The sequence below is a fragment of the Nicotiana tabacum genome, chromosome 20 (assembly GCF_000715075.1).
Source record: "Nicotiana tabacum cultivar K326 chromosome 20, ASM71507v2, whole genome shotgun sequence".
In the NCBI taxonomy this organism is placed as follows: domain Eukaryota; kingdom Viridiplantae; phylum Streptophyta; class Magnoliopsida; order Solanales; family Solanaceae; genus Nicotiana; species Nicotiana tabacum.
This window is the reverse complement of record NC_134099.1, coordinates 157,885,426-157,957,514: the sequence shown is the minus strand read 5'-3', so window position 1 is coordinate 157,957,514 and position 72,089 is coordinate 157,885,426. Positions and strand designations below refer to the sequence as shown.

General features: G+C 36.9%; 4 protein-coding genes and 1 non-coding gene across 7 annotated transcripts; 1 reads left to right on the top strand and 4 right to left on the bottom strand.

Moving 5' to 3' along the window:
• Window positions 1-21,952: 21,952 nt before the first annotated feature.
• Window positions 21,953-22,058, bottom strand: LOC142175011 (small nucleolar RNA R71). The gene has a single exon (XR_012704208.1). It is a non-coding gene; the product is annotated as a small nucleolar RNA R71 (small nucleolar RNA).
• Window positions 22,059-41,054: 18,996 nt separating this feature from the next.
• On the bottom strand, window positions 41,055-45,766 carry LOC107768818 (putative pectinesterase 29). Of its 2 annotated transcripts, XM_016587971.2 has the most exons (6): window positions 45,626-45,766; window positions 44,706-44,851; window positions 44,082-44,241; window positions 43,261-43,473; window positions 42,202-42,446; window positions 41,055-41,398 (listed from the first exon to the last, which is right to left on the bottom strand). In XM_016587971.2, the coding sequence occupies exons 2-6, from the start codon at window positions 44,834-44,836 to the stop codon at window positions 41,227-41,229; spliced, it is 921 nt and encodes a 306-aa protein (XP_016443457.2). In that variant the 5' UTR covers window positions 44,837-44,851; window positions 45,626-45,766; the 3' UTR covers window positions 41,055-41,226. The 2 variants fall into 2 exon arrangements, with proteins under 2 accessions (XP_016443457.2, XP_075096927.1); XM_075240826.1 differs by having other exon boundaries at window positions 44,706-45,647.
• A 26-nt stretch (window positions 45,767-45,792) lies between these two features.
• On the bottom strand, window positions 45,793-50,598 carry LOC107768819 (large ribosomal subunit protein uL13z). The gene is made up of 4 exons (XM_016587972.2): window positions 50,243-50,598; window positions 46,785-46,901; window positions 46,612-46,699; window positions 45,793-46,211 (listed from the first exon to the last, which is right to left on the bottom strand). Exons 1-4 carry the CDS (start codon window positions 50,512-50,514, stop codon window positions 46,068-46,070), a joined length of 621 nt encoding a protein of 206 aa, XP_016443458.1. The 5' UTR covers window positions 50,515-50,598; the 3' UTR covers window positions 45,793-46,067.
• A 1,432-nt stretch (window positions 50,599-52,030) lies between these two features.
• On the top strand, window positions 52,031-55,242 carry LOC107768820 (cytochrome b5-like). The gene is made up of 3 exons (XM_016587973.2): window positions 52,031-52,222; window positions 53,917-53,983; window positions 54,931-55,242. Exons 1-3 carry the CDS (start codon window positions 52,133-52,135, stop codon window positions 55,197-55,199), a joined length of 426 nt encoding a protein of 141 aa, XP_016443459.1. The 5' UTR covers window positions 52,031-52,132; the 3' UTR covers window positions 55,200-55,242.
• A 5,010-nt stretch (window positions 55,243-60,252) lies between these two features.
• Window positions 60,253-63,503, bottom strand: LOC107823173 (cyclin-dependent kinase inhibitor 4). 2 transcript variants are annotated; one of them, XM_075241153.1, is made up of 4 exons: window positions 62,791-63,503; window positions 61,508-61,612; window positions 60,694-60,897; window positions 60,253-60,591 (listed from the first exon to the last, which is right to left on the bottom strand). In XM_075241153.1, the coding sequence occupies exons 1-4, from the start codon at window positions 63,276-63,278 to the stop codon at window positions 60,522-60,524; spliced, it is 867 nt and encodes a 288-aa protein (XP_075097254.1). In that variant the 5' UTR covers window positions 63,279-63,503; the 3' UTR covers window positions 60,253-60,521. The 2 variants fall into 2 exon arrangements, with proteins under 2 accessions (XP_075097254.1, XP_016505257.2); XM_016649771.2 differs by lacking the exon at window positions 61,508-61,612 and having other exon boundaries at window positions 62,791-63,499.
• Between the last annotated feature and the right edge of the window lie 8,586 nt (window positions 63,504-72,089).

Here is a 72,089-nt window from a genome sequence, read left to right as displayed (position 1 = left end):
CTACATTTGGTTTTGGGTATGAGTACACTTGGGAGGAGTTCAATCACTGGTCGCCAACATGGCACAACCCTTAATATCCACTGGAGCATCTGATACCTCGCCTGGAGCAGATTTTCCAGCCAGTAGATACTATATATGGGACAGAAGAAGATGAAGCATTGGCAGCCATGAAGAATTTTTTCCTGGAGGACGATGATATGGATTGCTGTGTTATTTTAGAGGAGGAAGGGGAGGAAGGCCCTTCTATACAAGCTGTGAACCGAGGAGAACGCCTCAACAATTGGTCAATCAGAACCACTAGGGCCCGGAAAGCTTCGGGGTAGCAAGGCTAAACAAAAGCACCATGCATCACATTCTTACTTTTACTAGCTGATTTTATTTACGCATTGTCTTTAATTTTGAAAAAAGAGCTCTATCTTCCAAAATAATTATGAATTCAATCAAAGCATTTCAGTTTATTATATATCTCTCTCTTATTATTTTCTTCTCTATCATTCACTTTACTTTATGCAGCATTACTATTACTTGCCTTGACGATGAACCAACGATTGTGACTTGCAACGAGACAACGCAACAAATGGATATGGATTCAGAAGAGGAGGATATACTAGAAGAGGTCATCAGAGAGGTTGAGAATTTTGAGAATAGGCCTAAGTCTAACTTGGACGAAACTGAGGTCAATAATTTGGGAGATACAGAGAATGTCAAAGAAACGCGCATCAGTGTTCACCTGTCACCATCTGAAAAGAAAGAGTACACGGAGTTCCTAAAGGAATATGAGGACATATTCGCCTGGTCATATGATGATATGACTGGTCTTAGTACATCCATTGTAGCTCACAAACTGCCAACAGATCCAACATGTCCGTCGGTAAAGTAGAAGCTCAGGAAATTCAAACCCGACATGAGTTTGAAAATCAAAGAAGAGGTTACCAAGCAAGTCAAAGCCAAGGTTCTCAGGGTAGTAGAGTATCTGACATGGTTAGCCAACATTGTGCCAGTGCCGAAAAGGGATGGAAAGGTTAGAGTCTGTGTCGACTACCGGGATCTTAACCGGGCCAGCCCGAAAGACGACTTCCCCTTACCAAACATACACATTCTAATTGATAACTGCGCCAAGCATGAGTTGCATTCTTTTATTGATTGTTTCGCTGGGTATCATCAGCTATGGATGGATAAGGAAGATGTAGAGAAAACGACTTTCATCACGCCATGGGGAATGTACTATTACAAAATGATGCCATTCGGTTTGAAGAACGCTGGTGCCATCTATATGAGAGCCATGACTACCATATTTCATGACATGATACACAAGGAGATCGAGGTATATGTGGATGACGTCATCATCAAATCCAAGAAAGCCAAGGATCACATGGAAGACCTAAGAAAGTTCTTCAACAGACTGAGGAGGTACAATCTGAAACTGAACCCCGCCAAGTGTGCATTCGGGGTTCCTACTGGAAAATTACTGGGTTTTATCGTGAGTCATCGAGGAATAGAATTAGATCCATCAAAGGTCAAAGCTATCCAAGAATTGTCGTCGCTAAAGAACAAGAAGGACATGATGAGTTTCCTGGGAAGACTTAACTATATCAGTCAGTTCATAGCTCAGTCCACGGTCATTTGTGAACCTATCTTCAGAATGTTGAAAAAGAACGTTGCTACTAAGTGGATTGATGATTGTCAGAAAGCCTTTGACAGAATTAAGGAGTACCTGTCAACGCCACCGGTCTTAGTTCCGCCTGAGCCAGGAAGACCCCTATTTCTTTACCTTGCGGTATTGGAGGGAACATTCGGGTGTGTTCTAGGACAACATGATGAAACAGGGAGAAAGGAGCAGCCATCTACTATCTCAGTAAGAAGTTCACACCATACGAGGCCCGGTATTCTCTTTTAGAACACACTTGTTGTGCTCTAACTTGGGTCGTGCAGAAGTTGAGGCATTACTTCTGTGCTTAAACTATTTATCTCATATCCAGAATGGACCCTCTGAAGTATGTCTTCCAGAAGCCCATGCCCACTGGCAAGCTCGCCAAGTGGCAGATCCTACTAAGTGAATTTGACATTGTTTACGTGACCCATAAAGCAATCAAAGGGCAATCATTGGCGGATCATCTCGCCAAGAATCCCGTGGACGGAGAATACGAGCCCCTAAAAACGTATTTCCCCGATGAAGAGGTATCTTTCATAGGAGAAGATATTGCGGAGTCCTATGATGGTTGGAGGTTGTTTTTCGAGGAAGCAGCAAATTTCAAAGGAGTTGGCATAGGAGCAGTCCTAGTGTCAGAAACCGGTCAGCATTACCCGGTATCCGCCAAGCTCAGGTTCCCTTGCACCAACAATATGGCCGAGTACGAAGCCTGTGTCTTGGGGCTCAAAATGGCCATTAACATGAATGTTCAGGAGTTGCTAGTGATCGGGGATTCCAACTTGCTCATACATCAAGTTCGAGAAGAGTGGGCAACCAAGAACTCTAAAATACTCCCCTACTTGCATCACATACAGGAGTTAAGGAAAAGGTTCATAAAGATAGAGTTCCAGCACGTCCCCAGAATCCAGAACGAGTTTGCTAACGCATTAGCTACTTTATCGTCCATGATCCAGCATCCAGATACAAATTTCATTGATCCCATCCCAGTAAAGATTCATGATCAGCCAGCTTATTGTGCCCACGTTGAGGAAGAAGCGGATGGAAAACCATGGTTCCATGACATTAAGGATTACTTGACAACAGGGGAATATCCAGAACTTGCCAACGCTACTCAAAAGCACACACTTCATAGGTTATCCAGCAACTTCTTTCACAGTGGAGGAATCCTGTACAGGAGGACTCCCGATTTGGGTCTACTAAGATGTGTCGAGGCAAAGGAAGCATCCAAGCTATTGGACGAAGTGCATGCAGGGACCTGCGGGCCGCACATGAATGGTTTTGTCTTAGCAAAGAAGATACTCCGGGCAGGATATTTTTGGATGACTATGGAAACAGACTATATCAAATATGTTCGGAAATGCCATCGCTGTCAGATACATGCAGATATGATAAAAATGCCTCCAAACGAGCTTACTGCAACAAGTTCACCATGGCCATTCGCCGCTTGGGGAATGGATGTTATTGGGCCTATCGAGCCTGCCGCATCAAACGGGCACAGATTCATTCTAGTGGCAATTGATTACTTCACCAAATGGGTCAAAGCAGCATCATATAAAGCAGTAACTAAGAACGTTGTGGCAGATTTCGTTCGCGACCGCATTGTTTGTCGATTCGGAATTCCGGAATCAATCATCACTGATAATGGTTCCAATCTCAACAGCGACTTGATAAAAGCAATGTGTAAAACATTCAAGATCAAACACAAGAACTCTACAACTTACAGGCCTCAGATGAATGGAGCCATGGAGGCAGCCAACAAGAATATCAAGAAGATACTAAGGAAGATGGTCGAAAATCACAAACAGTGGCATGGGAAATTATCATTCGCCTTATTGGGATACCGTACCATAGTCCGCACGTCGACCGGAGCAACTCCATACCTGTTGGTTTATGGTACATAGGCGGTCATCCCCACCGAGGTAGAAATTCCCTCCTTAAGGATCATACAAGAGGCAGAGTTGGATGATGCAGAATGGGTAAAATGTCGCTACGAGCAGTTAGCCCTTATAGATGGGAAAAGGATGAATGCAGTTTGCCATGGTCAGTTGTATCAGAACAGAATGTCCAGAGCCTTCAACAAAAGAGTTAAACCAAGGAAGTTTACACCGGGGCAACTGGTGTTGAAGAAGATATTCCCACATCAAGAGGAAGCCAAAGGGAAATTCTCTCCCAATTGGCAGGGTCCGTACATGGTTCACCGGGTTCTGACTGGAGGAGCCCTTATTCTTGCAGAGATGGATGGAGAAGTCTAGTCGAAGCCAATCAATTCAGATGCAGTGAAACGTTACTATGTGTAATCTTCACACTTTCCTTATAGGATGTAATTTGAACTACGCCTGACCTGATTCCCGTTTAAGAGGGGATATGTAGGCAGCCCTATGGGTTTGGTCACAATTTAATGAAAATTCCTTTTCCCCCGCCATTGGAACTGGGGCAGAATTTTGAGGAGGACCCTCAAAATTCTGAAGTTAATTTTAGTCCATGCATCGCCAAAAGCACCAGCCTAGTAAACTGGGGCAGAATTTTGAGGAGGACCCTCAAAATTCCAAATATGTTTTTTTAGTCATACAGCACAGCCTTCAAATATGTCCGCTCAACAAACTGGGGTAGAATTTTGAGGAGGACCCTCAAAATTCCGGAGCAAAAGAGGTTGCAATGTTTGAACCACGTCGCAGTCGTTGGTTCATCTAAAGAAAACTATTTTTCAATTATATATTTGCGTTATATTTACTAAATCATGCAGAACTACTGTCTGAATTGCTGTTGTTTAGCGACGCTACCCCAATGACACACAATGTCAAGAGCCCGGGGAAGACGAACTAACATTTTCCCCTTTATAGAACTCACAATTTTTCTTTGGATGCAGGCACTCAATTGGCAATATCATTAGATATATTTAAACGCTCATACTTTCCCAAGAATGCAACTTCTTAGAATCATCACTTGCCCGCAATTGCTATCCATACACAATTTCCCCAGCAGTCATATCGTCGTAATCGGCTATCAGCTAAAGATCTTACTACTAATCGTTCTTTTACATTCTCTGCATTGCATAAGGCTACTTATCTGCCTTCCGAGGTTAAGCTCTGTCTCCATCTGCATTTTGCATAAGGCTACTTATCTGCCTTTCGAGGTTAAGCTCTACCTCCATCCTGCATAAGGCTACTTATCTGCCTTTCGAGACTAAGCTCTGTCTCCATCTGCATTTTTGCATAAGGCTACTTATCTGCCTTTCGAGGTTAAGCTCTACCTCCATCCTGCATAAGGCTACTTATCTACCTTTCGAGACTAAGCTCTGTCTCCATCTACATTTCCTGCATTGTATAAGGCTACCTTATCTGCCTTTCGAGACTAAGCATTGTCTCCATCCGCATTTCCTGCATTGCATAAGGCTACCTTTCTGCCTTTCGAGGTTAAGCTCTACCTCCATCTGCATTTTGCATAAGGCTACTTATCTGCCTTTCGAGGTTAAGCTCTACCTCCATCCTGCATAAGGCTACTTATCTGCCTTTCGAGACTATGCTCTGTCTCCATCTTGCATGGCTGAAACATCGCCACTTTATCTTTTCGAACAGCTGAAATATCGCCACCTGCATTTAAATTCTCGCTTTGGCTGAAAGATCGCCACCCTTTGCATTCATTTGGCTGAAAGATTGCCACCTTCTCATAGGCTGAAAGATCGCCAACTTATTCAAAGGCATCATAGTTCGGAGGCACCATTTGCATAGCCCGAGAATACCATTTCATGGCCTGCGAATCTTTACTTTTATGCTCTTCATGGCCCAGGACATCATAGTCCGAAGACGTCATCTTAACCGTCCGAAGACAACATTCATGGTCCAATGGGAACTTGTATCATGTTTTAATTATGCACAATATACGTCGCTTTGCTTATTTGCAGGTACACCGACTGGCAATAGCCGTCTCATCAGGAGCGATCCCGCTCCAGTCCTCTGCAGCCTATTCGACTCCAAACACCTTTTCAAATCTAATCATTTCATCCGTCTTTTCGAATCTCCATCGACACACTCCGTCAATGATTCCTGAACTACATATGGCCTGATTCATGTAAAACTAGGGATATGTAGGCAGCTCAGAAGCTAGGGCTCGGTCAAAACTCTTTTCAATCACCGATCCGGTCAAAATTGGTCATCTTGTCTTTACCCGACGACTCTTTCATCCTCCTCGGGTAAAGAGGGGCAGCTGTTGATAACAAATTTTTTCCTATATATTTTCAAAATGACATATATGTGCATATATAAGCACCCCAAAGGGTTTTGGCATTTTTAATGATTTTTAAACCAATTTATGGCCTATTTTTACACCATTAAATCCCATAATTATTCCCAAAGATTGCCATTTTGGAGGATAATTTATTTCATTCTTATATTTGCATCAAGATATAGCCAACATAATTTTTGCATATTTTTACAAATTCGTTTGGTGTTTTTAAAACTAAATTGCATATAATTGCAATACTAGCCTCTTTAAGATTTTATAGCATTTTATAATTATAAAAATTGATCCCAGTATTTTAAATTAATATTTATATACTATTTACTGATTCACTACTTTAATTTAATTTCAAAATTATTGTTTATTATTTTTATAAAATAAAATGGAAAAACTGGCTATTTAATATATAGCCCCAATTTGTTTCAATTGTAGCCCCATTTACCTTTCAATTTTAGCCCAAATTAACCCCAATCTTAACCCCCAATTGGACCAAAATCCCCGACCCAATTTCCCAAATAACCCGACCCATAGCCGTTTATCTTTACCCGCCCGGATTCCTTTTAATCCAGGTCGTTGATCTTTTTGATCAACTGCCACGATTACCCCTTTCCTTTTAAACTCACCTAACCCAACCCTAATCCCTCATTTCTCTCTGATAGCCGCCTTTGGATACTCTCCTCTCTCAAACTCTCTCTCGAAGGATCCTGAAACCCTAGCCTCTCTCACCCGTCTCCTCACCGGAATCCATGGCTTCCCAGGCCATGGATGGCCTGCACTCACCTTCTTCCACCCCTAAACCATGGGTGTTCGAGATTTCGAGGTCTGACCTCGATGGCGTCCGTTCAGATCCTCTACAGATCCAAGGTTCTATGGCCTCTCCGACCTTGCTCCAGCGTGTCCAAACGTTAGGAGCCTATTTCTGACTCATCCGACTCAAGATCGGACTTTCTTCCAAGCCTTCTCATTTCTAGGGTTTCAAATATTCGAGGTTTTTCTCTGGTTGTTTTCTTAGATCTATGCTATATATGTGCTCTAATGGAGCTTTAAAACGTTTTCCCCAATCTTTTCTTTCAAAAAATCGTTTCTCTTCGATTTAGGGTTTTTGAAAAGTTTTAAGATGTTTTCTAACTTTTCTTCTTCTTTTCTTGTGTGAATTTGTTTATGTTATGTTCTTATGTTCTCCTTTTCTAACTCGCATGTTTTTTTCTCCTGTGTTCTTGTGTTTGCTGTATTATGCATGTTTTTCTATTATGCTCTGTTCTTTCTATAGCATGATTTACATGTCTATCTTATGTGTTCCTTTACTGTATTTTTACTGAGCTTTTAATCCTTTGTTTGCCTTTATTGGACCTTTATTTGAGTTCTAAACATGTTTCATATATTGTTTCATAAGTTTTGTATCACCTCTTTTCTCTTCTGAACTTGTTTGAGTTCCGAGCTTTTCTTAAAACATGTTCCTTATGCTTTAAATAAGCTTTTTCACTCTGTTGCTTCAAACTTGCTATTGTATCTGTGTGTTTTCTCCTGAGACTCTGAAAGAGGTCACTGAGTCTGTTTCAATGGCTTGCCTTCTCCTCTCTGTATCCTACTCGAGTTGGAAACCCTAGGATTTGGGGTTTTGGCGAGTTTTGATCTTGTGTTTGGACTAGGGTTCTGTTTTTAGAACCCTGGGCTCTCTCAAACTCATTCTGAGTCTATGAACTGAACTTGAACCTCTTTGTTATGACTCTGAATTTTCCTATACTAGTGTCTCTCTTTGTTTCACATGTCTGTATGCTTTATATATGACAAACTCTTCTTTCAAAAGGTCTTTTGCCAACTTGTGATTGATTCCGAATTCCTTTTTATAAGGAGTGATTGAGTGTTACTGATTTTCTTAAATTAGACCCCTTCTCACCTTTTTCTGGTTGGATTCATTCGCACTGAGATTCGAATCCTAATTTTACTAGCTGGTTGATTGATTGTCTTTCCTTGCTTGACCTAAACCGTGTACCACTAAACTATTTCCTTAAATAGGTTTCTGTGTATTTACCCCTGTTATACTTCCTTAGAAAAGATTGTTCAAAACAAATCCTTTCCTTATTTATGTTGTCCGTTTGAATCAAATCCCTTAACCAAAGGGAAACAGCTTGTGATTGATTGCAAAACTATTCTCTTACCTTTTTGTTTACTCACCTTTTGCACTATAAAAGGGAAAGGCTTTTCACATGCTTTCACAGACTTTTCTGCACAAAAACACAGGCTTTTACACATTCGAATACTGAGTTCTTTCACAAAAATTCTACTCTTTTCTTCCACTTTGTGCTTTCTGAAACAAATTCGAGCTCTCTCTCTCTAAAACTCTCAAGTGTTCTGCTGAACTTAAGGCTGCTCCTGTCGTGTCTACTTGCCGTGATTGCTCTATTGTTCTGCTTGTTCTTACTTTGCAGCTGGTACGTTATTCTTAGTTGAATAATGTTTCTTCATTATGTGTTTTTACATTCTAAATTTGTTATGTTCTTCTTTACTGTGTTTCTGCAACATTGTTACTACTTTTCTTATGTGAATTCCTTTTCCCTTTCCCCTTTGTGTGTGAGTTGGGTTTAGGGCATAGCCGCACTCTAATATTGTTGTCTATGATTCTGAACTGGGTTCTTTGAATCCCTAACTCAATCAATTCCCACTCCCTTTTCCCTTTTATGTGCTTGAGCCTTGGACTTAGGTCTGATAGTGTCCTAATCACTATCCAGACCATGGTCTGACCTTCAAGGGTCTGCTCCTAACTTGTTTAACCCATACAAGTGGTCAGGGGTGTGCCAGCCTGCACTTGTGGCTAGGCATGACCACCATCTGTTATGGCTCCCCAATTTCCTTTTCACTTTGCACTTACTCCTAGCTATAAGTTCTTCCCCCCTCTTGCAGACCATGATTTGGGACCCTTGAGCTCCCACTGAACTTGGATGCCTGAGGGCTGGCTATTCCGCACTGCACTATTCTAATTTTTAATGGTATCCTGGGTGTAAGCAATGTCGGGAATCCTTGAGATTCCTCGGAACTAAGAAACACTTTGGATAAAGAGAAGGCTTTGGAAATCTGGATTCGGAATTGGTTAATCACATATTATTAGACATTAAGATTGAATTAGGATGCTCGGATCTAGCTGCTGGTCTTTGATGTATTTTTATCTTTTTCTGGTTTTGTAATAATTTGTATAAAACTCGGGGAGCATAGTAAAAGGATGTGGGAGGGGTTTTACTTTCTTGCATCAAAAAGGGTAGAAATCATGATTTAGGACTCTATTATTTAATTTTACTAGAAATACTGCCTATAGGTCTGTTTAATATTTCTGATTCAAATCACATAGAAAGCATGCCTATAGGGTTTAACGTTCATTATCTATAGATATCATGCCTATAGGATATGCATATTCATTAGGCAAAAACTCTAGGATTAATTAAACAAGTTCTGGACAATCAATAATGTAGACACCATGCCTATAGGATTTGCGTCAAAACCGTTTGCCCTTTTTAAAAACAGTAACAGCTGGCTAATTAGTTTTTAGATGCTTAATTCAGTAACGTTTTCTGAAACTCTAACCTTCTGATAAACGCTCTCTCTTAAATCAGTGTACATTTGTCCTGAAAATTGAATTCTTCAAATCTGCATATCTTTGTGAAATGCTTTCTATGATGTTCTGCCTAAACGTTTTTTTTTTCAACTCAATTCGTGAATTCGATGTTTAAGTCAGTTCTGTAGTTCACTCTTTTCTTTAGATAAGCTCTGACTCTTCTGAAAATTTTACAACCATTTCTGTGTTTTATAACTGGACAGTCTTCTGATCCTTTTGAAACTCATTTCTAAACTGAGTCTGCAGTCTGTTCTTTCTTTCAAAAAAATTAGTTATTTTCTAAAATCAATGTCTTCCTAAAAAAAACAACTCGCATTAAAATACCTTAATCTCTGATAATTGTATCCGAGTTGCCTAATGTAGACTTTCTGTCTAAATATATGTGTTGAACCAGTACGCTCGCCGCTTAATTTTTAACTTAAGACCAAATCAGTTTATGCTAAGACATGCTAAACTATGTGTTGTCTGATTTAAGGGGTTTATTTGAGCCTTATTTGCCTGTTTACTCATCCCTTTATTTGATATTTGTTTTGATTGTCGAATTAGAATTTTGTCCTTTGAAACCCCATAAAGGCCCCATCCCTTTCTTCCCTCTTAGTATTAGAAGTCCTAATACCCCGGGACTGATAGGTTGGGATAGGTATTAGCATGCAATAAGTAACGACACCATCCGCGCTTTAATACCTTAACGGGGTGGGAAGGGTAGAATATGGATATGATGACCGGTGCGCTAATATCACGTGCGACCCCTCTTCTGAGGAGTGATTGCTGGATATTGCATTGATGTGATCCATATTATCGATAAACCTAGGACCCCCTTCCCCTTTACTTGTTAATTTTTTAATTTTTCTTTTAAGACTAGTTTTCTAAACTCTCTACTTCCTCAAGTTACCGGTTGAATCCCGAATCGAGGAAAACCTTGACTCTGTTTAATAGTCCGCGAACCAGAAATCTGGGTAAGGAATTCTGTTAACCCGAGAGAAGGTGTTAGGCACTCCCGGATTCCGTGGTTCTAGCACGGTCGCTCAACCGTTATATTCAGCTTAATTATCTAATTTTAAACACATTTTAGCCTATGGTTCAATTTCAACTTTAATCGCTTTTATTCATTTTTAAGAAGATTGCAACGTTATTAAAACATGTCTCGAACCACGTCACATAAATACACCCATGGTCTTCGATATGTTTTAACATTGTTGAGATTTTGGATTTGGGTCACATAAATGCGCGCCCGAATTTTAGAAATTACAAATCACAACTACGTCACGGGAACCGTACTCGTAGCCATGATAATCATTATTAACACGATAATAAATTCAAAACTCGCCTAAAGGTTCACCTACCCGGGTGTAGCCGGCCTAATCATGCTCATAGCGATTAAAGTGATACAACAAAGTAGAATTAAATAAAACACGTTGAACCGAGTTTTACCTTTAATTAATATCCAACAGCCCATGACTCCTTATTATTATGTTTCAAGATCGGACCTCCCATAGCCAAACAACCATTTAAGATACATAATGACCAACCAAGATCGATCATTCAACATGTAAAAGCATTTAAAAGAAGCTATCAACTACACTAAAAATGGTACGACGAAATGAGTGGACTTAAACATGAGAACAATCTTTGAACTTTGATTAACACCATCCATGTATATCATCTCTCAATTCCAGTCAACTTTGCATTATATGGTGGCTAATCCTATAGCTCTATGAAGTCGCATGAACTTGCTGTTCCATTCTTAACAATCGCACTCTTATTTCTGGATCCTAAGTAATTAGAAAAGAGAACGAAAACAAAAATAACATAAACTTTCTTAAACTCGAATTCTTACCATTATTAATCAAGTTTCAAATCTAACTTTAAACCAACCACGCCTAACTTTCAAATCCTCTACTAACATTACTTTAAGCCAATGATTTAAAGTCAGGGCCAGATTCAGCGTTATAACCAAACGAGCACTAACAAACCAGATCGTCGAACAAATAAAAGAAATCACAAATGAAAACTGAGGTGTGGTGCAGTGACGAACCCAAAGAAGACGACCACGAAATCCAATTCTTCATGGAACCAATCACATAAGAAATACACATGAAACAGAGGGAGAAGAAGGATAAACCTCTATTAATCTGAAATTTAAATGACTTACAATTTGAAAATGCTAATCGACGGAACGAACAGGACCGGGAACAAAATCTAAGCCAGAAAATATCGCCGGAAATCTCATAAGCTCTGACCGGACTGACTCGCTACCCCGTCACTCAGGTCTGAGCGTCCGGTCCTCCATCAATCTCTCACTCTGTTCATTTTTTACCTCTGTTTTTCTTCAACGATAAACAAAGAACGATAAGGGAACGCAGAAACTTTTCATCACTGATGCGGCTCTCGTTTTGGACTGACGATAGTAACCAGTGGCCGCTGGTTGTTTGGCGAAGGGATGGGGTCGTTTGAATCTGAGAGGAAGGAGTTGGGGTCGCTGCTCTTGGTGTTAGGTTTTTCGTATGCTAAGGTTGAAGAAGAAAACCTTCAGGAGGTCGTTTGATTTTTGTTCAAGTAGAGGCCATGGAAGCGGGGATCTCTATGTGTATAGATTTCCTAAGGTCTGTTATTGTTGAAAATGGAGAAAACCGACGGGAGGGGTTCTCAGAATTACCGCGGCGCTCAGCTTTTGCAGCGTATATATGTTCTCCTTTTTTTTTAGATTTTTAAGCATTACTTTATAGGTAGAGTCTAGGTTTAGGTGTATTTTTGTGTATTTTACCCATTAGTCCCTAGGTCTTTTGTGTATTAGGTCCTTAGGGTCTTTTTATTTATTTATTTTTCCAAAGAAGAGTCTACAAGGGTCCCTAGGATGAGCTTAACGGGTATTGAATATTGAGCTTAAGGAAAGGGCTAGGAACTTGGGTCTTTATGACTAGCTATGTTTAAAATTAGCTTAATTAACTAAAAGTATTATCAAAAATATTAATCAGCTCTACTTAAGTAAAAATAATTATTAAAATAAGATTGACCATTAAAACAAAACTATTTTTTGGTATTTTTTCAAGATTAAAAATGACTACAAAACATTTAATGAACCTATGTTTTTGTAATTTTCGTTTTCTTGTAATAAAATAAAAGTAAAAGAGTAAAAATGAGTTGAAGTAGTTATATTAGGCCTAAATTAAATATTTACGTGCTAAATATGAAAAAATCTTAGGGAGGGTAAAAAATCACATGTCTACACTCACAACTTCCACGAGATAAAGCTCATACAGGTAAGCGTACCACAATCACAATATTAAACAAACAGGAATGCCCCCAGGTCATCACAAATCCTCACAATCAATCCCTGACATAGCCTACCTTGTCTCGCCACGTGTGCAAATAATAACATAATAAGTGTCCGCCTTGTTTCGCCACACGTGCATCATAATGTTTCCACCTTATCTCGCCACATGCGCAACCCACATATAAGCATATATATCACGCTGCATGTGCAATATATCAATAGTAACAATAGCACGGCAAAGACCTCGTGCAACCCCTCAACAACAACCGCACGGCAGAGACCTCGTGCACAACACAGCCATAACCGCATGGCAGAGACCTCGTGCACCAACAACCACAACCACACGGCAGAGACCTCGTGAACCAACACAACCACAACCGTACGGCAGAGACCGCGTGCACCAACACAACCCGCACAACAATAACAGTAACAGTAATACAAAATATAGTAAGTGAATCCACTCCAAAACTTCAAATCACAAGGAATCGGTATAATCAGTTCACAAGAATAGCCACAATAAAAAAAATAAAAGGCATAAAGGGGACAGTTCAACGAAAGGGGAAATTAACATGTAGTGACAATCCCAAATAAATAAAATCAGTACAAGGAAGACAATACGAGTCTAGTAGTCCCAAATAAAGGCAAGTCGACAAAGATATAGGTCATCTAAACTCCGTTTAAGGTTGGGAAGTTACAAGAACATTCGGTAATTTCAGTTAAGGAAAGGTGATCTTAGTTGCACTTAAGACTAGGCGATTATAGGAGGATGACAATAACTCTCAGTAACGCAATGAAAGGTAGCATGATTTATCGTTATGATTCCACTAAAGGACGCATCATTTATCGTCTCCATGGTGGCCGAGAAGGCTAGGACTACTATTGTATAAGTAGAACAAATACAATAATTTAGTGTCCACAATCTTACAACATGTGAATTCGAATAATCTATCCACTTAAAACTAATGAAAAAATGCCTTAGAAAAAACATATTAAGGCATGCAATCAAAGTCCTATGTAAGTAGTACTGCAAAAAGCAATTACAACATTAACTAATAAGAAGATAGTAATCATACAACAAGTTCTCTTTGACATGAAAGTCCATAATTCTCATTTTCCTTTCATAAGAAAAATATGTAAAGTTGTATCCACTAGTGGGAGTTAATTCTTTTAAAATATCATTTCAAAGTTAAGCAGTAACCTTTTAAAGTAATGGTAAAATTGTCTTCGAGTGACCTATAGGTCATGAGTTCGAGCCGTGGAAGTAGCCAATAATGCTTGCATTAGGGTAGGCTGTCGACATCACAGTTCACACCCACTTAAGGTGCAACCCTTCTCCGAACCCTGAACGAATACAAAATACTTTGTGCACCGGATTGCCCTTTATACGATTGGTCTAGTTGAAGGTCAAATATGCTAAGTTGAATAACACAAGAAGCAGAATAAAACAATACCTCAAATATTGCTATTTTCCCCAAATTTATGACAAACTGACACTGTGTTGTAAATTGTTCATGGCAATTAAGCCACCAAGAGTACAGAAAAAGATAATTTATTATCATGCATTGCTTAAGTTATAATGACCACTAGCTCTTTTTAATAAATAACTATTATTAGTGCCCGCGCGATGCGCGACAATCGCGCGGCATAATCCATGTCAAATTACGATTTGGATTATTTTGATTATTTGTAATAACCTTAAAATTAAACCTTCTAAATAGAAATTATAAATAATTATTAGATATTAATTAAGAAGCAGGACGTGAAATTATTTCTCAAATCTTATAGTGGATAACCTGTTTTTTTTTTTATTGTCGTTGTAGTAATAACCCAACTCCTTAATTTTGACACTTGTATTTTGTTTCACATTCAATATAAAAGAATACTCAACATATAACGTTGTGATCTATCTTGTTTGATCATATTAAATCATATTATTTTAGCAAAATTCTTATTACCACTTTATTTTTTATCTCAAATTCAAATAAATCTTGTCCCCCTACATTTTTAGACAAATTTTTTTCCCTTTTTGTTCTTTGCTTATAGTTATTGCATTATTTATTGCTTAATATTGTTGTACTATAATGTGAACTTTTATTAGATTATAAATTAATAATAAATACAATTTTTTTATTCTTAAAATTTAATATATTTTTACACTATCATCCTCTTACTCGGACTCTTTCATCATTTACATCTATCAATAATATTTTTGAGTATTATTTAATAATTTAATTTATATATTTTTAAATAAATTTAAAATATAAGTATCATCGCACTATCTCTATTTTCCTCTTTTTACATTCTTTTCCCTACTAAGAAATTTTGATTAGCTTTTTACGCAAATTTTTTGACCTATACTCAAAATAATATCACGTTTTATTTTAAAGTATAACTTTTAATTAGTCTAAAAAATAATATATAAGTTCCTTTATAATGTTTCAAATCTATTGAATTTTCTTTTTCTTTTTTTACGTGCAATAACTTTTCTTTCTCGTTTAGTTTCAAGATACAAATTTAGCTTTTAATTTTCATTAGTAAAATTACCTACATGAGATTTTTATTTAGTATTTAAATATTTATTTTAGTATCAAATTTTAGTGTTTCTTTATCTAGCAAGACTTCAATTTATTCATATTTTAAGCCTTCTTATCATAACTTTAAGAACCTTCTAATCTTAAATTCAAAGAGTCTTTTCTTTTTATTATTTTATATTTAACCAATGGAAATATTTACATTTGCTAGCCCATGAGACTCTAGAGCTAGATTCTTTACCGTACATCTATTTTCATAACTACAATTATATATATTTCCTAACATTCTATTGATCTATACATTGTTGCAAGTAGAAATTTATTTAACTGTTCTAATATTGTCTTCCATTTACTCCTGTGCTGGCCTTTGATATGCAGCTGCAGAACTATTTCATGACTCGTGAGACCAAGTAACCTAGGCTCTGATACCAACTTGTCACGACCCAAAATCCCAACCCGGTCGTGATGGCGCCTCTCGTGGGGACAAGGCCAGCCAACAACAAAACAATACATCTCTTTATAATTACTTAGCAGGAATAAGTCTAATTCGCAGATAATATAATCACAAGTGCGAAGTAAACATGATAGAATAATGGAAACCATCCCGACTCAGCCCGAAATCGGGGTGTCACAAGCCACGAGCATCTAAAGATCTAAATACTAATACAAGACCAGCAATATATAGAATAGAATTTAGAATCAATGAAGAAATACGGTGTCGTGAACGCTGACGGTCACCTTGCTCAGCTACAATAGTATACCTTCAGTCCGCTAATAACTCGCTACCGGGTGAACAGTACCTGCAACTGCACGCGAGGTGCAGGGAGTAAAGTGAGTACTTCCAACTCAGTGGTAATAAGAGTAAATAATAACTGAGCGATAAGAAATCACGTAAGAACACTTCATCATGCTATCTAAGACGGTACAACCCTTTTTGAAAACAGTAATTCCATGAAAATCCTTTATAAAATATCTGACTCAGTTTTAAACCTCTTTTGAAAATAATCTTTTTAACAGTTGCAAAATAATTCCAGCCATCAGTGTCACTATGCACAGAAACCCGCCCCTCAGGCAATATCTTCGTTCCTGGTCAGCCACTCGGGCCCCAACACTCAAGGATCAAGTAGCACCAGCAAAAGCAGATAAATATCTCCAGAAATATCACAACAACAAATAATGAACAAATGCATGAATGCAATGCAATGCATATGATGGTACATTCCAGTACCCACTACGGCGTGCAGCCCGAGCCATCCATATTTATTTATCGTCGACGACACTCACTGGGGGTGTGTACAGACTCCGGAAAGGCTCCTACAGCCCAAGCGCAATATCTTGGTCAGTTATTGTTACCTGACCGGTCAGCCATTGTTACCTGACCAATTTATATCATACAGTGCCATTGTTACCACTGTTCAAGTATATCATCCAGTGTCATTATTACCACTGTTTCATGTCACTTTATAATCAGTCCAGAAAATAATATAATAAGCCCCTTGGGCATTTACAAAATCGAAGTTTCCAACCCGAAATGCATTTAAAATATCATTTAAGTTTTCAAAACTTAGAAATACGACTGGGTTTGCAAAACAGCATTTAAAACCTTAGACTGAAGTTAGATGATATGCAAATCATGCTAAGCAGTAATATCAATCCTCGAAGGATTTTACAAGTCGGCACAAGGCCCCAAACATAGCAATCAACCCAAATTATGATGATAACAAGTAATTTCAGTCAAATACGCAGTAAAATCAACAACCGGGACGGACCAAGTCACAATCCCCAACAGTGCTCTACCCCACGCTCATATTCGGCGTGCAAGTCACCTCAATACAGCACTATGATGTGCAAATCCGGGGTTTCAAACCCTCAAGATATCATTTACAAGTATTACTCGCCTCGAACCGGTGAAATCTCTAGCCCGCGACGCCTTTGACCATTAAATTGGCCTCCACGCGCATCGAATCTAACCAAAATCAAAGCGAATACATCACAATATGCTAAGGGAACAATACCCAATCGAAAACAATCGAGAAATGTCGAAATTCACGAAATTTGCAAAACCCGAGCCCCGGGCTCACGTCTCGAAACTCAGCAATTTTTACATCAATACGATCCTTATCTTGACATGAGTCTATACATACCAAATTCATAAAAATCGTAGTCCATTTGACCCCTCAAATCACCATTTTAGAATTTCAATCTCAAGCCCTAATTTCTTATAATTTGGCTATGTTTTCATGGATTTTAAGGATGATTCTTCAATAAAATCATGTATTTAACTCATAAAACTTACCTCTAATCGATCTCAGCTGAAACTCCTTTCAATCCCCGTCCAAAAGCTCTCAAAAATAACTGAAAATGGTGCAAAAATGACCCAAAATCGGGTATAAACTCGCTGCCTAGATTTTTCGGAATTACTGTTCACCCGCGCGATTACTATTCACATGACTGAAAATGGTGCAAAAATGACCCAAAATCGGGTACTGTTCACGCGCGGGTACTGTTCACTGCTGCAGAAAATACAGCAGCTTTTTAAGAAATTTGCAGCACAACCATTTTTCACTAAAATGGCTCTAACTCCATCATACGAACTCGGAATTATACGATTCTTGTTCCTATGAGTCACAAATAATAATTCGAACACAACCCTTCAATCGAAACTCAATTCGGAGCTCGTTTGCCTAGTTCAATACCCATTTTGCTCGTAAAACAATTAACTCACATTTCGCATCAAAAACTCAATCGCGACTAGATGAAATTAAACCAAAATTTCTAGATCAGTCCTATAATTCATGATTTAAATTTTGGAAGTCTCGAAATCAAATTTGGATCTCTAGAACTAAAAATGAACCTTTAGATCATTACATTTATGCTCAAAACGGCAAAAATCTTCCAAAAATGACCCGTTGGGCATCCGAAACACACCCGAGGCCCCCGGGACCCCGACCAATAACACCAACCAGTCCCAAAATACATTACGGACTTTCTCGAGGCCTCAAATCACATCGAACAATGCTAAAATCATGAATCAACCTCCTATCCAAGCTTTATGAACTTTAGAACTTCCAACTTCTATTTTCGATGCCGAAACCTATCAAATCACGTCCGACGGACTTCAAATTTTGCACACAAGTCCAAAATAAAATAACAAAGCTACAGCAACTCTCGGAATTCCATTCCGACTCCCGGATCAAAATTTCACCTATCAACCAGAAATCGCCAAAATACTAACTTCACCAAAATAGGCTAACTTCTTCACCGGACCTCCAAAATTACTTTCGATTGCGCTCCTAAGCCTTAAATCATCACCCGGAGCTAACCGAATCATCAGAATTCAATTCCGAGCCCTCTAACTCATAAGTCAACATCCAATTGACTTTTCCAACTTAAGCCTTCTTAAAAGAGACTAAGTGTCTCATTTCTTATCAAAATCATTCCAAATCAATTCTAACGCACCCCATACCAGTAATGAAACGTAAGAAAGCAGAAAATGAGAAGAACGGGGTAGTAACTCATGAGACAACGGGTCGGGTCGTCACACTTCTGTTCCTCTCCAGCCATGTATAGTCGACTGTTGCTGCAAATAAAAATGTGAGAATTTGAGCTCTTGGTCTACTGTTGTTAGTCCTCTTGATTAGCCACTATACTTCCTTTTCCCAATTTTCAATGGAATGTTTTTCTCCCAACCAGCCTAATAATGTAACCCATATCGATTTTGCATAAGCACACTCAAAAAAGAGATGACCAAGCGTTTCTTCTTTTTGGCTAGTACACATCACACAGTCTTTTGGCACATCAATCTTCCATTTTGCCAATCTATTTACTGTTGCCAATCTTTGGTTAAGAGTTAACCACAAAATAAATCGATGCCTTGGTATAGTATCAGCTCCCAATACAAGACTCTTCCATGTAGCTTTCTGAAATTGAGGCCTTGCTGCTGTATACACTGTCTTGATGCTAAATTTTCCTTGTTTACAAAACTCATTGGTATCTCCTGTTGTACTTATAGCCCTAAACCATTCTCTCATATCAAACACTTTTCGAATAATTCAGCAAGTTTGCTTTGGAGTTACCATTATGTTGAAATTTCTTCTCTTTATATAAAAGTTATGGATCCATTTTACCCATAAGATGTTCTTTTTTGTATTGATGGCCCATAGTATCTTGCATAAGGCATCCTTGTTCATGAGTAGAAGTCCAAATTACCTAGGCCCCCAGCTGAACCTAGCATACAGAGTTTCTCCAATGACACTAGAGCTCTTCTTGATGGTTCATTGCTGCCCATCCATAAGAATGTCCTACACGCGGTAGTAACCATGTGAATTATCTTCTTTGGTAGTAGGAACACCTGTGCCCAATACGTTTGTATTTCGAACAAGACACTTTTTATCAACTACAACCTGCCACTATATTGTATTCTGTGTTGCTATTATTGGATACTGTTTTCCTTCCTTGCTTCCCTCTTCTTTTTCTTGCCCTTCCTGAGCCGAGGATCTATTGGAAAAAGCCTCTCTACCTACATTAAGTATGGGTAAGGTTTGCGTACAGACTATCCTCCCCAGACCCCACATGTTGTGATCAAACTGGGTTAGCTGTTGTTGTTGTAACCTGCCACTATATGATAAAAATTTGGTGGTCTATAATAATAGGCTAGATTCATGTAATTTGACGACTATTTATGCCACAACTTGACTATGTTTCACTATTCTAGGATAGTTAAATGACGATAAATTGGCTCTAATTGTGAGTTTCATGTTTTGCAGGAGCGAGTGGCGCCTATGAGAACTTAGGACAATGTTTGGAGCTAAATTAAAGCAAAGGAAGCCCCTCAGAGCTGAGTATGTGTGAAAGAAGAGAGAAAAGAAGAGCTAAAATGATGACCCAGCTTAGCGCGGCCATTAGCATGCCCTTAGCGCGACCGCGCTAGTCCAAAAACTCGAGACAGAATACTATGCTATATGCACGGTCATTAGCGCGGGCACGAGCGCGACCGCGCTAGTCCAGTTCAGAACATATAATTCAGGGGTAAATTTGGAAGTTCGGGGGTAATTCCACTTAACCTATAAGAGGTCCAGCTCGCCCAAAGGGACATTATCAAAGGTTTTTATTACTTAGTTGAAGGCAAGGAGATGCAAGAGGCAAGGAGGATAATTCGACATCGAGTTCTACCTTTCTTCCTTTTGTATTTACCATTTATGATGAATGTTGTTGTTGTTAGTATGAATACGACTATGAGTAGCTAAATATTTAGTCTAGGGTTTTGATGGAACCTGTTGAAGGATGAACTTAGTGTTATGTTAATATAGTTTGCCCGGTTTAATCTCTATTTGTTCAACTGTATTCTTGTTGTAGTTAATTGATATAATCCGCAATTAGTTGTGCCTATTTAGTATGTATTACTCGGGATAGAGTGCATATTTAGGTAATTGTTGAACAACACCACTCCCAAAGTATATGAGGAATCAATAACCGAGGGTTTAAAGGTGGGATTAGGGATAACGAAACCTTGGGTACGATCTAAAGTGAGCCATAATAAAATTCAGCTAGCGTAACTCGGGAGAGTGCGTCTAGTAAATTATCGTAATTACTCGAGAGAGATTTACGGTAGTAAGAGTGCTCATGATCGATAGAGATGATTAGGCAATTCTATGTGAAACATAACAGGAAGAGATTCTATCAATAGGGGAAATTACAACCTTAGATCCTTCTTTTATTTGTTTACAACTCAATCATAGTTAGTTTTTAGTTTACTTAACGTTATTCAGTTATACTTAGTAAAAACATCTCCAATTGTTATTCAAAATATCTGGGAAGTTGATTACGAAGAATTTAGTGAGTCTAACAAAAGTAATTGGTAGGTTAATTCCCTGTGGATTCGACTCTAGGATAGATACTCAGATTATATTTGCAACGACCGCTTTGTCCTTTTTATAAGGCATAGTTGGGCGTGATCAAATTTTGGCGTCACTACCGGGTACTTAACGGTGTTATCAATTACAGTTGAAAGAAATACAAAATTTTTAGTGTAGTTAGTTTTCTTCATTTTCAATCTATACATTGAAATTTTAGCATTTGTTGACTTGGTTGTACAAGTGGATGCCTAGAAACTCATCGAGAACTGGTGAAGTATTTGAAGCATTATCAAATCCCGAGAAAGTTTTCATGGCCTTGAATCGGGCCAACCGGAAAAACAATCAACTGAACAACTCGAACCAGACATGGGGGATAACGTGGTAGACCCAGCTGCGCCAGTAGCGCCAGTGGTAGCACCTCTTGTGCTAGAGGCTGCTTTATATGACTGGGCACAACCCACAGCAGAGAATTTGGACACATCGATATTAGTCCCGCAAATACAGGCCGAATCTTTTCAAATAATGAACAACATGTTGCACTTGTTGCAGAATAAGGGACTATTTTCGGGGTCATACATTGAAGATCCTCAATAGCACTTGAACAATTTCCTGTCAATATTCAAAACTCAAAGACAGTCCAACGCAACTCAGGAAGCAATAAAGTTGTTGTTGTTTCCATTCTCGGTGACAGGAGCTGCCTAGACTTGGCTAAACTCACTCCCCATTAACTTCATCATGACTTGGGAGGAGTTAGTCAAGCAATTTGTGAATAAGTTTCATCTATCCAATAAGACTGCTCAGCAAATTGATGAAATTTTGAGCTTCAAATAGAAATCAATGGAAACACTGCAAGAAACATGGGAATGATTCAAAGGAATGTTGGTTATATGTCCGCACCATGCTATTCCAGAGTAGATGTTGGGGCAGTGATTTTATATGGGTCTGATAGATGGTGTGAAGGCTAATGTTGATGCTTTAGCTGGTGAAGCATTTTTGAGTAAAACATGAAGAGAAAGCCAGAGCCTGCTTGACAAGATGGCACAGAATTCGGGGTGGACAACCAGGAATGCACCTATCACTCTAGTAGTTCACTCAGTGCCCTTAGATCCATCCAACACTCTTGCTGAAAATATGGCCACATTAATGACACAGATGAGTATACTCACCAAAAAGGTGAAGAGTCAGGACAGAAGTAGCAGGTACACTTTGTTGACACTACCAATGGGGGATTATGCACATCTTGCATTAGTCAGCCAATTGGTAACCAATGGAATGCAGAAAGTGATCATCATCATTACCCTGAGGACATGAATTATGTGTCTAATTATGGGGGCCAGAGACAGGGTGGTCAGAATTGGGACTAACAGAATCAGCCATACAGGCCAGTCCAGCCACAGTTCAACAATGGAAATATGGGAGGTATGCGACCTCACAATAATATGGCGCCATACCAACGGCCACAGGGATATAACAATCAAAATTAGCAGCAGGATTTTCATCCTCCTCAGCAGCAACATAGTGGGAGACAGGAAGATGGGTTTGCTAGACTCGAGGCAATGATGCAACAGGTTATTGGGTCAAATGCAAAAATGAGTGAAAGGATAGATGCACATGAGTCACCTATAAAGAATATTGAAGTGCAGATGGGCCAAATTTTGATGTCTTTGAATAATCATCCTCATGGGACATTGCCTGCAGACACGCAGGTAAATCCAAAAGATCAAGGCCCGAAGCAGCTGATGGCAGTAAGTCTATGAAATATAGAGACTTAGACTTGGAGAAAGAGAGGGCTCGAGAAAGCAGATAGGCTGAGACACTTGTACCAGTGCCCATTGAGCTAGATGATTCAACGAAACTGATAGAGGTAACAGTACAGCCTGCCCAGGAAGAACCCAACACATAGATTGAGGCTGAGAAAGAAGCTGAGGCAGCCCAGGAACCGGTAGTTGAGGTGGTGTCTGACAAAGAGAAAACCCAAATAATTGGGAAGAAGAAACCTCTAGCACCATTCCCACATAGGCTGGCCAAATACCAGAAAGAGGAACAATACAAGAAATTTTTAGAGATGCTGAAACAAATCCAGGTAAATATTCCATTGATTGATGTTTTGAAGGAGATGCCTGGTTATGCAAAAATGATGAAGGACTTGATGTCCTGAAAATTTGATTTCCAAGACTTGGCCACAGTGACTCTAACTCAGACCTGCAGTACCGTGGTGACTAGACCAGTTGCTGAGAAGTTGTCTGACCCAGGGAGTTTCACAATTCCCTGCACCATTGATAACTTTGCTTTTGCCAAGGCACTTTGTGATTTGGGGGCTAGCATAAATCTTATGCCCCTGGTGATCTATAAGAGGTTGGGGAATGGAAGAGCTAGACCCACATCTATGTTGTTTCAGCTAGCTGACAGTTTGTGAAAAGACCTTCTGGTATCTTGGATGACGTGTTGATTCAGGTAGGGAAATTTGTGTTCCTTGTAGATTTTGTGATTTTGGATTGCAAGGTGGATGAAGAAATTCCCATAATTTTGGGAAGGCTATTCTTGGCCACAGAGAGAGCTCTCATTGATTGTGAAATTGGGGAGCTCAAGGTGAGGTTGAAAGATGAGGAGATAACATTCAATGTGCAGAAATCTATGAGGCGACCAAGTAAATTAGCCAATTGCTCTCTTATTGATGTCGTGGATGTAATCGTAGAAGCAGATGATGAGACGTTGACTATTGAGGACCCTCTTATTGCTTGTCTTGTAAATTTAGATGAGGTGAATGGGGAAGAATTGGCAGAATGGGTACTAGCTTTAGAGGGCACAGGGTTTTGGGATAGAACACTTGAATTCGAGCCCCTACATTTAGAAAACAGAGAAACTCCTCCAGCCAAACCATCCATAAAAGAACCACCAAAGCTGGAGTTGAAGCCACTGCCCGCCTATATCAGGTATGAGTTCCTAGGACCTAGCTCCATATTACCTATTATTAACTCATCTAGTTTGTTAGATGTGCAGGTACAACAACTTTTGCAGGTACTCAAGGAGTGCAAGACTGTCATTGGGTGGACCATGGCAGACATTAAGGGGACCAGCCCGGCATATTATATGCATAAAATTCTGCTGGAAGAGGGGCACAAACCTTTCAGGGAGCACCAAAGAAGGATGAACCCCAACATGAAGGAAGTGGTCAAGAAAGAGGTGATTAAGTGGTTTGATGCGGGAATCATTTTCCCCATCTCTGACAGCAACTGGGTTAGCCCGGTGCAATATGTTCCTAAGAAGGGTGGTATGACGGTGGTGAAAAATGATAACAATGAGCTGATCTCTACAAGAACCACCACAGGCTGGAGAATTTGTATGGACTACAGGAAATTAAATCTGGCCACCCGGAAAGACCACTTCCCACTTCCCTTCATTGATCAGATGTTTGACAGATTGGTAGGGAGGTCCCACTTCTATTTTCTGGATAGGTATTCAGGGTACAATCAAATCTCCATTGCACCAGAGGAAAGAGAGAAGACCTCCTTCATATGCCCATATAGAATTTATGCTTTTCAGAGGATGCCCTTTGGCCTATACAATGCACCCGCCACATTCCTAAGGTGCATGATGGCCATATTCACTTACATGGTCGAAGACATAATGGAGGTTTTCATGGATGATTTCTCAGTGGTGAGAAACTCATTCGACGAGTGCCTTATAAATCTGACCTGAGTGTTGAAAAGATGTATTGAGACTAACCTGGTACTTAATTAGGAAAAGTGTCATTTCATGGTACAAGAGGGAATAGTCTTGGGACACCGGGTATCAAGCAAGGGAATCGAGGTGGATCGTGCTAAAGTTGACGTGATAGCAAAGCTTCCACCCCCCACTTCAGTCAAGGCAATCAGGAGCTTCCTCGGGCATGCCGGTTTCTACCGGAGATTCGTAAAAGACTTCTCAAAAATTGCCAACCCTCTCTGTAAGTTGTTAGAAAAAGATCACCCTTTCTTGTTTTCTGATGATTACAGTGTAGCATCGAGGAGTTGAAAAAGAAGCTAGTCATAGCACCTATCACCATTGCCCCCGACAGGGAGCAACCATTCGAACTCATGTATGATGCCAGTGACTATACAGTGGGGGTGATGCTGGGATAGTGAAAAGACAAGCCAATGCACCCAATTTACTATGCTAGTAGAATGTTTAGTGGAGCCCAGCTGAACTACACTGCGACTGAAAAGGAGATGCTGCCTGTGGTGTTTGCATTCGACAAGTTCAGATCATACCTGATTGGCTCTAAGGTAATTGTATATACTGATCATGCAGCTCTCAGGTACTTGATTGAGAAGAAGGAGTCTAAACCGCGCCTAATTCGTTGGGTGCTGTTACTGCAAGAGTTCGACCTGGAGATTTGTGACCGTAAGGGCACAAAAAATCAAGTCGTTGATCATCTATCACGACTTGAAGGAGCTGAAAAATCAGTTGAGGTAGAGGATATTTTGGAAACCTTTCCATATGAGCAACTACTCGCTACAGGCCTTGAGGAAGTGCCATGGTATGCAGACTTTGCAAATTACCTGGCAAGCGGTATAGTTCCCTATGACCTTTCCTCTGTGCAAAAGAAAAAGTTTTATCGTGACTGCTGCATGTATTACTGGGATGAACCTTATCTGTTTCGAATATGTGTTGACAATATGATCCAGAGGTGTGTCCCCGAGATAGAACAATCTTCTGTTTTGCAGGCATGTCATGCATCGGCGTATGGCGGGCATTTTGGAGAAGTCAGGACGGCATCAAAAGTACTAGAAGTCGGGTTCTACTGGCCAACAGTGTTTAAGGATGCACATCAATGGGTGAAGGGCTATAATGAATGTCCTCGAACCAGGAACATTTCCCGTCACCATGAGATGCCCATAAACCCAATTCAAGAGGTTGAAGTGTTCAATGTTTGGGGGATAAACTTCATGGGCCCCTTCGTCAGCTCCTTTGGCAATAAGTACATACTTATTGCTGTAGATTACGTAGGGTGGAAGCTACAACACTTCCCACCAATGATGCAAGAGTGGTGGTGGGGTTTTTGAAGAAGAATATATTCACCCATTTTGGGACCCCGAGATTTATTATCAGTGACGGGGGCTCTCACTTCTGCAATCGAGCCTTCGAGAAGTTGCTATAAAAGTACGATATGTGCCACAAGGTGGCAACACCATATCATCCTCAGACCAGTGGACAGGTCGAAGTGTCTAATAGAGAGATAAAGAGTGTGCTAACCAAGACTGTGAATTCCACAAGAACTGATTGGGCAAAGAAGATAGATGATGCACTCTGGGCCTATAGAACTACTTTCAAAACACCAATTGGTATGTCACTATACAAGTTGGTGTTCAGGAAGGCCTGTCACTTGCCAGTAGAACTTGAACATAGAGCTTAGTGGGCAATGAAACAGCTGAATCTGGACACTGAGGCTGCGGGAACAATTAGAGTCGTAGAATTGCATGAGCTCGATGAGTTCCGATATCTTGCTTTCGAGAGCACGAGGTTGTATAAGGAGAGAATGATGCGGTTGCATGACAAGAACATTGTTGGGAGAAATTTAAATCCTGGAGACATGGTGTTGCTTTATAACTCAAGATTAAGCCTATTTCCGGGTAAACTCAAGTCACGATGGTCTGGACCATTTCGAGTGGTCAAAGTATTCCCTTTAGGTGCCGTAGAAATTGCCTCAGAGAAAGACTCTCATACATTTAGAGTCAATGGGCAGAGATTGAAACCATATGTGGGCATGGATGAACCAAAGGAAGTGTTAGTGATCTATCTGACTGAACCTCAGAGGTCGAGCGAGCCTTAAATGCGCTTATCTGCGTCGTGCCGCGATGTTAAATTAAACACTGTATGGGAGGCAACCCATTGATTTGTTGTAACTGTCATGCCACGACATTAACTAAGGCGCTGGTTGGGAGGCAACAATGATAGTAAGTAGTTGTTAGTTTTGATTTTGGTAAGTACTAACCAATGCAGGTAAGCTTGGGCAGGTGATAAGTCCATCGGACGTGGAAAGAACGGGTGAAAAAGTGGAAAATATTTCAGCCCAGGAGCGCGCCCGCTCTACAGGCCGCGCATATGGGCAAACATTCTGCCTCAGCATCTCAACCACTAGCGCGACCGCGCTATGACGGCGCTAGTGACCGCTTTAGAAGCGTGACCGCGCTATTGGCCATGCTAGTGGCTGCGCATATGGCCAAGTACATTGTTTTCACTAGCGCGACCGCGCTAGTCCCGCCTATTTAACTTAGCATTTGCTTTAATTTTTTTATTTTTTTATTTCTTATTCTTTATTTGGTATATTAATTGTATTAAGTGTTTAGTAACCCCCCCCCCTCCAACCAACTATTCCCCTCTTTTTCATCCCCAAAAATCCCTAACGCCCAAATTCCCAACCCTAACTCCCATCTTCTTGAAAATTTCCTTCTTCTTCATTCCCAAATTCCCCAAGGCTCAAGCCCAACTCTCCACTACTTTTCTTCACTTCTCCCCACATTCTCTCACTACAGGTATGGTTTCTTTTTGCCATTTTTCCTTTTTTTGCGCAGATTTTCGTTTTAATTTTTTTTAATTATGTAGTAGCTTTTTCTTTTCTTTTCTTAGTAGAAATTTGTAGTGTTTGTGTAGTGTTTGTGGGTGGTGATGTTGGTGGAATTGTCTCTTAACTTAATGGGTAAATTTGGGGAAATTGTGGTGGTCATGGGGTTACAACGTGTTTAAATTGGAGATTGGGTATATAAAGTCCACAAGGTGTTTGTTTAAATGCCACAATGAGTGTAAATGGGTAATTGTGACCAATTGTGCGAGTGAAGTCTGAGTAACCGCAATTTAGTCACACCTTTTGTGCTGTGCTAATGCTATTCCTCTTCCAGGTACTATGGCTCCATCCAGGAAACGCTGCACCATAGGTGCTTCTTCAAGCAGTCAAGCTGGATCGTCCAGGGCGCGCGGGTCAGCTCCTGCTCGTCCCTTTGATAGTAGCAGGTTCGTCTCTGCCAAGGCTTAGGACCGCTTTGCGGATAAGGCCCCTAAGAAATCGATACCGGAAAGGGGCATGGATATAGGGTCGGTCCAGTTGGGCTGCCCTAACTTGTATAATGAGCTGGTAAGGTAAGGACTCCAAATTTGAAGGGCCGGACGAGGGAAATGTGATGGTCGTCCGTGAATTTTACGCCAATGTAAAGGAACATGTGAATGGCACAGTAACAGTGCGTAGAAAGGCGGTGGATGCCTTTGTTGAGGCTATACGGAGGATATACCAGTTTCCCGCTCATGTGGATCCATATGAAGACTACTATGAGATGTATGGCAGATCACACACGTAGTGGGAGAGGTTCTTTGCAACAATTTGTGTACCTGAAAAGGAAATTGTCTGGATGAAGTATGGTCAGAAGTTTTACTCCGTGGAGCTAACCTTTGAAGGGAAGTGCTGGCTGTATGTTATCAACAACCGCCTGATCCTGTCTTCCAATACCACGGAGGTGAATGGTCCTTGAGCGGCTCTGATTTAGTGCTTTATGAATGGTCACAACTTTGACGTGACCAAGGTGATTCATGAGGAGATGTTCACCCGTTGTCCGGTGAAAAGGTATGGGTTCTTCTTCCCTTCCTTGGTTACTCGACTTTGCCGAGCAGCTTGGGTGCCGAAAAATTTTCCTGTGGATGGGATAGTGCCAAAGACCACAAGTTTCGAGCAGATAAGGTCACTATTGGGAAGGAGCCGATGGCAGCGGGTGGTGATGATAATGGTAAATCTGATGACTCTGAGGAAGAGGAGGCTGAGCAGGAGGATGTCAGGGTTGAGTCACCGGACCATGAGCAAATTGCAGAGGGTGCAGCACCATCTAGGGCTGCAGCACCATCTGGGGCTGCTCGGGTTACTCAGTTCACAGCTTTGGAGCAGGAGGTGTCCGGATTGCATACCTTGGTCACTGACTTAGGTACCCGTGTTGACACGGTGGCTGCCCAGAAGGTGAAATCGGAGAAGAAAGTATTGGGCTGTCTAGAGCTCTGGGTCATGCTTGCAATCTGAACCCAGACACGGTCTCCGATCAAGAGTGATCATTCAGGGAAGTTCCTTTACCTCACTATCCTTTATTTTGTATGCCATGAGGACATGTCTTCCTTTTAAGTGTGGGGTGGGGGATATTTCAATGTATGTGTGTATATGTAACAACTTGACTATTTGATGTTTTCTTTGTTTTTCTTGATTGTTTTTGGTGGTTTTGAATAATAGTCAATTAGGTAAGTTAACGTGTCCCGACGATGGATCTCTTTCGACGGGGTTCTTGAGGGTCTAAGGCGACGTAAAAAAAAATTGGAAAAAAAACAGAAATATGTTGGACTCTTCCTGATGACGAATCTTCTAGACAGTTTTCTTGAGGGAAGTAAGTCTAAAAAATACCAAAAAGATTTTTTTTTGTTTTAGGTAGTGTAGTAACTCCCCCTTGGTTCTTCTTTGGGCCACGGTTCTTTTCCAAGGGTTTTTCTTGAACCGGGTGTAGTTAGTTTTTGTTTATTTTGTTTTTAGTTTTTAGTTAGTATTGATGGGCTATGATCTGAAATAGAATGAGAACCCTTGGCGTTAATACACCTTAACACAGTAGACACTAGAGTGTGACACTTAGTCTCAGTGGTTGATTCTTGTTGGACTACCTTAATTTTATGTTTGTAACTGACTTGACTACTCAAACAAGAGTGTTTTTATAAGCCAATCTGGAGTGAGTCATGTGTCATGTGTGTGTGAGTTGTACTACATTCTATACTTTGCATGTGATTCCTAGAACTTGTCCTGTGTGTTTGCAAAGCGAAATAGTAGCTTTATTCAGTCTTAGAAGTGATATAGGCATTTCTTTGTAAGCCAAATATATAAAGTAGACCCACCTAAATGCGATACATCGTAGTTAACCCCGTTGAGCCTATAAGCATGTTTCTTTGGCAATCACATTACAAACCTTACCCAATTATTTGAACCCTTTTACCTCTCATGAGCACTTGAATGGTTATGAAATATGCAAAAGCTAAAGTGTGGGGTGGTGGTTTATTTTTTTGAGTGGAACCGATGAAATAGAGAAAAAGGTGCAGTATTTTGAAAAAAGTAAAAGAATAAGCACCACTTAAAAAAGAAAAAAAAAGAAAATGAGTAAATGTAATATTTGATAAGTGGTGACTTGATACAATTGCACCTAATGGAGTTGGGGTGTTATAAATAGAAGTGCGGTGGAATGTCTGGTTTGACATCAGTATGGTTTTGAATGTTAATGTGATTGTATTAAAAGTTCTTAGGGAGGTTAGTCACTATATCCAAATATATCCTACCCGTATCTTGGCCTTCATTACAACCAAATGAAGTCCTAATTGATCTTAGACTGAATGGGCTCGATTAGTAAAGTAGTACACTACGGGCAAGCCTATGGTGCATCTGTGTGGCATGTGAATGTTCGTTTTGAGAGTGAACAAATTTTGTCTATCTAAGTTCCTAATTGTTCTTAATATTATTATTTGTGGAACTACTCTCTTGTGTGATGTGAGGGCATATGATTCACGAAGGAAAGGTAAGTCTTGACCTCTGTATAGAGTAATTTGAGTAAGTGTGAATATTGCACGGCACGTGAGAGTCGACTTTTGAGGCAAAGATTGTCCACTACTAGACGTATCTTTGGTGATTTGTTCTTGGCGTGATACGTTAGGGGAAAAGCTTAGTGAAGGAACCTTTATAGAGTGTGATGGATTGCTCGAGGAATAGCAATGATTTAAGTGTGGGTGTTGATAATAAGCTAAATTCATGTAATTTGGCGACTGTTTATGCCCCAACTTGACTATGCTTCACTGTTCTATGATAGTTAAATGACAATAAATTGGCTCTAATTGTGAGTTTCATGTTTTGTATGAGCGAGTGGCGCTTATGAGAACATAGCACAGTGTTTAGAGCTAAATTAAAGCAAGGGAAGCCCCTCGGAGCTAAGTACGTGTGAAAGAAGAGAGAAAAGAAGAACTAAAATGATGGCCCAGCTTAGCGCGCCCTTAGCGTGACCGCGCTAGTCCAGAAACTCAAGACAGAATACTATGCTATATGCGCGACCATTAGCACGGGCACGAGTGCGGCCGCGCTAGTCCAGTTCGGAACATATAATTCAGGGGTAAATTTGGAAGTTCGAGGGTAATTCCACTTAACCTATAAGAGGTCCAGCTCGCCCAAAGGGACATTATCAAGGTTTTTACAGCTTAGTTGAAGGCAAGGAGAGGTAAGAGGTAAGGAGGATAATTCGACATCGAGTTCTTCCTTTCTTCCTTTTGTTTTTACCATTTATGATGAATTTTGTTGTTGTTAGTATGAATACAATTATGAGTAGCTATATATTTAGTCTAGGGTTTTGATGGAACCTGTTGAAGGATGAACTTCGTGTTATGTTAATATAGTTTACCCGGTTTAATCTCTATTTGTTCAACTACGTTCTCATTGTAGTTAATTGATAGGATCCTCAATTAGCTGTGCCTATTTAGTATGTATTACTCGGGAGAGAGTGCATATTAAGTAATTTTTTAACAACACCACTCCCAAAGTATATGAGGAATCAATAACCGAGGGTTTAAAGGTGGGATTAGGGATAAAAAAACTTGGGTGCGATCTAAAGTGAGCCGTAATAAAAGTAAGCTAGCGTAACTCGGGAGAGTGCGTCTAGTAAATTATCGTAATTACTCGGGAGAGATTTATGGTAGTAAGAGTGCTTATGATCGATAGAGACGATTAGGCAATTCTATGCGAAACATAACAGGAAGGGATTCCATCAATAGGGGAAATCACAACCTTAGATCCTTCTCTTATTTGTTTACAACTCAATCATAGTTAGCTTTTAGTTTACTTAACGTTATTCAGTTATAGTTAGTAAAAACATCTCCAATTATTATTCAAAATATCTGAGAAGTTGATTACGAAGAATTTAGTGAGTCTAACAAGAGTAATTGGTAGGTTAATTCCCTGTGGATTCCATTCTAGCCTAAATACTTGGATTATATTTTGCAGCGACCGCTTTATCCTTTTTATAAGGCATAGTTGGGCGTGATCAGTCTAGCACTTGATTCTTGCTATAATTCTTTCCACCAGTGGCATACATTGAATTGTTGATAACTTTTTTGTTGACAGTGACACTCCCAAATACTTGAATAGGAACTTCCCTAGAGAAAAGTGCATTTCAGAGAGTATTGAAGTCTTGAATTCCTCATTTACTCTAGCCACATAGAATGAGCTTTTTTCCATATTCGCTTTTAACCCAGGTGACAACAGAGAAGTGATGAAATGCCTTGAGAATTAGTTGTATTGATATTCTGTCAGCTCTGCAACACATGATCAAATCATATGCAAAACACATGTGTGTTAGTTTAAGCTTGGCACACCTTGGATGATAATTGAAATCTGGAACTTGTTCAAGTGTCTTCAAACTTCGATTGAGGTATTCCATGACCAACACAAACAAGTAGGGGGACATAGGATCCCCCTGTCTCAGTCCCTTTTTTGCTTGAAATTTAGTTGTCAAACCCCCATTGAGTAAAAATGAGTAGCTGAGTGTCATAACACATTCTATTATCATATCTACTATCTTTACAGGAATGCCATATTCTAACTGAACCATCTTTAGAAATGGCCACTCCACTGAGTCATATGCCTTTCTTATATCCACCTTGATTAAACATCTAGGAGATACACCTTTTTGTGTGTAACCTTTGACCAATTCATGTGCCAAGATTACATTGTCCAATATATTCCTCCCTTCAATAAATGCAGATTGTGCAAGCCCAACTACATAATCCACCACTGATTTCAGTTTCTCTATTAGGATCTTAGCTATCACCTTGTATAAAGTAGTGCAACATGCAATGAGTCTATATTCTTTAACATAAGTAGGACTTGCTACTTTAGGTACCAATGTCACAATTGTGCAGTTCACACTCCTTAACAGCTTTCCATTTGCAAAGAATTCAAGGACTGCCTTTGTAATCTCTATACCAATAGTATCCCAGTAGTGTTTAATGAATTCAGTTGAGTAACCATCAATGCCCGGGGCTTTGTCATTGGGCAGTTCTTTGACTACCTGAAAGATTTCTTCCTTTGTAACCTGCTTAAGCATCCCCATTTGTTGTTCTTTGGTTAAGCATGGACCAAGCTTAACAATGCTTACATCCAAACATGGTAATTCATCTGCACAAGTCCCCAATAGCTTTTGAAAAAATTGAACAAATTCCTTTTCCACCAGCTTAGGTTCAGTCAGTCTTACTCCTTGTTCATTACATATAGAACCTATTCTATTTCTAGCTTGCCTTGCTTTCACTTAGGAATGAAAAAACTTTGTGTTTGAATCCTCTGCTTGGATCCAAGTGGCCCTAGACTTCTGTCTTAAAACTTGATCATGTATGCCTTCCCATTTTTCTATCTGATGCAGCAACTCTTTTTCCTTTGTGATCAAATGATTATTAAATAAGTCAGTGTTCATCTGCTCTTTTATTTCTTTCAGCTCAGGTCTCATAGGATTCAGTTTCCTCTCCAAAGAGGAAAATTCTCTGTTTATGTGCCTTGCACCTTGCTCAATCAGTTTCAATTTTCTCCATACTGAGTATATGGTATACCACTCTATGTTCCGTCCCCATACCTGTTGCGCCACTTCTTTGAATTCTTGTTGTTGTAGAAGTGCATTTAACAATCTAAATGGCTTGGGCAGCCTCTGTTTGACTCTGTTAGTGCTAGTGAGAATTGGTGAATGACCTGATACACGATGACAATCATAGAAAGCTTCAATCTCATTGTAAAGCATGAACCAGTGAGGATTCCCAAACACCCAATCAATATTGCTGTAGATTCTTTCTGTTTCCTCTCGTTTGTTGTACCATGACCATTGCCAGCCCTTTCTGTTCAGTTGTTCCATCCCCATATTTGTTATACAATTTTAGAAGTCCTAAATTTCTATTTGGTGGGCAAGGTTTCCATTCAGTCTATCATTAACTGACAACATTGTGTTAAAATCCCCCATCACCAACCATGGAACCTTTATGTTATTATTAAGACTTTTCAGCTGATCCCATAGTTCTTTCCTATCTACAATTGTATTGTAACCATAGATAAAGGTCAATTCACAAGAGAAATCAGAACCTTTATCTTTTACAATACAGTGGACCATCTGGTGACTTGCCATAGACACATGTGTTTCCACTAAATGATCCTTCCAAAGCACCCAAATTCTCCCCTTTAGGAGCTACAGTATAGTTGTCATATATTGTCCATTCTCCTTCAAATTTCCTTTTTACTTTAGCTACTTTTTTGTCTTTCACTCTTGTCTCAAGGCACCCTATTATGGACACTTTATTCTTAAGCAGAAAGGCCTTGAGTTCCTTCTGCTTAAAGGGCTTATTTAGCCCTCTGATGTTCCACGAACATACTATCATAGGGGAAACTTATCAGAGGTACTAGTGGCCCTTTCTACTCCTTTGGTAATCTCTTTTGTTTAAATCCTCAGAGAGCTGAATCTGTTTTTGCTTAGCAACTTTTCTACTTCTTCATCAGTCATGACACCTTCCTGAGATTCACTTCTTTGAGGAAGGACTTTCATTTTCCATTTTACTATTCTGGCTTGTTCATCAGTATTCACTTTGCCATCAGCCTGCACAGAAACTTCTTCCTTCCGTTGTTCCTCTTGTTCATGCGGTTTAGGCATGTTATTTTTCACTTTCCATTGGGCTACTGGCTATTTTTTCTGCCTTTGTCTTCTTCCTTTCCGGTTCGGCTCTTCTCCCCTCTCATTTATTATCAGTCTTATGTTCCTTCTTACAATTGCCAGTTATGTGTCCTATTTGTAAACAACCCTGGCAATAAGAAGGCTTCCATTCATATTTCAATTTCTGCTCCTTGAAGCCACCTTTCTCATCCTCAATCAGTACTTGCTCAGGGAAAGTTTGTGAAATGTCTATGTCCACCAATATTCTAGCATATTAGATTCTATCCTCTTGTGTTGTCAATTTATCAGTGCATACAGGTTTACCGAGGTGGCTCGCAATTATGCCCAAATTCTCAATTGCCCAATATTGTATCGGCAGCCCAGGTAGAATTACCCATGTAGGAACAATTCGATTGGTTTCTTTGCTAATATCAAAATTCGGTTCCTAGTGTTTTAGCATCATAGGTCTATTGTTGAATGTGTATGGGCCATACTCCAATACCTTCAGCTTATCTTCATCATTCTGAAATCGGAAAATAAAGTATCCAGCATCATGCAAATATATCTGTGGTGTATCCACAAATTGCCAAACTCCATAAACGAATTTCAGCATTTCCTTGAAATACCTTTCAACACAATTATTACGCAACCTCAATCTTATTTTTTCTCATGGCAAACAATAATATCAACCAACAACAATATCATCAAAGCATGATGTAACCTAGGACTACCCGGACATATGCATAATAGTAGCTACGCACGGATTATCATCACCTCGTACGTACGTAGCCCCTAAAAATAAAAGCACATATCCAATTAATTCACCTATGGGGACAATTCCCTCTTACAAGGTTAGAAAGGAGACTCATCTCGCTCTGAAGTTCCATAACCGACATTCTACGCCCTTTCGAATACTCAAATCGATTCACAACGCTCCAAAACTAGCCAATAATTATGCAAACCCATTAATATATGTTCAATTACTCATAATAATCTAATTTATAATAATTTCTAACCTCGATCAAAAAGTTGACAAAATCGCCTTCGGGACAACGTACCCGGATTCTGAAATTTTTTGAAAATAAAGTTTGCCGACAACCTCACGAACTCAAATATATATTTTACTCTCAATTTCATGACCAAAATCGTGGTCAAAATCCAAGAATACCAAATTTCTAGGTTTTCATCAAAATCCCAAATTTATAGTAATTTCCATGTTAAAACACATACATAATCGATGTATCGAACTCAAACCAGCATATACCACTTACCTCATGCTTGGTGGTGAAAATGGCACTCCAAGTTGCTCCAAAATCGGCTCACGTGAAAGAAAATGGAGTGAAAATGAGCCAAACCCCGATTTTAAAGAACCTCACTGCCTCCGGCCTTTTCGCACCTGCGATAACTTAACCGCTTCTGCGGTACCGCAGGTGCAGCCCCACAACCGCTTCTGCGGTCTATCACCAGGCCCCTCACTCTTCTTCTGTGCTTCTCCTTCTGCAAGTGTAGTCCTGCTTCTGCGGCAAAATGACCGCATCTGCGGTCCCAGCCTAGCCCGGTCCATTTCCGCTTCTACGACACAAGGGCCGCTTCTGCGGCTCCACACCTGCGGCCCAAGCCTCGCAGGTGCGGTTACACCAGAAGGCAGTTGCTTCATTTCTTCTTTAAATTCCAAATTTGATCTGTTAACCATCCGGATTCCACCCGAGGCCCGCGGGACCCCAACCAATCATACCAGCCAGTCCCAAACCGTAATGCGGACCTTCTCGAGGCCTCAAATTACGTCAAACAACGCTAAAATCACGAATCATACTCCATTTCAAACATGATGAACTTTAGAATTTCAAACTTCAACTTTCGATGCCGAAACCCATCAAATCTTGTCCGATTGACCTCAAATTTTGCACACAAGTCATATTTGACATTATGGACTTACTCCAACTTCCGAAATTGGAATCTGATCCCAATATCAAAAAATTTCACTTCCGGTCAAACTTCTCAAAAACCTTCAAATTTCTAACTTTAGCCAAATGACTCCAAAATGACCTACGGACCTCCAAATCCACTTCCGGACGCGCTCCCAAATTTCAATACCAGAGCCACCATACGGAGCTACTCCCAGACTTGAAATCCCAAATGGACATCGATAGCATCGAAATGCACTTCAACCCAAATTTATAAAATTCTTGCAAAATGCTAACTTCCACAATAGGCACCGAAACGCTCTCGGGTCATCCAAAATCCGATCCGGACATACGCCCGATTCCAAAATCATCATACGAACCTGTTGGAACCTTCAAATCCTGATTTCGATGTCGTTTACTCATAAATCAAACCCTAGTCAATTCTTTCAACTTAAAGCTTCCGAAATGTGGATTTTCTTTCCATATAACTTCCAAACTTCCCGAAATTCAATTTCGACCACGAGTACAAGTAATAATACCTGAAGTGAAGCTGTTCATAGCCTCAAACTGTTGAATGACGTGCTAAAGCTTAAAACGATCGGTCGGATCGTTACAATCAACATTGCAGCGAAATCCCTATTACACACCTCTCTTTCACGGAAAACTTTTTACACACTCAACCTTTCAAAAGTGTGTCTAAGACACACCACTTTTGACCAGATAGCACTTGTGTGTTTACACACACAAAAAAGTGCGTGAAACCCGTAAAAAATCACATTTTTTGTCTCCCCTCCCCCTCCCTCTGTTCTTCTTCCTCACCGCCCTCCCCCTCATTTTATTCCCCAAATAGAATTTTTGAAAGAACATATCAATTTTAGATCTAAAATTGAGCAGATTTTGTTGGTTTATTGTCTAAATATTGTGAAAACTATTTATTTATTATAGATTTAAAAGCTTTAATAGTAGAATTGAAGGTTTGGTGGAAAAATCTAGAATCCATCATTGTTGGGGTATCGAAAAAAGCTTGAAAATTCAATTGGGTCTTGTTAATTATTGGGTTATTGAACTCAATGTGTTGCTCCATTATTTTCGGCTAGTTGTTTAGATAGTGTGGTTGCATTTTGGTGTTATTGGAAACTTTCTCACAAACAACCATGGTGGTAACAATAATGATGGTGAAGATAGAAAATGGAAAGATGAAGAAGATGGGTTTTAATTTTAATTTCTAATATTTTTTTCCTTTTTAAAGTCAATGACACATGTCACGATCCTATTAGGCGTGATTTTCACGTTATCTGAAAAATTGATCAAGCACAAAAGTAGTGTGTCTTAGACACACTTTTAAAAAATTGAGTGTGTAAAAAATTTCCGTGAAAGAGAGATTTGTAACAGGGATTTTGCTGCAAGGTTGATGGGTAAACTATGTACTTTGCCAAGGATATATATAAAGTATATACATAATATATACTTTTGGATAAATAGCAAATGAATTACTATGCGAAAGAACATACATAAAGTATATATATATATATATATATATATATATATATATATATATATATCTTTCAAAACATGCGTTCAAATATAAAGTTAAATAGTATATACTATTTATATCTCTTTATATATTTATACTTTATATATATTCTTTCTCACAGTAATTCATTTGCTACTAATCAGAGTAGTTAAGATTTGTTCTTATTAAGTTAATTTTTTTTATTATATAAGAAATATTTATGTAGGTATAAAATATAAGTTTGCCCGATTTGTCAATATTAATATGCCTATGTTATTCTTGTCATTAAAATATTTTTTACTGATTATTTAATTTCTTTTCTTATCTTATAAATGATTTATATATTTTATGTAAGATCTTATTTTAATTTACTTCAAAGTCATATGTTATCCCAATTTACATCTTTCTATATTTTTTATTTTTTCTATTATAATTTTGTAACTAATTTTTACCTCCATATTATAGCTAATATAGAAGAAAGTCTATTAGTGGATCTATATATATATAGAGAGAGAGAGAGAGAATCAAAACTTTCTATAACAGCCTTGTTTGTTCCAAATATTTTGGAATTGTTGTTATAGAGAACATATATTATAACAAAATATGACATTTGGTTTCGAAAAAACTTGACTTTTATAGTGAAATGTTGTTATATAAGGATGCTGTTATAGAGAGGTCTGCTATATAGATTAGATTTATCTAAGATCTATTTAGATTATGTATAAAATTAATTCAACTACTTCCATTAATTATGTTTCCATTTATAATTTTTAATTATTAATGTTGTCTTAAAATTGCCAAGTGACTTCATTTTAGTTTGCCACTTGGCTTAACCACGATGCATACTACTCTCCTTTTAATATAATATAGAAGATTAAGTAGATAGTACTAACTTTTAGTGAATCATAAGGCAATATAATTAGAAGAAAAAGATTTTTGGGGATATCGGCCTTAAGATCGTGCAAGTAAGTAATCTCATATTCTTTTATATTTTTGTATGAATCATCACATGGAATAATTACTTCACACTTGTTCTTAATTATATGCTCGAAATAAGGATGTTATTGTCAGTCGACTATAGTGGTAGCAAAATGATTAAAAGAAAACAGTTAATCATTCATATTATTTACTAAAAAATGGTTGGATAATGAATTTTTTTAAAACGGGTCAAATATCGATAAGAACCATAATATCCACTTAGAAAATGGATAATAACTGGATAACCAGTGGATAACTAATGTGTTTAACTTTTATATTTGTAGAACCTCAAATTGGGGGTTTCCTCAAGTTTGGGAGACTAGAAATTCTCCTAAAAGATCATATTGAAGAAACTTACCCATATTATATCCACCGGTTAACCCGTATTTTCACAGTATTAAATATGGGTCGGGTCGACAATTTATTCGTTTTTTCATTATTCATTTCGACTAGTCCCATATCCGACCTGACCCGCCCGTTTGCCACCTCTAGTCGACTAGTACAAGAAGATGGTCACTTTATTAACACTATATATAGCTTGCCCAGATAAGTGCATTCTCCCGTATTCTCCACCTGCTTCTTATTTACATTAACTATTTTCTTACTTGCTCTTCTTCATAAGTATCATAATTCATATAATGGGTATTAATTATCTCAGCTGGTTTTCTTGGAGTTGTTGTGTTGGTTGTTCTTTTCATAAGTGGGGCCATGGCTTTTGCTGACATTGAGCATCCGTCTGGTATGCCTGCCGGTAGGCGGTTGCTCGCTGACGGTGGCTCAGCCGGCGGTGACGGTGTTGTTGGGGGAGGACTGCTGGGTTCGATAGCAGATGCTTTCGGTCTTACTGGAAATTTGTTGGGAGATCTTATTGGAAAGGATGGTGGAAACTAATTTAATTTACATATATAATCCTTGTATAGATATATATATATATAATCCTTGCAAAAGATTTCTATAATTAGGTTGCTGCTATGCATGCAGTAATTAATAACTGGACTTGTGTTTCTTTTTCTTTTGAATAATTGGCTCTTGAGCTTCTTGCTTTTTTCATTTATTCTATGTATTTGTGTGGTTGCTTTCTTCTTTCTAAACTTTCGGAGTTTCAATATTGTATCCAAAGTTTAATTAATGACAATAATGGAGAGTGAATTACTACTTTACATTCGTTTTGTTTTCAAATAGTGTACTACCTTTCATCTCCATATATTACAAGTCTGAGCAGCAAGAGGTGAGGATTTCTACGGGAAAACGATATTGTATAGCCGCTTTTAAAAGAAAAGTCAAAAAATATATATATTTTGTATATATATATATATATATATATATATATATATATATATATATATATATATATATATATTCTGCATAATCCCTCTTGGGATATATCCTTTGTCTTAACTTATCTCTCGCCACTAGCTCCTGATGTATCAAGTGTCCATTCACACTTATTTATCAATAACATCCTGGCCGGAAACTTTTACTGCCTCTCCCCGGTGTCGTGCTTGTATAATGTTCTGGAGTCGCAACATATCTACAGGAACTGAATAAATGCAACATCATCCCTTTCTCCTTTTTACCACATTCTTCCTTTACCATTCCATAGTTAACTAAACCGCTTAACCAAACACAGTAATAATTTGGGCTAGTTGGAGAAAATAATGCACGAAGATACTCTACGACCGAGAGTTCCAAACTTTGTACGGCACACGTGGCACGTTCTAATTGGTGGTTTTGTGTTGGAAACATTACGAGGAATTAACTTGTGAAATTACCCAAAATGTGTTGGAAACTTCACATGCACATAAAATGAAATGTTTTCACTAATTTTTGTCAGATTGACGTAATTACAGTTGAAAGTTGTAGACAATAAAAATTATATATTTACTTTCTGCTACTTTGTCTTAATTCACTCCAAATATTGTTATATGTCTACGTAATATATATTTAGGTTAAGCTAATTACTATAAACTATAGAAGTACTTTTAGGGGTTGTTTCGTAATCCACCCCTCATTATCAATGAAGGAAAGACTTGTTAAATGTTGCAACTCTTGTTGGCTCAATTTGGCTTCCCACTGCACTCTTTTTGAAGTGCGTGATCCCGTTCCTTTGCAACTTTCCTCAGCAAATGTTAATTGTTTCCTATGTCATAAACAAAAAAAGAGCATATTTAAAATCAACACGAAAGAACTCGATGAATAAGAAAATAAGAAAATTATTGGCCACATAGTATTCTAGCCATAGTTTTTTCCTAAAACAACCTCTAAGGTAAGGCATGCGTACAATAAATACTTGTGATTCGATCTTTTCCCGAACCCTGCATATAACGGGAGCTTAGTGCATCAGACTGCTCTTTTTTATGCCTTTGGTGAGTTTTATTGGAATAGTAGTTAGTATTAAGCTGGGTTCAATGGTGAAGGTTCTATAGTTGTACCATCAAGAGTTGTGGTGGAGCGGTAACTACTCCTTCATCCTTAATTAAAGGTCTCAAGTTAGAGCCCTGACTAGGTATGGAGTCGCCTTTGTCAGGGAGCGCTTTACCGCCCACTGTGGGAGTTCTCTGATCTAGCTTAGTCCCAATATAGATACCGAATATCGGATGGAAAACCAAAAAAAAAAAAAAAGTTCTATAGTTGTAAATCACATTATTATATTTTATATTCAAATAAATGAGTATATGTTTTACAAATAACCCAAATCTCGCTAGAGGATATGGTGAGATGATTGAGATTCTTCTATCATTAACACCAGAAGCCTCGAATTCGTATTTTTGGGAATGGAGAATTTTTCGATAAGGAGCGTGTTAGCGTGAATCTAGATTAGTCTTACCATTAAGTTCCAATAAATCCGGAGGGTTAAAAGTAAAAAAGAAAAAAAAGAACTAAATAACCTAAGTTGTGATAAAGAGAAGCCCTTTAGTGCAAATTAGAAAGATAGGAACTTACTCTTTGCCAACAAAAACTCCAGCAGTCCAACCCTCAGGAGTGATGACATTTGACATATTGCAATCATAGAATATAACTCTTGCATATTCTCTCCATGGCCTGCCCAAGAATGTTTGTCCACTTCCTATAACATTACAGTTTTTGAACACAAAACCACTTCCATCTTTAGGGTTTGATCTTCCTTGTGCTGTTATAAACCCTGCCAATCCATCTAGTGCTCCTGCATTTACTGATATAGTACAACTCTGCACATAAAAATATTAAAGTATATATGCTATAGTTCCATTATAAGAAAGTATATACTAGATAAAAAGTATAAAACAATGCATATATACAACTTTTAAAACTGATATGTTGGATTTTATTTTCTAATTGTATCATCTAAAAGATTGAAGAGATCATGGTATTGGTTAAAGTTTTGACTTGGCCACTTGGGCTTGAAAGTCGATGTATGACGGTCTTTAGTGTTTATAACAACAATAACATATCCAGTATGATCATACAAGTGGGATTTGATGAAGATAGTCATGTGTACGCTGACCTTACCCCTACTTTGTTGTGAAAATAGAGAGGTTGTTTCTGATAGACCCTCGATTATATCTTTAGTGTTTACCAGAAGTAGCTTTTAGAAGTCATTTCTCTATCTCAAGCCTATAACAATCAAATCCAATGGTTAACACAAGACAAAAGTGGTTTAATTATTATTCTTATGACGGTGGTGTATTCTAATCAGTTTATAGTAATTCCACCGGCATATATACCTAGTAATTCTGCAAAAGTGGATTAATTATTATCATGTGTTGAATAATTTTGAATAATTCATTCCATTTATATAATTAAAAAAATGTTTAGGGCTCGAGACAGCCATGCTAAGATCTCTAGGCCATTGCATATGCACCTTTCTTTGTATTCTTTTTATTTTATTAAAATGCACCGTTTTTTAGGTAACTTTTTTCTAATTCCATGAAATAATTACAATTAATAACATGAAATAAAATCTCTTAATTAACAAGTCAAAATTAGAAAAAAATATATAAGAAAATGGTAAGTAATTTTCACCTCATAAAGTGATTGACCATTACCAAAGATGAAATCAACAGCTCCTTCAATGGTGCAAAGCTTGAAATAATGTCTTCCTTGAACATCCCATAATGTGTCTTGTAATCCAAGAAATTCACACCTATAAAACACCGACTTGTCGCCGGAAATCATCGCCGCCACCGCCACCACCCTCGGATTATTGTTGCTTTTCGGAGGATAATTGTAAGAATTCTGATTAAAGTCACATAATTTTGTTAAAAAAATATAAGACCTTATGTTAAACTCAACCATAACTTTGGTTAGAAATTTTAAGAAATTCGAGTGTGATTATTATATGTGAGAAGTCATTTTCCGAAGAATAATTTTTCAAAAATTATTTAGTTTTTGGAAAAAATATCTAGGCTGATTGTAATATTAGTGAACCGAATAGTATTATTATAAACTATTTAAGTATTAAAGAATATTGATAATAAACTTCTGAGTATTGGTTAAAGAAATTGTATGAAATTAAGAGTTGGAGATAATTGTGACTTCCATTAATCCAATGGCAAAGTCACGAATTTCACTAATGATGTTCAAGATTTAATATACATATATAAAAAGTAATTTTTTATTTATGTATGCAGTATAATTTTTCTATAAAGGGTGGTCAATTGACCACCCTTTATTGTATGTTGCTACGCTACTGCACTAATCCATTGAGAATATTTTGTGGAACCCAAATACTAGAAAATGAGTTATTTTTTAGAAAATATTTTCCAAAAACTGTTTTTCTGACATACCAAACACTCCCTAAATTTACTCTTGTGAAAATTCTTTCTGTCTTTTTTTTTACTTACTATAAAGGTTATGCTATCCACAATTGTATTATCAGCTTCTGAAGTGAAAGTAGCATCTGTAGCAATTGAGTCATGAGCATCCCAAGTCACACTTGTTTTTCCTTGATCCCCTCCTTTAAGATAAATATATGGCTTTTCTCTAGGGATTTTCACTTGTTCCCTGCATGCAATATCACAATATCATACTAAAATAGTACATCCAATTTCATTAAAAATGATAAGTTTAAGTTCTATGAACTGATAGTATATATATGAATTTTTTACGCTACCATATACAATTTATCTACAATAACAAGTAAGCATTCATGCATAACAAGCTTTATATGGTAACCTAAACTATAGACCGATAGTGTAAAGATTCTATATATATGCATCGGAGCAACGCTAAAATTGTATCCGTGTGACCTACAGGTTAATCGAGCAATCGAAGCAATCACTAATATTTGCATTAGGGTAGGCTGTTTACAACTTTACATCACACCTCTTGGGGTGCGGTCATTCCCTGAATCCTGCGAGAATGCAGGATGCTTTGTTTGCCTTAATGCAAAGATTCTATATATTGTAAGTGCATGTAACTTAAATCGAAAAAAGAGTAGTACATAAATCAAGACAGTAAAGAGATACCTATATTGTCCAGCTTTGATGTTAATACAAATCCAATTCTGGTTATTTTGAGGGACAGAATCAATGGCTGATTGGATAGTTTTGAACTGGCCATGTCCAGATGGATCCACATACACTGTTTTGTAGTTCATCTTCTGCTGTTTCCGCTGAAAACCAGTAACATATCTTGCATTTCCCAGTTCAACAAACCCCAAGAAGAAAAAAACAAGAGTATTACAGAAAAAAGAAGCCATATTTTCAAGAAAATATCAGTGGAAGGGAAAGGAAATTAGATACTATTAAAAAACTTGAAGCTGAATAACAAGTTTAAAACAAGTTAAAATCACCCCTTAAATACAACTCTCTATATATGGAGTAATATTTCTTTTTTTTGGAGACTCAGAAGGTAAAAATATAAAAAGCGACCAAGTAAAGAATATTTGTCACAGAAAATAATTATAATGATTTGCAGAATCTGTTACCTTACATTTTTATTTCATTTTCTCATTTTTTGAAGAATCAATGTTTATTTCTCAAGTACTTTAATTACTAGAAACATTTATAGAACATATGATTGACAATTTAGATTTGACTTTAGAGTCTAACAATGGAAACTTATAAGGAAAAAGTGAAACGTGGAGAAACAATAGTGTTAGAAACTAAAAAAGAATTGCTTTAAAAATGTAAAAAAAAGTAATGTATGGGCGTTATAAATGGGTTGTGTGGTATGGCTATTAACGTGAAAGAAGGTTCTCATTCACTGTAAGTGGCTTTGATCTGAGCTTGAGCACAAGATTATACTTGAATGAACTTTTCTCTAATTCCTTTTAGTTGAATTACATTCAACAATCTAAATTAATATAAATTGATAGCATTTGTTGTAAAAAGATAATCTCCTTCCATCCACCGGACCACAAAGGATCTATTGTACACAACCTTACCCTGCATTTCTGCAAGAGACTATTTCCACGGCTCGAATCCTTGACTTCATGATCACATGGCAGCAACTTTACCAATTACGCTAATGCTCCCCTTCTCCTGGTCACATGGCAGCAACTTTACCAGTTACCATATATTTTACATTAATATTTGAGAAGTCAGCACTTGCTTTACTGAGTATGATTTATTCAAATAATTCTTAAACATAAAAGTTTTGACTCTTAGTAATGCAGTTCTTACTAAAAGCATGAAATTTGAGGAGATAACATCTGTATCACTAAAAGCATGAAATTTGATTCCATCACCAAATACAATGAAAGAGGGTCTACTGCTAAACTGAAAATAAACCACTCAGGAGCACAATGTAACGAAAAAAGAGAGGTAAGATTAAGGTAAATTATCAATCTTCAACAAAATTGGTACTTCAAATGACTATGTCCCACTTCAATACTTGATAGGAGCAATAACAGCAAGTTGAGGTCCAAGCTTCTCCTCAGCAGCTTTCTCAGCCTTAACTCTAAGTTTTGCCAACTGCTTTCTCCTCTCATATGTTGCCTGAGCTCTCTCCTTTCTCTTGTTCTCAAGATCCTGTTGTAATCATAATTTCAAGGGAGAAGAAGTTGTGTGAAGATCATGGTAATCGCCAGAAAAGAAAAATTGATAACGAAACAGAAAACTAAGACTCTTATTAATAAACGGAATACTACCAGCATGTAAGCTTGACATACACGAATTGTAGAAACAGTAGCCCGGCTGTTAAAGCTAATGCACTCATAATTACAAGAATAAGGGCTACGCAGAAAAGCAGGGAACATAGAAAAACTTCTTACTGACTGAAAACATTAAGATGATGTTGATATAAGATTCTTATACGAAATAGCCAACGATTACCACATCTTGCTCCTTTATATGCAAGTAAAAGATATCCAAATAGCAAGAGAAGACAGGAGGAGGGGGATATGAAAAGGGCTAAGAACAAGAAACTTACCCTGATAGTATCATAATGGTTCCATCCAACCTCTGATGAAAGCTTGCCCAAAAGACAGTACTTATGTCCAGCTTGGAGCCTCAATACCCTAGTAACAAAGAGCGCAAAATTTTCAGTGTCACAAGAATGAAGATACAAGAATATATAAATTATATCTGCAGCTAACAACTCACTTGAGAGCATCAGGAATGACCATCCTCTTAATCTTGTCATATGGGGGTGGGACACCCTCATAAACCTTCAAGCGGGCAAGTGCAGCTGCCCCGCGCTTGGTCTTGTGGGGAATCATCCTAAGGTAAAATAAACAGACATAATCAGGCAAAACGAGATACACGGCAAGGGCTTGAAATATGTACCACAACCATTGAGTACATTTGAATGCAGAAACAATTCGTAGTAGTTCTAAAGGGACTAATAAACTATAATACTCATCAATCAATCATGAAAACAGAAAATAACATATCAGAGTGAGCAAGTGACTCATGTCAATAAAAAATGATATGAAATAAAAATTACACCGCTTAGACAGACATGCAGATTTAATGCTTAACACACCTTCAGTAAATGCTCATCCAAGTTAATACTACTACATTGTTTTTTTTGGAGGGGCTTCGAAAATCAGGGATAATGGGTCCGTCCCTCAAGCCTTCTCCACATTAATACCGGGCTTAGTTCGGATGGCGCAGGGCTTGAGCTATGTCACATGTCCCTCAACCTTTGCCACTTGAACTAATAGGCAGGTATTTAGTAAATACAGTTGTGATGAAGTCATCCGCTCAATAACAACAGGAACACCAACTTCATTGTTATACATACACCAGCTAAGCTGTTACTACCATGAAATTGACAGGGCCTAGCTCTGTCATGGCAGTATCTAACATAAGCATAGTTCATACTTGCTTAACTTAGCGCTTTAGATTATTCAAATATTATGCCCTACATTGCACAAAAAGTGATATTCTAGCCTTTCAAATTTGATCCAAGATAAGTGAATTTTTTGAAACCCAAGAGGGCATTAGCTTTTTTTTTCCTCTAAATTTATAGCCTTGTCTAGTAAATGATTTGAACAAATTTCAAAAAATTCTTTCAATACTTCTTTACCTTTCCTATGAGTAGAATGGCGTAAATTGATCAATAACCCTCATAATTAATGTTTAAAATCATTCTCCGGGTCCTATATAAGTGATTGTTAAGGGTTTGACACACTCATTAAGAAATCACTTGTATTTCTTAATGGGTGTGTCAAACCCTTAAAAATCACTTATATAGGACCGGAGAGAGTAATTAATAACATTAATTTCGGTAAAGAGAGTGTTGAAAGATTTCTTAGAAATTTGTTCAATCATTAGCTAATTTTGGGGAAAAAATTAATACCTTCCTAATTTTTAAAAAAAATCATATATTTTGGACAAAATTAGGAAGGGCTATAATATCATTTTGTGCAGGACCGGAGGGAGTAGTTCTCTTAATGAGTTATGAATGTGCTAAAACCTTAAAAATCACTTATTGTGGACCGCAGGGAGTGCTACGTTGATAATATAAAAAGGTATATCTACCACTGCAACAAGTATGCCTTAATCCCAAACGAATTGGGGTTAGCTTCTTCTGGCACCTGCATTATTCCAACACTCAATAGTCAGCCTTTTAGTATACATTCAAGATTCTCTAACATGACATAATACTTCAATATTGCCCTGAAACGAATCTTGTGCCACAACTGGTAGCATAAACATCACAAAAAGAAGAAATATCACGTACTTCATCTAAAATAAGGATTTAAGTTATATATACTGAGTGTAAAGATTTTTTTACAATGTTAGTGAAATTTAATCTATGATAGAAAATTTAGTTACAATTTTTACCATATTATGAATTAATGTTCATCCAGAGATTTACTTGTAATTACCTAATAATTAACCTAATTGCTTAAATATTAGTACTAAAAATATCAGTACATAGAGCTAATATTCCTAAAATAAAACCATAATAAACGCTATCAGCAAAGAATTTAAGTTATATACCCTAATGGTGCAATGATTGACTTCTAATCTTTGATACACTTTTATCGAATTATCACTTAATGTTTATCAAGGATTTACAGTAATTAACTATGGTGTAAATATTTTTAAATCGTCAATGCAAAAGCTTAAAATGGGTACTTCCTAAACAATGCAGATTGTAGCAACACAATAGTTTTTAAAAAAAGGTACATCAAGAATGAAATAAAAGCATATCACAGATGGAACGCCAAAGGATTTTAGAAGGAGCACGAAAATGGATGGGACCATGAGAGGGTTTAGTGTTCATTCTTTTACGAAGGAGCCTAAGGTACATCATTTTCAGTCATACAAGTCCACCGGAGAGACATATCTCTTCGAACCTAACAACCACGACTCGCTGTGCATTCAACATTTCTTGGCCAATATTGAGGGCAGCCTTCCCAGCATGTGGTGCCGTGCATCAACTATTAGGGAGTTATTTGACTAAATTAACTTAATATACTCATAAGAAAATGTGAAGATATATCAAAAAACTTCTTAGAAATTTGTTCAAAACATTTACTAGACAAGGGTAAATTTGGAGAATTAACTTTTTCCCTAAATTTACCCTTGTCTCTAACAATGAATTGAGCAAATTTCTAAAAAGTCTTTCAATACTTCTTTATATTTTCCAATGAGTAAATTAGGATAATTTAGTCAAATAACCTTCTTAACTAATATTATTGCAATAATAACAACCACTAATACGCCTCAGTCCCAAACAAGTTGGAGTTAGCCATATGAATCCTCGCTTCTTTCATTAACTAAAGCTATTAACTGATTTTATTGAATGGAAGCATTAATGTAACTGGTAAAGTTGTTGCCATGTGACCAGGAGGTCACAGGTTTGAGCCGTGGAAACAGCCTCTTGCAGAAATACAGGGTAAGACTACGTACAATAGACCCTTATGGTCCAGGCCTTCCCCGGACCCTGCATATAGCAGGAGCTTAGTGTACCGGGCTGCCTTGATTTTATTAATGGGTGCGCCAAATATTACAGTCCGGAAAGAGTACTACATTGTTCATATAAAAAAGTATATCACAACTGTAACAGATATGCCTTATATACTAGCTAGTTGGACCAACTGCAACAGCTTTGCCTTAAATCCATGCTGCCTGGATTCAGTGACATTATGCCAATTAAGCTTCTTTTGGCACTTGCTTCATTCCAATACTCAAATATTTGGCCTTTTTAGTATAAACTCAAGGTTCTCTAACACGAGATAATACTACATAATTCCCTTTCAAAATATCTCTTCTTACAACCAGTAGCATAGACATACTTCATCTAAAATAAGGATTTAAGTTATAAACACCGACAATGTAAAGGTACTATTAGTGAATTTTAATCAACTTATAGCAAGTTAGCTACCATTTTTACCAAATTACATCACACCCCTCGGGGTGCAGCGCTTCCCATTGCAGGATGCTTTAAGCATCGGGCTGTCCTTTTACCAATTAATGCTCATCAAGAGATTTATATTTTACACCATCAGCCCATAGAACTTAAAATGGGTACTCTCTAAACGATGTATCAACACAATAGCTATCGAAAACCAAAAGGTACGAAAAGAATGAGATTTAAAGCATACCCACGAATGGTACGCCAAAGGATTTTAGAAGGAGCACGAAAATGGATGGGACCATGAGAGGGTTTAGTGTTCATTCTTTTACGAAGGAATCTAAGGTACTTCATTTTCTGTCTTACAAGTCCACCGGAGAGACATATCTCTTCGCACCTAACAACCACAACTCTCTGCCCATTGAGTAGCTCTTTGGCTAAGATTGAGGCCAGCCTTCCCAGCATATGGTGGCGCGCATCCACCACCGTCCTCTTTGCGCAGATTCCTGAACCTGATACCATCTTCTCTCTCACTCACACACGCACACACGCAGAGTCACCTTGTGTCTCTGTGCAAAACCTAGGTGCTGCTGTGAAGAAATGGGGGAAAAGCTAGGCTTTTGATGGGGCGCGGGTTGGGTCTAAATGGGCCGTGAGTCCGTGCTTCGGGTTTTTGTTTTTGGCCCATTAGAATCGGAATTGGATGATCATCAATGGGCTCATAAATTGGGGTAAATTTCACAAATAACCACTTTTCAGAGGGGGAAAAAAATCAGAAATAGTCATATTTACAACTGGCAATTGAAAAATAGCAACAGTTTCAAAAGTAATCGAAATTTAGTCATTTTTTTCATGTACGGATATAATCTGAACAAAAATACCCTTAAAAATACGGAAAAATTCTAGCATAATATGCTGAAGTTTGAATTTTTTACATATGAGATTCTAGTATAATATGCTGGAATTTTATAATGTGATGGAGTTCCAACATAATATGCGGAAAGTTTAAATGGAGGAGCTCCATAATCCAACGTATTCAACATAATATGCTGGAAGTTTATACACAGGAGCACCATAATCCAGTATATTATGCTGAAAGTTTTTGTGTTTCAGCAAAACTGTGACTATTTTTTAATAACTTTACAAACACTAGCTATTTTGCGATTACCGATCCGAAAATTGACTAGGCCGTGCTATTTTCACCTTTTCAGCTTCTGTAAAAATAGGTATTGTTGAATTTGGCCTGTCAAATTTAGAACTCCGTGATAGAGTTAGAGACTATATTTTTAAAAAAAGGACCGAAAAGTGACCAATGGGTGCGATTCCAAACTCCTGTTGATAATTATATGTAGTAAAGATATTTTAGAAATATTATCTTGTCCCTCATTACTTATAATACCACAATTAAGGACAATATAAATATTTTAAAAAGAATCTTAATTGTATAAAACATAGTATTAGTTAGTTATAATATATTTAAAGTGTATACAAATGAAAAGAAGATTGGTGCATTTAACTATTAGTGATCCTTCGGTACGTGCTTCATGTGTATCTCGTGCCAGTTAAACAAAATTCAAATAAGAACATAATATATCGAAAAAACTCATATATGCCTAGTATTTATATCAAATTAATAGATACATAATATGTGTTTCTTAATAGACTTCTCTCCCCTAATCATTGTTAATTAATATATATTGTCACCTTATTATTACCAAACTATGATAAAGTGATATAGTTTAATATGAATATTTTTATCTACTGCAAGCCACGAAACAGCATCTAAGTTTGCAGATAGTCAGATACCCTATTACAAATGTAGCCAAAACAGTGCGATGCTAATTTTAATAGTCAAGACTTTATTATTTCAGCTATTCATTTTGACCCCATTACACATCACCTTTTCTGATCCAGGCAATATGACAAAATAGTAATTATCACTTGAATAGAACATAACATTAAAGTAAATGGACATATCATTTTCCCGGTACAAAAAGAAATAATTATTAAATAGTAGTACTAAATAATACTTGTTTATTTGAATAATTATGCCACAGTTTCAGTTTTCCTTTCTATATAGTAATTGAAGAAATAACATTCGAAACAGAAGAGAAAGGAAAGATTGAAGGGATACGAAGTTATGGGAGCTGATAAGAATGTTTTGAAAACATATGGTGAAGTTTCTTTGCATAATTGTCCAGATGATTGTTGGATAATTATCAATGCTAAGGTAAGTAGAGAACCTTCACTTTTTTACCCTTTCTAATTCCCCCTTGGGTCTAATGAAAATTTTCCATTTTGTAGCCAAAAAAACTAGGTTAAATTATACGTACTCTCTCTATTTCAAGTTATATATTTTATTGGAGCAGCCCGGTGTATACAGTATCTCGTATTTACGTGGGATCTGGGAAAGGGTTGCACTCCAAGAGGGTGTGATGTAGACAGCCTACCCTAATGCAAGTATAAGTGGTTGTTTCCACGACTCGAACCCGTGACCTATAAGTCACATGTAGACAACTTCACCATTGCTCCAAGGCTCCATTGTAGCAAAATTCTGATATGATTACGTTTAGGGGTAGCAAATGGGTGGGTCCGGCTGAATTTGGGCGAACCAAGATGGGTTAGGTCAATAAATGGGTCATTGTCCAACACAACTCAAAGTGTACTTGGGCTAAGATGGGTCGGGTCAAGATGGGCTAAACAATGGGCCATAACCCAACCGCCCAACTTGACCTATATTTTAGAATATACTCATCTTGCATAAACAAAGTCTTTTACCTTTTATACACTATAAAAGATAAATATAAATACTTAGTATTTTTAGAATCAAAATACATTTTTTTAAATAACAAATTAGTATTTAAAATGTGTAAGTTGAAAAATATTTTGCGAGTGTGGTGGGGTGGAGGGGTTGGGGTGCGTGGGTGGTGTAGAAAAACGAAAAACAGAAAAATTAAAATACATAAAAAAAAGTAAAAAAAAATTTGGGTGGCGGTGGAGTGGGTGGTGTAGAAAAACGAAAAAACATAAAATAGAAAATTGTAAATAAAAAAAAAAGTAAAAAAAAATTGTGTGTGGGGGAGGTTGGTGCAGAAAAACGAAAATATTTTCCGTCATACCAAACATACCCTAAAACTTAAATACCTTGATTCTCATTTTTAAACTTAGATACAAAAATTAATGATGGGGCAACTAAGTAAATTTCTAGATAAGTTGGGATCCATTTGTTTTGGGTGAGCTTCATGGATTGTATTTGGGTTACTTCATGGGTCAGAATAGGCTATAAGAAATAATGGGTTAACTTGGGCTCAACCCAAATATACCCATGAGCTAAAATGTTTGTAGCCCAACTCATTAATTTCTGGACGGGTTGGGTAGGTTGGATGAGTTTGGGCTCGAATTGCCACCCTTAATTACGTTTTTTATAATAGATTTGCATATTCAGAAATCACGTAAAAGTGTTATGATATGCAGCTTTACATTTTAAAATGTTTTAGTATGGATAACTAAGTAATTTGATTAGCGGAATAGCAAATTAAATAAGATATCTAGCTTAGAACATAGTGAAATGTATACTTTCATCAATCTTTCTGGGCGAGTTAATTTATCAAGAAGGGGTAGCATGATTTACATAAAGGAGCCAACCAAAACTAATTGTTGCTTAAAAGGCTAGTTGAGAAATTTGATATGTAGAAAAAATTACTCCTAAGTACTATTTTAATATAAATTAAAGACCGGGCATAATAGACTATAAAAAAGTGAAATATATTACAGTGTAATGTAAGTTTAAGAAATTAAGAGGCTGAATTACTTGCGAAAAATTACACTGTATAGCTATTCTAAAAAATTATAGCCAGTATATATATATATAAATTATGTTTGATCAAACGGCGAAATATGTAACTTCCCCTATTACTTACGCAGGCATATAATGTGACGAACTTCCTAAATGATCATCCTGGTGGTGATGAAGTTTTGTTGGCAGCAGCAGGTATAGAAATTGTTGTAAAAAGTATTAGGTGAACCAAAACAAGTCACATAAAAGAGAATCTGATAATAACTCAACTTGTTTATAATTTGCTCAATCATTGAAGTTAAATTTATGTTGCCATATATAATAGGTCATAACTCAACGTGTACAACTTAATATTCCTTTTTAAACAATTATTACTACAAATTGGATTAAAATTACTCTACACATTTATTTCAATCTATATTATTGTAAACTAAAGAAATGAGTATAACTTATTAAGTGCTTTAGTTTAGGACTTCAAATAGTGAGTTGAGATTAACTTGTTTAACTTATTATGGTAATTATGTATTTATATGTTAAATGAGGTGACAATGTGAAATCTTTTGCATTATCCAATAATAACAACAATAAAATACTTAGTGTGATCGCACAAATGGGGTCTATACACAGACTTTATCCCTATCTTATGTAAGATAAAGATGTTGTTTCCGACATACTTTCGGCATGGAAGCTTTTACATTATCCGTGCACAAAAATAAAACTATATTCATATATATACCCTGACAGTCATGTTTCTATATTTTGTGCCAATTTTCATTTTCTAAGTTATAAATTCATTGTAAAAATCTATCTTTTTTCGTTCTCGTCTGGCCATAAAATCTGGGAGCTTTTTTCAAATTTTATTTCAAAAATCTATTTGTTTATAGATTTAAACCCTTTTTGGCAGATTTTGAAAACAAAATCTTCTAATCCCAAAAATAGTTCTAGAGTAGTTTCTAAAGTTTTCTACTGACAAAACTTTAAATTCTTTTCAAGTAAAATATATGTCCAAACACAATTTTAACTTTAAAAAATCATTTTTAATCTCATCTTAATTTTTATTTTTATTTTTTTCAAGTTTCAACTAAATTTATATCCAAACGCTAGCTTCATATTTGTTCTTTTCTATAAAAAATTGATTTTAGGCAAGGATGCAAGTGAAGAGTTTGAAGAAGCAGGACATGGCAGTGCAGCAAGATTAATGTTAGATGAATTCTATGTAGGAGAAATTGATCCTTCTACAAAAACTACTGTTTCTACAACCACAATTTCATCAACATATTTGCTTCCAAAACTACCTAAAATTAATCGGCAAGGCAAGTCATCTAGGCCAAATATTGTAAAGCTTCTTCAGTTTTTGGTGCCCATTGTAATCTTGGGGTTGGGCAGTACTCTACTTAGGTTTTGGTATTGATCAAGAAAGAATGAAACTTAAGTAAATTTGGCTTTTCACTTCAGATTTGTATCATTTCATGTGCAATTACACTCTTGTTCTACATAATTAGAAAGAGGAATTATAATTTATGAAAACTTCTAAGCTGTTTAATATGAGACGGATCTATAAACCTGTTCAATCCAAGATAATATTTTTCTGGTTTCAATTGCTGTTGAGAGAATAACACTCATGTTTAATATATATATATTTGTATAATATATATATATATATATATATGTATGTATGTATGTATATATATATATATATATATATATATATATATATTCGGTTATTTTCTTTTTAGAGCGGCTATATAGTTTCATTTTCCCAAAACAAGGCAGTATTTCAAATTTAAGCTTGTGGCTCTAGACCAAGGTTAATTAATTTCTTCACATAAGGAACAAATAATTAATCACCATATGATCGTATGTGTAGGCCATGGCGGGTGAAGTACACAAATAGCCCTCAAAGTGGATGTTATCTTCATTTGTCACGGGCGGAATTTCAAGTTTAACAAGTCTTGGCTCTCACTTGCCCCATGAGCAACATTTTTAACTTTTGATCTTGAAGTTCTGTTTATAGAATTAGTAAGAGTCAAAAGTTAAAAGTTCCTCCTAAAAAGTATCAATACTTTTGTAATTTTTTGGGCTACGGCAAGTAACGTCCTATGAAGGGGAGTGTTGGGGTAACAATAAAGTTGTTTTCGCGTGATTTATAGGTCACGGGTTCGAGCCGTGAAAGCAACCACTAATACTTGCATTTAGAAAGATTATTTATATCATATCCGTAGGATACGATACTACGATTCCTCTTTAGACCGTGTGTGAACGAGAGATGTTTTGTGCCTCCACTGATAACATTCTATGCAATGGGGTCAAAGGCCATTTCAGGAGCAATAACTTTTGTTTGAAAACAATTGAAAAGGGAAAATTGGAAGGCTGTCATTTCAAATCAGGTAACAAACATTAATTGCTTATGACCATTGCACACACCACAACACAATCCAAACTATATGGCAGCTCTTTGTAAGAGGGCACATGTAATTTGTGCAATATATTGCATGTGTTGCTACAATGACACTAGCAGACTTCAAGAAAGCAACATTGAATTGTATTCTTTAAATAGAATTCACATAATGAAAGAGGTTCATTTGGGAGTTACTTATCCACATTAGGGCACATTCCAGTTCATTAAGTTTTTACTATGCGTGAAATTCGAAAAAAAGTCGGACCACAAGAATCTATTGTATGCAATCTTACATTGCATTTCAGCAAGAGACTTAACTTATCCACATTGAAAATATTAAGAAAATCACATTGTCTTGTGAAATTTAATCAATTTTAAAATATTGTTGACCTTATTTTTCAGATAATTAGTTTCGCTTATTATAGGCGATCGCGCGCATATAGTTATCTTCTTAAGTTAACATAATAATATAAAATTCTTTTATACTATTAGCGCAATTTATTTTATTTTATTTTTTTGCGGTGAAGGAAGACAATATCTGACCTTAGTACTGTTCATGATTACCAGATGAGCACAAATCTCCACATTGTGACTTCATCCCCATACCCTTTTCTACAGTTAGCTTCCAAAACCTATTGCAGAAGTGGGACTATACTTGTCTCACCTTTCCATTGAAACAACCAAAATAGTTCCAAAATGAGATGAATCTTAAAGGGTGAAAACAAATATATCTTATAGAATGAAAAAATTTCACCTAAATTATGTGGGCTCTAGCCTCATATTTAAGTCTAGCTAAGGGTAAAAATAGCACGGGCTAACCAGTTTTCGGATTGGTCATTCAAAAATAGTCAACGTTTGTCAACTCATTGAAAAATAGCCACTATTTTGCTGCAACAAAGACCGATCCAGCATAATATACTAGAGTTCGGTGCACCTGTGTATGAACTTCCAGCATATTATGCTGGACCGATATACTTTGTTGGCTCCAGTATAATATACTGGAATTTTAGTATATTATGCTAGAGTATTTTTCGGATTTTGAACAGTGTTTTCGTTCAGATTTATCTTTACATGAAAAGTGGCTAAATTCCGATGACTTTTGAAACTGTGACTATTTTTGAATGACCACTTATAAATCTGGTTATTTTTGAATTTCTCCCTAGCTAGGGAAATTCAAAAATAGCCAGATTTACAACTGGTCGTTCAAAAATAGCCCAGTTTCAAAAATAATCGAAATTTAGCCACTTTTCATATAAAGATAAATCTGAGCGAAAACACTATTCGAAACCCGAAAAATATGCCAGTATATTATACTGAAGTTCCAGCATAAGTATGCTTGAACTCCAACATATTATACTGGAGTTCCAGGATAAGTATGCTAGAATGGAGTTCCAGCATAATATACTGGAGTTCCAGCAAGTATAATTATCTAGTATAATATACTGGAGTTTGGAGCACCGGTGCTCCAGTCTCCAGTAGATTATACTGGAGTCGGCAAAGTATACCGATCCAGCATAATATGCTGGAGTTCATACACAGGTGCACCGAACTCCAGTATATTATGCTGGACCGATCTCTGTTGCAGCAAAATAGTGGCTACTTTTTATTGACTTCGTAAACGCTGGCTATTTTTGAATGACCAATTCGAAAACTGACTATACCGTGCTATTTTTACGTTTTGAAGATCAAAAAGGCATGAATAAATTAAATAAAAAAAAAACACATCTAACTTTAGGTCACTTTATCCTTGACGTTAACAATTGTCTCGTAATTACTCTTAACCTTAATAGAATTTTACCTGAAATATAATAGAAGATAATGGCAAACCATAATCTAAAGTAGAAAGATAAATTTGGACCGTTTTCTTTGATTTTGACACATAAAATTTTTAATTCACGTTAGAGTTTCATTAAAATTAAAGATAAATACGAGATAATATGCTAACGACAAGAATAATTGACCTAAAATATAATGGAATGGTAAGTGCCAAGCAGTCAAAAGCAAAACTTATTGTGGGAGGCAATATTTTCAAACAAGAAAGAACCATTGGTTAAAAAGCTAATCAATGGCCACTTAAGAATAAAGAGGAAGATTTTTAAGTGATATTCCCATTTTTGTAATCTAGCAAAGAGAGTTATTGGAAATTGAAAATTCCTTAGTTTGACAGAATTGATTATGCTATTAAAGAAATATTTCACATAATTGATGATGCCATTAAAGAAATATTATAACTCCACTATAATCCACCAACTACAAACCTCACTTTTTTCCTCAATACATCATTCAGATGCTTTTTAAAAATTTAATTTACTAAAATATTTTAGACAATTTGTTGTCCAAAGGAATATGCTTTCTCACTCACCTCACTTCTTACTTTTTTAGATTATTTTCAACAATGGTGAAGGGACAAGAAGCTGCCTAACTTTCTAACCTTATTTTCTTGGGATTACTAAAGAAAGCACATTCTGTGTCTTTTGATTACACGGTCAATTGCTTTTAGTCTTGTCAATTCTTTCAGCATAAGTAGTGCATCAAATATTTTTTTAAAAAGAGTCAATAAACTTTATTCTCTATAACAATAAAATCTATTCAATAAGGTGATTTTACTATATAGTAAGTAGAATATAACAATTTTATTATTATTATGAGGAAAACTTATAACTTCACCATTAGGGGTCATATGGTTTGAAAATTAACTATATTGGGATTAGTTATGCTTGGATTAGGTATCTTGATATTATTTCTTATTAACTGTATGGTATGTTGTATTAATTACGGAATTATCAATTTTACTGTTTTATCCTGTCAGGTATAAATTATCCCAATAATTTTTAATCCAGAAATAATTTATTCTAGGATTAGTAACCAAACAAAGAATAAAGGATACTAATATATTATCCCAGAATTATTTTTGTTTATCCATCGTACCAAACGACTACTTATAGTTATTATCAACATTCCATTTCATCAAAATACCCTTCTCTTCTATGTCCTAGACGGTTAGGGGTTAATGTTGAGTCACACTACTTTTTCGTTCCTTTTAGTGCCAGGTTGTATCTACTGATTATTGTTTTGTTGTTCATCTATTTTCTAATTCTGGTGATACTGTTATTTGTTTCATGGTTTCTTTTGAGGATACTAATATATTGCCTCTTTTCGTCTTCTTGAGCCGAGAGTCTCTCGGAAACAGCCTTTCTACCCCCTTGGAGTAGGGGTAAGTTCTGTGTATACACTACCCTCCCCAGACCCCACTAATGAGATTTAACTGGGTCGGCGTCGTTATACCCTTCTCTTCTATGTTAAAGAATTACTGGAATCTTTTCCAAATTTCTCCCTCTTTATGTTCAAGGTTACAACAAAATGACATCCATTGTTAGTCCCTACTTGAGTAATAGGATAGTGGAAAAGGACAAGAATGTGAACATTTTGTTATTTATAGGGAAGAGGGAGGGGGGGGGGGGGGTCTCCACACAACACAATTCAATTCAGTTCATTAGACTGTCATTTCTTTCATTATTTCAAGCCCTGCCCACCACTGCATTAAAATTTCATTAAATTCTTCTAAAGTCTTTCCCTTTTTTGCATTTTTAGTTTGTGAACAAAATTTGAAAATCAATCATATAGAACTGCAGTTTCAGTAATAGAGAAAAAGTTCAACAGACAGATAAAAGGAATCTTCCAACACATGCCAACCAAACAAAGAGAAACCCCACCATTTTCTCACAAGCTGTTGAAAAATGGCAGGTGTCAATTAGCAGCAACATCAAACTTTCATCCTCACAGTGTAGGACAACAGCTAGCTGAGATTATGAAAGATACATTGTCTCATATGTGGAGAAACAAGCCAAAAACCAACCATACATTTTCTCAGAACAAGATAAAGAAAAAGACAGTGATCAAGAAGGTAAACTTTAAAGCTGAATTTATTCATAATATTGACAAGAAAATTTGTTCTTTGTTCTTGGGGGGGGATTACATGATAATAGAAACAAAGATTAGTAGACTTATCTCCTGTACTACTAAGACTAAGTCTAAGTCTAATTAGTACAAGTTACAACACTATGACTACCACAACCCCTTCTCTGTTAGACAAAGGATCTCCTTATGTTTGTTGTGTAAATTCACAAACTTTGTTATGTTACAGGATCATTAGTCTACAGGTTTAGAACATGCTGTCCTAAATTCTTTACAGGGGTGACTGGAACAAAATATCACCATCACCAATTAGGACTAAAAATCCTTGCTCTTTTCCTACACCTTTTACCTAGACCTAAAGATCAAACAAGAAAATGCAGGACAAGCCTTCATGAGATGTCGATACCATAATGTCGATATCTAACGATCTACTTTCTCCCATTCGTAACGTCCAGGGAGTGGCTTGTCGTTCACTGGATCGAAGTTGTACCTGCATACCATTTAAAAACACGGTCAATTTGAAGAAGGGGATGTATATGTCAGTGCAATTGAGAACCAGAACTTAAAATATGCAAATCGTGCAAATTCATACTTCTCAATGAACTGTCTCTGCTGCTGCTCTTCTGGACCACCAAAGAAGTCATTCATTTCACGAGCAGTTGGGATATGTCGACGCGTTGAATTTGGCATTCTGCTGTTATCTTCAGTTGCATTGGTAGGTCTTGTACTGGAACCAGGGGTTTGTATGTTATCCGCGTCCCGGATCAAACTGCAAGGTGTGCTCTCCCTAGTGGTCCTATAAGAGAAAGTGTAAAACCTCTTATTAGTACTAATCATAAATACTAGTTCAAAATTTAAACCTTAACCTCAAAGGTAGCCCTTCTCAAATAAAATAAAGAACACATTACTGATTGCAGACAAAAATAAATATAAAAGAAAGAGATAAAATGAATAAAAGGAATTTAACTAGTGGCTGTCAGAAAGTTCCTCTTTCCTTCACCACCTCCACAAATAAAGAAGAAAAAAGGCTTGCCCTTTTTTCTCCCTCTTATCCATTCAATGCCCCAATCATATAGGGTGCCCTACATTCATTTTCAATGGTAAATGATCCCAACAATGATTGCAACTATTTAAAATTTAAGCAGAAATGGTACCAATATGCATGCACCATGCAGGTACAGACACTAAACTTTTTTCACCATGGAATTTTGAAGGACCATAAGATGTACAATGTTACAGCAAATATGTAGGTAGTAGTGCAGTTATTTGTCATTTTGATAGGTATTTCTCTTTGGTAGGTAGAACAACCAGGAACTGAGTTCATCTATGTACCTTACATCATACTCACTATGTCACATCAAATGCCATTCGTGGTTCGATAATTCAGTCTTACAACAACTACAAACCTAGTGGATTTCCACGAGTGGGGTCTGGAAAGGCTAAGATGTACGCTACCCTCGGAGGGCAGAGAGGCTGTTTCCGATAGACCCTCTGCTAATAATTCAGTCTTACTGCAGAAAAATTCATCAGCACCGTTATGCTATGATCATGAATGGTGCAAAGGAAGATGGTATAATGAGCAATTTATCGAATGTTTGGTAGTTAAAGCAGATTTTGGATGAGAAATAGTAGTAACCAAACCAGGAAAAAAATTTGCAAATCTTGATAAAACCACCAATTCTATTTCTATCATTTCAGGAAATCAGGGAATGGGGTGATTTTACTCCATTTAACACACACACAAAATTTTTAAGATAGGATTAATACATATATATATATATATATATATATGAAGTTTGTTTCAACATTTTGTGATGTTGAACATAAGGTAGTCCTTCACAGCATTAAGCAAGTCAGACTCTCAATAACCAAAAAGGAAAATGAAAGGAAGAAAGCTGTGGAAAGTGACTTCACTTCTAAAAATTCCCTGTGAACCAATACGGCTAGAAGACAATTTTCATCTTGTGCATTTTCCACTTTTTACCGGTAAGCATTCATTACCAAAAAAAAGGATAAAAAAGAAATTAGTTTTGATTAAAAATTAAAAAATGCAAAGGATAAACAGGGGAAAAAGAAGAAGCAAAAACCAACACTCTATTAATACTAAAGCACAAGAGAAAGAACCAAAAACAGGCAGTAATAAGGGGAAAACAAAAATCAAGAAGGAAAATACCCTTCTATTGAAACTCAATTAAGAAAAATCGAGACTAAAAAATTAACTAAAAGCTTTCAATTCTTAAAAAATTGAATTCTCTAATTAACCTCTGAACAGAGTATAAACAGGATACACAGCTAATACTAAAAACTGAGACCAAAAAAGAAAAAAGAAGAAGGATTCAGCTAATTTCTTTCGTAATTAAGAAAAAGAACTAAAAAGCAAAAAATAAACCTCCAAAAAAAAAAACATAAGGGGGTCAATTTTAACAAATAAGTAAAGATTTTTGGTACTCAGCTATGAACAGAGGATAAACATGACACTCAGCTAATGTAAAAACTGAGACAAACAAAAATAGATTCTTTTCTTAAACCAAAAATATGTCGAGGACGGGAATTTTCAAAAAAAGGAAAGATTTTTGGTAGAAATTTAGAACCCTCTAATCATTTCACAAAAAAGAGAAAAATAGTGACATGCAAACTGGTTAAATTTGAGCAAATGAAGAAAATTTAAAAAAAAATCAGGAAAGCTCACCTCTCTCTACCTTCAAATTCCAACAAATTCTCTCCAAATGAAGCTTCAACTCCCCCTTCACCGCAACTATTATCCTTAATTTCATTCTGGATTTCCTGCAAATTAATTTCTTCCTTTTTCTGTTCACCCAAACGGTCCTCTACAGACACAGAATTCCAAGAATGCCCTTGCCTCAGCCTAGTCGAACTCGTCCTCGAACTCTGATTATTCTTTATAGGGTTTGGTAAATTAGGATCTTTCAAAGGGTATTTCTGTCTTTTCCTTTCCTGGTTTGGTTTCTCTAACCTTCGACTCCGCAGCTGAAGGTAGGACCCACCACCACCACCACCCTCACCGCTTCCGTTTCCGGTTGAGTTCGATTTCTGCAAGCGTTGAAGAGCTAGGGTTTTAGCTCTTGTACGGACACCAAGAGGTGATGACTGTGTGTGACTCACCTCTAAAAGAGCAACTTCGCCTGTAGTTTTTGACTTCCTCATGTACTTTCCCATTTCTCTTTCTGGTCCCCCTTTCTTTTTTCCGTATGAAGATTTTCTTCTTTTTTTCCCCCTAACTCTGCTAAGCTCTTCTCATGGAGCTACTAGCTTCAGAGAAAGAGAGAGAAGATAGGTGTGAATGGGAAGAGAGAGAAAGTAGAAAGATTTCTTTTTCAGTTGTTGGTTAGAGAAAGAAGGGGGTTTTGCAGTTGTTGGTTAGAGAGAGAGGAGTGGGGGGGGGGGGTTTATATATATAGGAATACCCTTATTGGAGTAAGGAAAGGGAAAGGAGAAGAAGAAAAAGGACAGTGAGAGAGGGTGGGGACTTTGGCTATGTACTTTTGATTATCTCATGATATGTTTCTTTCTTTTTAGCTTATCACCTCTCTTTTTTTCTTCTTAATTTATACTTCCTTTTATTTGATAAGGAATTTATTTGTTCTTAAATTTTTCTTTTATTGATGCATGATAGTATAATCGCTCATTTAATGTAAAATCAAAGCGTAGATTTCAGTTCTAGTGGAGTAACCACCCTTACCTTTGATTTAGCTTAGGTACGACTTTATGTCTATCGATACACAAATTTTAGACTTTTTCATTTAACTACTCAAACTCGTGAAACCTTTAACTAATAAATACATTTTACCCTTGACCCTACGCGCGTGTATTACACATTCGCTAACGTGTCCATCCAGTTAGCAAATGACCAATGAAATTATTACACATCAAGAGCGCGAAAATAAATCCCAACTGATTAGGGTCCCCCCTGTTTTAATCAGTAAACCGACCAAAACACACATTTTTCGTCTCTTTTCCTCTTTCTAACCAACCCCTCCCTCTTAAATCTAGGTTAAGTAATGGCCTAAAAATTAGTCATCCCCTTCCAAAATTAATCGTAATCACTCCAAAACCAACCGAGGGGTCCCCCTCTTTTAATCAAATGTTGATCGAGCTTTGTTTGGTATGAGCTTTCGATTCTAGTCGCATTATAGGATCTGAAGGTTACATTTTTTTTACGCCGCTTTCTGTTTTGTCATCTAATTTCTTATGAAATAATGTGGGTAATGTGTGATAGTCAAAGCTATTTTTGTCTGCATGCACAAATTGTCATATGTTATTTTGGAATTGTATATTAGGGTTTTGGGGGAAACAGTCGAATATTCACTCTATTTTAGGGATTTTGTCTTGTTCATGACTGATCTGGCATTTGGGGTTAAAATATTGGGCCTTTTGTCTGCATGCACAAATTGTGGGATTTTATATTAAGGTTTTGGGGAAAACAGTCAAACATTCACTTTATTTTAGGGGTTTTGTCTTTTTCACGAGTAATATGGCATTTAGGGTTAAAAAATTAGAGTTTTTTTGAATATTAAAATATTCTTGTCTCCCACTTTGTTAAGGTTTATGGCTTTTTAGGATTAAAGTGTATCTGACTTGGCCCCTCCTTTTTTTATAGGTTTCAATAGCTGTCTATGTGAAATTACAGTTTCATCATCTAGGGTGGTTAGTGGCTGACCCATTATGAGGTATGTAAATGGGCAAACTTGGCCAGTTGTTCTTCAAGCTGACATTGATGAATGCATATAATTCGTTTTCATGATTGGGCTAAGGATATATGGTACTTAACAGTAGATAAATATGCATGTAAAATTAACCAAAAAGAAGAATTTCGATTTCTGAAATATGATGCTGATGTGTTAGCTTTGTGTAAAAACCTTAAGGATGGGAATTTTATTAATGTGTATATATGTCACACAATTAATACACTATGTATTGATTTGGACCTAGATGAAATGTTAAGTAGTAGTGGTTTAAATGTGGACCCCTCTGATGTTCAACCATGTGGCTTTAATGAAATGCTACATGGGCAAATAAGTGATGTTAATGCTACAGCAACACATTCTCCTAAGAATGATATAAATATGGATGATAACACTCATGGGAAGGGTAAAGAGAGGGCTGCTGAAAGTGATTTTGATATAGAAGAGTCTAGTAAAGATGAAGGTGAGTTCTATAACTTTCATTTAGCAACTGATTCTGAGGGTGATGCTGAGGGTGATGAGGTAAGTACTGAGAGTGAGGATAAGGATTACGAGGCTATTTCTGAAGATGATGATAATGATGATACAAATGAGTCATTATATGGTGCTGATGAGGATATTGTTAGAGAGACAAGTGACCTAGAACCTAAAGTTGTTGCTGCTAGATATGCTAAAGTGAATGCAAAGAGTAGTAAATTAAGATCTAGTGAAGTTAATACTGATGAGATACCTAGTGGACCTGTAGGTATAGACCCTGGTTTTGAAGGCATGTATAAAGATAGGGGATCCAAATATGCTGGAAAGTTGGGAGGGGATGAGATCTAGACAGTTCAGATCCAGGTAGTGAGGATACAGATGATGAAGTAGTTGAAGAAGAAGGGGTACATAACCCTCAACCAAGAAGATATAGCAACAGAGTATACTTTGATCCTGCTTGTAAAAAAAATTTGTTTCCAGTTGAAAATGGTGTTAGAAAGTGTGAAACAGTTCAGATCTGCTTTGCAAGATTATGTTGTACAAAAAAGAGTTCAAATTAAGTTGAGGCCTAATGAGCAACATAGGGTTAGGGCAAAATGTGCAAACTCAACAAGATGTAGATGGCATATTTTGGGAAGTTTGGAGGGACACACAGGGAATTTCATTGTCAGCAACTACTATCCTGTTCATAAGTATGTTAGAGAAACTAGAAACAAGATGGCTAATACATCATGGGTAGCTAAACATTTCAAGAACAAGATTATCAACTAACCTGATATAAAGCTTAGGAAGTTGCAGGATTTGATTAAGATAAAGTGTGGTGTGTATGCGAAAAAATCCATATGTGTCAGGGCTAAACATCAGGTCATGGGTCAATATCTTGGTGATTACAAGTAGGAGTTTGCTAGAATATATGATTATGCTGACATATTGAGGTCTACAAATCCTGGAAGCACTGTTGTTGTGAAGACTTCAAAGGAGACAATACCTGGTAAAGAGGTGTTTGTGGGTATCTATATTTGTCTACATGCTTGCAAAGTAGGTTGTTTGGAAGGATGAAGAAATGTTATTGGCTTTGATGGAGCATTTCTGAAGGGTGTGTGTAAGGTGAGCTACTATCATGTATTGGTAAAGATGGTAACAACCAAATGTACCATGTTGCCTAAACAGTGGTTGAAAAGGAGACAAAGCACACATGGTCATGGTTTTTTAGGTACCTGATGCATGATCTGCAGCTCACAGAATCCCAAGGTGAAGGGCTGACCATCATTTCTGATATGAAGAAGGTATATACTTCACCCATGTTCTTCCTGTAATTACTTGTCTACTTTATATATATATATATATTTTTTTGATATTCTAATTATTTTTTTGTTGCTTAAGGGACATGTTGCATCTGTTTCTGAGTTGTCGCCAAATGCTGAGCACAGAATGTGTGCAAGACACATATGGAGCAACTAGAAACAAAAGTGGAAAGGAGAGGAAAAAAGGAAGAAGTTCTGGGCCTGTGCAAGGGCTTCATTTGAAGCATATTTGAAGGCTAAGATAGATGAGCTGGCAGAATTAGGTGACAGTAAGATCATTGAGGATTTACTGAAATACCCAAAATAATGTTGGTGTAGAACATTCTTCAAAGGTTGGAGTAAATGTGATTATGTAGAGAACAACATGTGTGAGACATTTAATAATTGGATCTTGTCTGCTAGGCACAAGTCTATCATAACCATGTTAGAAGAGATTAGAGTGAAGGTGATGGAGAGGATGACTACCATGAGAGAATTTGCAACAAGGTGGATTTCTGATGTATCTGGCAATTGGGTACATTGAGGAACAATCTCAATATGCAGTTAAGCATGAATTTAAATGGAATGGAGACACTGGGTATAAGATACAACATGGGGTTTACAAACATATTGTTGACTTCTCCAACAATACATGCGCATGCAGATCATGGCAACTCAAAGGAATACCATGCTCCCATGCAATATGTGCAATATTTTTTAATAGATTTGAACATGATGACTATGTTGTTCATTAGTACAAGAAAGAAACATACCTAAAGGCTTTTAGAGTAGTTGTTACATGCAACCAGTAACCAATATGGAGATGTGGCCATTAACACATAATCCAACTGTTGAGCCTCCTGTAATTACTAAGATGCTTGGTAGACCTAAGAAACATAGAAAAAAAGCTCAAGATGAACCTAAAAAGGAGTTTGGTAAGAGATAAAGAAAAGGGACACAAATGACATGCTCTCATTTTAAGACATTAGGCCATAACAAGAAAGGGTATCCTATCCTGGTAATGCATTCAATTTGTTTCTGATTGTGACTTGTACTTTGGTTGTTTCTATAACTCATTTTATTTTTTGAAAATTTCAAAAAAGACAAGGATCTAGAACAACAAGAACCAGAAATGCTAGTGTTACTGAACCATCACAGGCTGCTCAAACAACAACTCAACAATCAGCTCTTGCACGTGATTCTAAAATTGCCTGGACCAGAAATACTCAACCATCAGCTGTTGCAAGTGCATCTGTAAGTATTCATTTTTTACTTTAGTTAATCTGTATTAGGACCATGATTTTTAAATTACTAGATAGTATTTTATCTTATATCAGGATATTAGAAGTATGAGACCAAGAACTTCTGAGGATATTATATCTAGTGTTAGAGGAAGGCCAAAAGCTAGTGGACTTCGAGGAAGACCAAGAACTATTGGATTAGTGATTCAGGAACAATGATAGAAAGGGTAAGATCATTGAGGATGTGAATTTTTATTTAGATATTAGTAGTTTGGGTGCTAATTTGGCTTCCTATGCAGTGTGGGTCAAGAGATAGGATACATTCTGCTCCTACAAAAGTAGTGGATGTTGGGCAGACCAATATTGATCTTGGATACAATGCACTTGGACTAAGGTGGAAAGGAAGAAATGCTATAACACAAATGTAACTTCAACAACAGTTGAAACTCAAGCAAGCCTTAGCCAACCTTAAGTCCATTCTTCATCTTAGCCAAGCCAGTCTCCATGTCCAAACTTGAGCCAATCTCAGCAAAACATCAACCAATCTTAACCTTGAAGATGACTGAATGTTTGTTTTTGTGATAACTTAAGTCTGTTAGTTGCAGAACTTAATTTGTAGGTTAACTTAAGTCTGTTTAACTATGACTTTTCTTTTGGAACAATGTTTAAACTATTTTTATTACTAGACAACTTTCAGTGCTACTTTTGTCAACCAAGAAGGCTTATCGAACTTGGTTGTTTATATATGTCTGCTTGTTTCTGTCAAAATTGCTTTTCATTTCACAAAAATACATCATTTATTTTGTCATTATCATTATACATAGGGTTATGAAGACATTAATTAATGCTAACTAGACTAAGAAGAAAAGTACAATTATTAGTGCTAATATAACAACTAAAGTTATAATGATCTTCACCCTCTTCCTATGATATAGTCAATCTCTCTCTCTCTCTCTCTCTCTCTCTCTCTCTCTCTCTCTCTCTAATTCTTGATAACAGTCCTAAAATCACTTGTTTATAGTGATCTGGAAGAGGTGGGTCAAACCACCTAAAACAATTACAAGAATTGGCTCGACCATAGTTTGAGCACTCATAAAACCTTCTTCCTGGATTTGTTGACTTTCAAGTGATGCAAATATGAGCTTCAACTCCACAATGATAAAATACAAGACTTTGAATCATTTTCACAGTCTCAAAAAAGAATTTTTTTTAAATAAAGCTTCAGATTTTAAGAAAGGAGAAATATGAAGGAATGAAGCTTCATATACTGTATAATAGAGGGATAATGTGTTTTACATTGAAGGAATAAAAACCCACTTAAATAGGCCCCATTTTGACCGTTGGGCATTGGGAAGGGGGCTCTCACGCTCCTAAACATCGTGAGACTCACACAGTAGGCTGACTAGGACCAACTGATGCCACATGGGGTGGTCAACGGTCAAATGTGTTTGTTAGTTATGGTTTTCACGAGTTTGAGTATTCAAATAGGAAAGTCCCAAGTTTGTGTATTGGCTTTCAAAAGCCATGCAAGTTTAAGTGGCCAGGAAGCCTTTTTCCTTGTTTTACAACTCGTTTAACTTATACTCATACTTTAAAACTATTTAACTTATATTTTAATTTTAACAACTTCAGGCCAATTGCCGCCTAATTTTCTTCCTCTTGCGACCTATGCGCTCCTTTCTTCCTCCTCTTCTTTTCATCTTATTCTTTTCTCTCTCAAACACATGAAATTCTGTGTAAGTATTATTGATTGGATATGAAGTACACAGTGATTTAGCACTACAATATGAATTATTAACTAAAATCACCATTAAAGGAACTTGAAAACTCAAATAAGTAATTGAGATGTTAAAGATCAAATCTTGAAATCATCTGGGTATTTAAATATGAAATTTTAAGGTTGTTAATTCAAAATTATTTGACAAAAATTCTTAGACCTGCATTCCTTGTTGGAAACGTGATTGAACATTGTCCGGGAGCGTAAAAGTCGAAGAAGTATATGACGCTCAATTATTGAACGTCTTCAAAGGTACGAGTTTGAAGTTTGGGACTGCAAGGCCAATCTTCATACGTTACCAGGTTAAACTTTGTCTGAAGTTTGCAACTATTAGGCCAGACTTCACCAAAAATTATTTGAAGTTCAAATATAACAAGTTGATTTTGTCTGAAGTTTGTACTACAAACTGAAGAACTTCAGACTAATTTGTCTAAAGTTTGTACCATGAACTGAAATTTTTCCGATTACCTTTGCAAGTCAGGCTAAACTTTATGTGAAAATATTTAAAGTTTTGCTTTGATAAGGCCACATTTCTGGCAAAAAAATTCTGAAGTTCAAACTTCAGACATACACAATTGAAGCTTTACAACAAAGTTTGTGCACTGAGGCACTGATGGTTGTTCAGTTGTTGAAGTTTACACTATGAACTGAAATTTGCATTACACTATGAACTACAGTTTGCTTGATAGTCTTTGCAAGTAAAGCCAAACTTTAGGCAAAAATATCTGATGTTTTGCTTTGATAATGCCACACTTCAGGCAAAAAATTCTAATGTTCAAACTTCAGACATAATTTTTGTTAATTCAGGCCTGTACGTCTAAAGTTAACCGAAAAATGAGTAAACTTGTAACTTTTTGTGCAAAATTAATATAAATTCAATAGCGACCCCAAAATTAGGTATAAATGCAAATGCCCCCATCAAAAGAGGACATATGTCACTCGAGGAAAAAAGTGAATTCAAACGAGCTTTGTTGTGCCATAGAGATGTTACTAGAAATAGATCTATATAAGAACCTAACGATATTTGCCTAGTGTTCAGTGAAATGAGAAAAAAATCATGAGATCTCATGAACAAACTACCTAGACAAAAAAACACTTATTATTAGATGATTCCTTTGCATCCCTCGAAATCTTGGTGGTTGGAGTTTCTCAATATATATGCTTATGAGAGACAAAAAAAATATTCAATGTAATAATCGGCGTGTGCTTCATGTGGTCTAGACAATGGCATCATAAAATATTCTTTATAACAAATAAATATGATCATGTAGTTACACTTAGGGGTCGTTTGGTTCGAAATAAGTTATCTCAAGATTAATTATCTCGAGATTATTTATTTCGGGATTAGTTATCCCGCCTTCTTATAATGGTTAAAAAGACACTCCAATTACGGGATAATTAATCCCATGATTAGTTATACCACGATTTTATCCCAATCAAATATGGGATAAACTCTTCTCAAGACATTTTCTTCTTTTACTTCACATAGCTTTCCGTCTCCTTGATAGCTGGAAGTTCTCCAAACTTATGAAAAGCCGGAGGACTTTGTACCATCCATTTTAGTGTGGTTGGATTCTATTCAACAGCCCAAGGACTTGGAGCATCCTCTCACATTGAAAAGTGCATTCAATTCCTATATTATTCGCGCACCTACCTACCACAATCCGGTTTCAAGTCCTTTATTTTAAAATAAAGGAGTAGTTCAACTTTTTTCTCTTTGAGACTAAGAGAACTTACTTACTAATTAATTAAAATTTAATCCCAAAATTAATTATCTTGTATCCCTCTTATCAACGGATCCTTAATGGCTTGCATAATAGAGTGTGACACAAAACCGTTTGTTAGGCCAGTAAGCAAAAGATAGAAAAGTGGGTATCCAATACCCTTTTTCATTTTCTACGATCACTCAGCAGCGTATCCCGAATGCAACAACAAGGTTTTACCTTGGCAGCCCTTTTGCATGGATAGCACTGGACACAATCAATCAATCTCATAAGTGTATTGGGAAAAAACTGAGTTTATATTAAAGATGATGTGGCATGACACGTGGTTTGGTTAAATGGTCAAAGCGCAACAATTGACTAAGAGGCACGGATAGAGACAGCCACGGGAGAAGGAATTTAAATAGGCACGAGACGAAGTGCAGATACGAGTCTCGTACCAATTCAAGTCATTTACAGCCAACGGATTAGAAGGCATTAAAGACAAAGATCTGATGATAGAAAGGAGTCCAAATTCATTATTAAATACCTGATACGTTAGAAAATTGGTATTTAATAGGAATGATTGTATAACGGCTTATTTAATATCATTTATTACTCATAATTATACCATTAAAGCTGAGGCTTCATTCCTTTACCTAGAATTACCTATAAAAGGAAGAAGTATCATCATTTGTAAGGACACGAAATACTATTGGGAACTCATTGAAATACAAAATTATTTACTATTTTACCTTCATTCTCAAAAGTATTTTATTTTCGTCTCTTGATTATCAGTAACCCGAA

What these genes read in the sequence shown, in the direction of transcription:
- LOC107823173 (XM_075241153.1), bottom strand. Translation starts at nt 63,278, where the DNA reads ATGGGAAAGTACATGAGGAAGTCAAAAACTACAGGCGAAGTTGCTCTT. An exon ending in CACTCGTGGAAATCCACTAG is followed by an intron (nt 60,898 to 61,507) that starts GTTTGTAGTTGT and finishes TTTCTCTTATAG; the next exon opens with GACCACTAGGGAGAGCACAC. An exon ending in CAGAGACAGTTCATTGAGAA is followed by an intron (nt 60,592 to 60,693) that starts GTATGAATTTGC and finishes AATGGTATGCAG; the next exon opens with GTACAACTTCGATCCAGTGA.
- LOC107768818 (XM_075240826.1), bottom strand. Translation starts at nt 44,938, where the DNA reads ATGGCTTCTTTTTTCTGTAATACTCTTGTTTTTTTCTTCTTGGGGTTT. An exon ending in ATCAAAGCTGGACAATATAG is followed by an intron (nt 44,242 to 44,705) that starts GTATCTCTTTAC and finishes TATTGCATGCAG; the next exon opens with GGAACAAGTGAAAATCCCTA. An exon ending in TGGATAGCATAACCTTTATA is followed by an intron (nt 43,474 to 44,081) that starts GTAAGTAAAAAA and finishes GACTTTAATCAG; the next exon opens with AATTCTTACAATTATCCTCC.
- LOC107768820 (XM_016587973.2), top strand. Translation starts at nt 52,133, where the DNA reads ATGGGAGCTGATAAGAATGTTTTGAAAACATATGGTGAAGTTTCTTTG. An exon ending in GGATAATTATCAATGCTAAG is followed by an intron (nt 52,223 to 53,916) that starts GTAAGTAGAGAA and finishes TTACTTACGCAG; the next exon opens with GCATATAATGTGACGAACTT. An exon ending in AGTTTTGTTGGCAGCAGCAG is followed by an intron (nt 53,984 to 54,930) that starts GTATAGAAATTG and finishes AATTGATTTTAG; the next exon opens with GCAAGGATGCAAGTGAAGAG.
- LOC107768819 (XM_016587972.2), bottom strand. Translation starts at nt 50,514, where the DNA reads ATGGTATCAGGTTCAGGAATCTGCGCAAAGAGGACGGTGGTGGATGCG. An exon ending in CTTTGGCGTACCATTCGTGG is followed by an intron (nt 46,902 to 50,242) that starts GTATGCTTTAAA and finishes ATTTTACCTTAG; the next exon opens with GATGATTCCCCACAAGACCA. An exon ending in GTCATTCCTGATGCTCTCAA is followed by an intron (nt 46,700 to 46,784) that starts GTGAGTTGTTAG and finishes CTTTGTTACTAG; the next exon opens with GGTATTGAGGCTCCAAGCTG.